The sequence below is a fragment of the Canis lupus genome, chromosome 4 (assembly GCF_011100685.1).
Source record: "Canis lupus familiaris isolate Mischka breed German Shepherd chromosome 4, alternate assembly UU_Cfam_GSD_1.0, whole genome shotgun sequence".
NCBI lineage: Eukaryota > Metazoa > Chordata > Mammalia > Carnivora > Canidae > Canis > Canis lupus.
In genome coordinates, this window is record NC_049225.1 from 62,816,213 (window position 1) to 62,888,301 (window position 72,089).

Sequence of the window (72,089 nt, forward strand, 5' to 3'; positions counted from 1 at the left end):
TTAACCACTAAGCTACCCAGGCACCCCATGAAGAACTGCTTTTAACATTTCTTTTAGTGAGGTGTGTCGTTGATGAATTCCCTTAGTTTTTATTTTTTTGAGAGAATATTTCTCTTTCACTTTTTAAATAATTAAAATTTATTTCTTACTTTTTATATTTTAAAGTTTTTATTTTAATTCCAGTTAGTTGATATACAGTGTTATATTAGTTTCAGGTGTCTCCTTCACTCTTGAAGAATAACTTTGCTGGATATAGAATTCTACCTTGGTCGTTATTTTTCTCAACACTAAATATTTTACTCCACTCTCTTGTTAGCATAATTTATAATGGAAGCCTATTGTAATTCTTATACTTGTTCCTCTATAGATAATGTGTTTTTCCCCTTTGGCTTTTTAAAACATTTTCTCTTTGTCTTTAGTTTTCTGCAGTTTGACTACGATAGCCTAGGAGTATATATGTGCACACATGTCAATTGATGTTTTCTGAGATTTCTAGATCTGTGGTTTGATGTATGTCATAATTTGGAAAATTCTCAGCCATTTTTACTTTGAGTATTTCTTCTTTTTCTTTTGGTGTTCCAATTTTGCCTATGTGACCTCTTTTGCAAATTGTCCCACAGTTCTTGGACTTTCAGTTCTATTTTCTTATTCTCTTTTCTATTTGTGTTTCAGTTTGTGAAACTTCTAATGATAGATCTTCAAGCTCATTGATTCTTTCCTTGATCATGTTAAATCAATTGATAAGCCCATCAAAGGCATTCTTTAATTCTGTTAGAATGTTTTTTAATCTTTTATTTAAATTCAGTTAATTAATATATCATATATTATTGTTTTTTACTTCTAGCATTATTTTGATTATTTTTTAGAGTTTCCTTCTTTCTGCATACATTACCCATTTCTTCTTGCATGTTGTCTAATTTTCCACTTAGAGTCCTTAACATATTACTCATAGTTATTTTAAATTACTTATCTGATAATTCCAAAATCTGTGTCATATTTAAATGTAGTTCTGATGCTTGGTTTGTCTTTATAGACTGTGTTTTTTCTTGCCTTCTAATATGACTTATTCTTGAAATCTAGGTATGAAGCATTGGATAATAGGAATTGAAGCCTTTAGTGTGAGGTTTTATGTTAATATGGTTAGGAGTTATGTTTCCTGTAATTATAGGGGTATGTTTCCTGTAATTATAGGTGCCAGAGCCTTCAAATTCTCTTACTGGTTTTGATTTTGTCTCCCCTGTTGTCTTTAGTGTTCCCCAAGAACTTCCCTTAGACTCCCTAGATAAAGTCTGAATCTTGCAGCTATTTAAGCTGAATCCATTGTTATTCTGGAGCCTGTTGGGTGGTGGTAAGGTGTGAGGGAGAAGTAGAATTTTATAATTTGCAATTAAATCTCATTCTTTTAGTGCATCCACGTCCCTGGGCTGTGACCTTTACACATTTTTTTTCCACTGCTATAGCTCCCCCAAATGTCCTTTCCTGGCTGCAGTGTCTATTTCCTGGAAGCCATGACCTGGGCTGACTATTTATTTTTCTAACTTAGGGGAGACATGAAGGCTAGATGGGACTATATTAGGAGGAATTCCATTCCCCTGGGTGGGAAAGTCTTTTCCCATGAGAGTAGACCGTGTTATGGAGAAGGCTCTGAGCATATTTCACAATGGTTAATCTTTCCCTCACCCCACCTGCCAGATTTATTTGGAATCCTCACTGTGGTATCTCTAAGACTGAGGCTTTCAGGAGTCTTTAAGTTTTAAGGTAATCCACACTCATCCTCTAGCAATTTATTAAATTTTCCATTTAATTGTTCCCACTAATTTATGGCTCCAGTGAACATATTATTGCTATGACTCTCATGGTTCTTCTCTCTGGACAGATTTTACTGTTCTGGTATTTTGCCCTGCACTTTAGTTCTCTGATAAGTGTTGATTTTCAAGATTTTTGTGTGTTGGAGTTGAAACTGTAAGTTGTCTAATGACATTTAATATAATTGTTGATACAACTGAATTAAGGCCTACCAGTTGATTGTTTTATGTTTGCCCCTCTGTTTCTATTTATTTATTTTTTAATTTTATTATAAAAAAAGATTTTATTTATTTATTTGAGAGAGAGAAGGCTAAGAGAGAAAGACAGAGAGACAGAGCTTGAACAGGGAGTGGGGGACAGAGAGAGAGAATTGCAGGCAGACTCCACTCTAAGCATTGAGCCCCATGTGCAGTTCAATCTTATGACCCTGAGATCATAACCTGAGCTAAAATCAAAAGTCAGAGTCTTAACTGAGTCCCCTCGTGCCTCTGTTTCTTTTCTTTCTTTCTTTCTTTCTTTCTTTCTTTCTTTCTTTCTTTCTTTCTTTCTTCTTCTTTCTTTCTTTTTTTTTTTTTTTAAGATTTTATTTATTTATTCATGAAAGACACAGAGAGAGAGGCAGAGACACAGGCAGAGGGAGAAGCAGGTTCCATGCAAGGAGCCGGACGTGGGACTCAATCCCAGGTCTCCAGGATCACACCCCCAGCTGAAGGTGGCGCTAAACCGCTGGGCCACCTGGGCTGCCCCTCTGTTTCTTTTTAATAGGCTTTATTTTTTAGAGCAGTTTTAGATTCACAGCAAAATTGAGCGGAAGGAACAGAGATTTCTCAAATATCCCTGGTCCTTGTACAAGGATTGCCTCTCCTATTCTCAACATCCTCTACCAGAATGGTACATTGTTTAGAATTGATGAATCAACATGGATACATTATCACCCAAAATTCATAGTTTACATTAAGGTTCACTCTTGGTGTTTTGACAAATGTATAATGACATATATCTACAATTATATTATTCACACCACTATGTATTCATACAGAATAGTTTGACCACCCTAAAAATCCTCCCTGATTTGCTTCTCTGTTTATTTTTCAATACCCCCCTTTTAAATCTTCAGTTGGATTACTTAAATATTTTTAGAATTATATTTTTAATTTATTGTATTGACTTTTAGCCATACTTTGCATTTTCCTGGTGGATTATAATACACATCCTTAAATTTTTATAGTCATCTTTGATTTAGTATTATGCAATTTTAGGTAATGATATAGTTTCATTGCACTTATGTAGATACATTTACTGTCCCCTCAGGTCGGCTGGGAATTGTTTCCTTAGTTGTCTTTCTTCTGAAAATGTCCTTATGTTATCTTCATATTTGAAGGGTACTTGGCTAGATAGAGAAATCTTGGCTGAGAGTTCTTTTGCTTTGAAATATTTAAATATTTCAAAGATCTCGTTCTGTTACCTTGGTCTCTCACAGTTTTGAATGAGAAGAAGGAGTAATACCTGAATTTTCTAAGGCTGCTTTTATTTTATTTTATTTTATTTTATTTTTTTCTGCTTTTCTTTTTTTTTCTTTTTTTTTTTTATTTATTTTTTTATTGGTGTTCAATTTACTAACATACAGAATAATACCCAGTGCCCGTCACCCATTCACTCCCACCCCCCGCCCTCCTCCCCTTCTACCACCCCTAGTTCGTTTCCCAGAGTTAGCAGTCTTTACGTTCTGTCTCCCTTTCTGATATTTCCCACACATTTCTTCTCCCTTCCCTTATTTTCCCTTTCACTATTATTTATATTCCCCAAATGAATGAGAACATATAATGTTTATCCTTCTCCGACTGACTTACTTCACTCAGCATAATACCCTCCAGTTCCATCCACGTTGAAGCAAATGGTGGGTATTTGTCATTTCTAATAGCTGAGTAATATTCCATTGTATACATAAACCACATCTTCTTTATCCATTCATCTTTCGTTGGACACCGAGGCTCCTTCCACAGTTTGGCTATAGTGGCCATTGCTGCTAGAAACATCGGGGTGCAGGTGTCCCGGCGTTTCATTGCATTTGTATCTTTGGGGTAAATCCCCAACAGTGCAATTGCTGGGTCGTAGGGCAGGTATATTTTTAACTGTTTGAGGAACCTCCACACAGTTTTCCAGAGTAGCTGCACCAGTTCACATTCCCACCAACAGTGTAAGAGGGTTCCCTTTTCTCCGCATCCTCTCCAACATTTGTTGTTTCCTGCCTTGTTAATTTTCCCCATTCTCACTGGTGTGAGGTGGTATCTCATTGTAGTTTTGATTTGTATTTCCCTGATGGCAAGTGATGCAGAGCATTTTCTCATATGCATGTTGGCCATGTCTATGTCTTCCTCTGTGAGATTTCTGTTCATGTCTTTTGCCCATTTCATGATTGGATTGTTTGTTTCTTTGGTGTTGAGTTTAATAAGTTCTTTATAGATCTTGGAAACTAGCCCTTTATCTGATATGTCATTTGCAAATATCTTCTCCCATTCTGTAGGTTGTCTTTGAGTTTTGTTGACTGTATCCTTTGCTGTGCAAAAGCTTCTTATCTTGATGAAGTCCCAATAGTTCATTTTTGCTTTTGTTTCTTTTGCCTTTGTGGATGTATCTTGCAAGAAGTTACTATGGCCGAGTTCAAAAAGGGTGTTGCCTGTGTTCTTCTCTAGGATTTTGATGGAATCTTGTCTCACATTTAGATCTTTCATCCATTTTGAGTTTATCTTTGTGTATGGTGAAAGAGAGTGGTCTAGTTTCATTCTTCTGCATGTGGATGTCCAATTTTCCCAGCACCATTTATTGAAGAGACTGTCTTTCTTCCAGTGGATAGTCTTTTCTCCTTTATTGAATATTAGTTGACCATAAAGTTGAAGGTCCACTTCTGGATTCTCTATTCTGTTCCATTGATCTATGTGTCTGTTTTTGTGCCAGTACCACATTGTCTTGATGACCACAGCTTTGTAGTACAACCTGAAATCTGGCATTGTGATGTCCCCAGATATGGTTTTCTTTTTTAAAATTCCCCTGGCTATTCGGGGTCTTTTCTGATTCCACACAAATCTTAAAATAATTTGTTCTAACTCTCTGAAGAAAGTCCATGGTATTTTGATAGGGATTGCATTAAACGTGTATATTGCTCTGGGTAACATTGACATTTCCACAATATTAATTCTGCCAATCCATGAGCATGGAATATTTTTCCATCTCTTTGTGTCTTCCTCAATTTCTTTCAGAAGTGTTCTATAGTTTTTAGGGTATAGATCCTTTACCTCTTTGGTTAGGTTTATCCTAGGTGTCTTATGCTTTTGGGTGCAATTGTAAATGGGATTGACTCCTTAATTTCTCTTTCTTCAGTCTCATTGTTAGTGTATAGAAATGCCACTGACTTCTGGGCATTGATTTTGTATCCTGCCATGCTGTCAAATTGCTGTATGAGTTCTAGCAATCTTGGAGTAGAGGCTTTTGGGTTTTCTATGTAGAGTATCACGTCATTGGCGAAGAGGGAGAGTTTGACTTCTTCTTTGCCAATTTGGATGCCTTTAATGTCTTTTTGTTGTCTGATTGCTGAGGGTAGGACTTCCAGTACTATGTTGAATAGCAGTGGTGAGAGTGGACATCCCTGTCTTGTTCCTGATCTTAGGGGACAGGCTCCCAGTGCTTCCCCATTGAGAATGATATTTGCTGTGGGCTTTTCATAGATGGCTTTTAAGATGTTGAGGAATGTTCCCTCTATCCCTACACTCTGAAGAGTTTTGATCAGGAATGGATGCTGTATTCTGTCGAATGCTTTCTCTGCATCTAATGAAAGGATCATATGGTTCTTGGTTTTTCTTTTGCTGATATGATGAATCACATTGATTGTTTTACGAGTGTTGAACCAGCCTAGTGTCCCGGGAATAAATCCTATTTGGTCATGGTGAATAATTTTCTTAATGTACTGTTGGATCCTATTGGCTAGTATCTTGTTGAGAATTTTTGCATCCATGTTCATCAGGGATATTGGTCTATAATTCTCCTTTTTGGTGGTGTCTTTGTCAGGTTTTGGAATTAAGGTGATGCTGGCCTCATAGAACGAATTTGGAAGTACTCCATCTCTTTCTATCTTTCCAAACAGCTTTAGGAGAATAGGTATGATTTCTTCTTTAAACGTTTGATAAAATTCTCCTGGGAAGCCATCTGGCCCTGGACTCTTGTGTCTTGGGAGGTTTTTGATGACTGCTTCAATTTCCTCCCTGGTTATTGGCCTGTTCAGGTTTTCTATTTCTTCCTGTTCCAGTTTTGGTAGTTTGTGGCTTTCCAGGAATGCGTCCATTTCTTCTAGATTGCCTAATTTATTGGCGTATAGCTGTTCATAATATGTTTTTAAAATCGTTTGTATTTCCTTGGTGTTGGTAGTGATCTCTCCTTTCTCATTCATGATTTTATTAATTTGAGTCTTCTCTCTCTTCTTTTTAATAAGGCTGGCTAATGGTTTATCTATCTTATTAATTCTTTCAAAGAACCAACTCCTGGTTCTGTTGATCTGTTCCACAGTTCTTCTGGTCTCGATTTCGTTGAGTTCTGCTCGAATCTTTATTAACTCTCTTCTTCTGCTGGGTGTAGGATCTATTTGCTGTTTTTTCTCTAGCTCCTTTATGTGTAAGGTTAGCTTCTGTATTTGAGTTCTTTCCAGTTTTTGAATGGATGCTTGTATTGCGATGTATTTCCCCCTTAGGACTGCTTTTGCTGCATCCCAAAGATTTTGAACGGTTGTATCTTCATTCTCATTAGTTTCCATGAATCTTTTTAATTCTTCCTTAATTTCCTGGTTGACCCTTTTATCTTTTAGCAGGATGGTCCTTAACCTCCATGTGTTTGAGGTCCTTCCAAACTTCTTGTTGTGATTTAGTTCTAATTTCAAGGCATTATGGTCCGAGAATATGCAGGGGACAATCCCAATCTTTTGGTATCGGTTCAGACCCGATTTGTGACCCAATATGTGGTCTATTCTGGAGAAAGTTCCATGTGCGCTTGAGGAGAATGTGTATTCAGTTGAGTTTGGATGTAAAGTTCTGTAGATATCTGTGAAATCCATCTGGTCCAGTGTAGCATTTAAAGCTCTCGTTTCTTTGGAGATGTTGTGCTTAGAAGACCTATCGAGTATAGAAAGAGCTAGATTGAAGTCACCAAGTATAAGTGTATTATTATCTAAGTATTTCTTCACTTTGGTTAATAATTGATTTATATATTTGGCAGCTCCCACATTCGGAGCATATATATTGAGGATTGTTAAGTCCTCTTGTTGAATAGATCCTTTAAGTATGATATAGTGTCCCTCTTCATCTCTCACTACAGTCTTTGGGGTAAATTTTAGTTTATCTGATATAAGGATGGCTACCCCTGCTTTCTTTTGAGGACCATTCGAATGGTAAATGGTTCTCCAACCTTTTATTTTCAGGCTGTAGGTGTCCTTCTGTCTAAAATGAGTCTCTTGTAGACAGCAAATAGATGGGTCCTGCTTTTTTATCCAGTCTGAAACCCTGCGCCTTTTGATGGGGTCATTAAGCCCGTTCACATTCAGAGTTACTATTGAGAGATATGAGTTTAGTGTCATCATGATATCTATTCAGTCTTTGTTTTTGTGGACTGTTCCACTGAACTTCTTCTTAAAGGGGAATTTTAAGAGGCCCCCTTAAAATTTCTTGCAGAGCTGGTTTGGAGGTCACATATTCTTTTAGTTGCTGCCTGTCTTGGAAGCTCTTTATCTCTCCTTCCATTTTGAATGAGAGCCTTGCTGGATAAAGTATTCTTGGTTGCATGTTCTTCTCATTTAGGACCCTGAATATATCCCGCCAGCCCTTTCTGGCCTGCCAGGTCTCTGTGGAGAGGTCTGCTGTTACCCTAATACTCCTCCCCATAAAAGTCAGGGATTTCTTGTCTCTTGCTGCTTTAAGGATCTTCTCTTTATCTTTGGAATTTGCAAGCTTCACAATTAAATGTCGAGGTGTTGAACGGTTTTTATTGATTTTAGGGGGGGATCTCTCTATTTCCTGGATCTGAATGCCTGTTTCCCTTCCCAGATTAGGAAAGTTTTCAGCTAGAATTTGTTCAAATACATATTCTGGCCCTCTGTCCCTTTCGGCGCCCTCGGGAACCCCAATTAAACGTAGGTTTTTCTTTCTCAGGCTGTCGTTTATTTCCCTTAATCTATCTTCATGGTCTTTTAATTGTTTGTCTCTTTTTTCCTCAGTTTCCCTCTTTGCTATCAACTTGTCTTCTAGGTCACTCACTCGTTCTTCTACCTCGTTAACCCTCGTCGTTAGGACTTCTAGTTTGGATTGCATCTCATTCAATTGATTTTTAATTTCTGCCTGATTAGCTCTAAATTCTGCAGTCATGAAGTCTCTTGAGTCCTTTATACTTTTTTCTAGAGCCACCAGTAGCTGTATAATAGTGCTTCTGAATTGGCTTTCTGACATTGAATTGTAATCCAGATTTTGTAACTCTGTGGGAGAGAGGACTGTTTCTGATTCTTTCTTTTGAGGTGAGGTTTTCCTTCTAGTCATTTTGCTCAGTGCAGAGTGGCCAAAAGCAAGTTGTATTGGGAAAAAGAGAAAAAGAGAGGAGAGAAAGAAGGAAAGAAAAGAGAAAGAGAAAAAAAAAGGGAAGAAAAAGAAAAAAACAAAAACGAAAAAAAAAAAAAAAAAGAAGAAAAAGAGAAAGAAAAAGAAAGGAGAAAAAAAGGGGATGGGGGAAGGAAACAAATCAAAAAGCAAAACAAAACAAAAACAAAAACAAAAACAAACAAACAAAAAAAGAACCACCGGGGAGTATCTTCTGATTCTGTGTACTTTAAGTCCCTTGGCTTCTCCTGGAAGTTGTCAGTCTAGCTGGTGTTCTGGGGGAGGGGCCTGCTGTGCTGATTTTCAGGTGTTAGCAGTTGGGGGAGCTGCTGTGCCCCTGCCTGGTGCAGGGCTCGGTGGGGGTTGTTTACCCCGTGAGGCCGCAGGAGGAACAGCCCCAGTGGCGGGGCAGCTCTGGAGCCCTGGATTCAGCTCTGGCAGGAACTCCGTCTGCAGGGCCTGGAGGCTCCGGGGCGGGGCCGCTGATCTGCTCAGCTGGGGCAGGAGCGTCCTCGCTGTCCTGGGCCCTCCCGGCCTCTGCCTGTCCCGGGGGGAGGCGGGATCCTGGGCTGTGTCCCGGCGCCCTGTGCTCCGGAGCCTGCGCTGGTGGATTCGCGCTCCCGGGCCGCGCAGCCCCCTCCGCGGAGCCGCCGCCCGAGCCCCTCCGAGCTGCTCCTGGAACCGCGCAGCCCCCTCCGCACGGAGCCTCTTCCTCTGCCCGAGCCCCTCCGAGCTGCTCCCGGGGCCGCGCAGCCCCCTCCGCGGAGCCGCCGCCCGAGCCCCTTCAGCTGCTCCGGGTCCCGCCGGGTCCCGCCGTGCGCGCTGCAGCCCTTAGGGAGCTCGGCGCACTCTCCTGGGCGCGCAGTTGCTGTTACTGTCCCCGGGAGCCCGAGGGCATCCCCGCCCTCCTGGGTCCTGCTCCACCTCCCTGCGAGCCCCTTTCCTCCCGGGAAAGTCGGTGCAGCTCCTGCGTCTCCGGGACGGGGCTCTCCTGTCCTGGGGACACTCGCCCCGGCCTCAGCCCGGCTCCTCGCGGGGCCCCTCCCCCTTGGAGGCCTTTGTTTCTTTATTTCTTTTTCCCCGTCTTCCTACCTTGATAGAAGCACGAACTCTTCTCACTGTAGCATTCCAGCTGGTCTCTCTTTAAATCTCAGGCCGAATTCATAGATTTTCAGGATAATTTGAAGGTTTTCTAGGTAGTTTGGTGGAGACAGGTGATTTGGGGACCCTACTCTTCCGCCATCTTGCTCCTCACCCTTAACTTTGGTTATTAATTGATTGATATATTTGGCAGCTCCCACATTCGGGGCATATATATTGAGGATTGTTAAGTCCTCTTGTTGGATAGATCCTTTAAGTATGATATAGTGTCCCTCTTCATCTCTCACTATAGTCTTCGGGGTAAATTTTAGTTTATCTGATATAAGGATGGCTACCCCTGCTTTGTTTTGAGGACCATTTGAAGGGTAAATGGTTCTCCAACCTTTTATTTTCAGGCTGTAGGTGTCCTTGTGTCTAAAATGAGTCTCTTGTAGACAGCAAATAGATGGGTCCTGCTTTTTTATCCAGTCAGACACCCTGCGCCTTTTGATGGGGTCATTAAGCCCGTTCACGTTCAGAGTTACTATTGAAAGATAGGAGTTTAGTGTCATCATGATATCTATTCAGTCCTTTTTTTTGGTGGATTGCTCCACTGGACTTCTTAAAGGGGAATTTTAAGAGTCCCCCTTAAAATTTCTTGCAGAGCTGGTTTGGAGGTCACATATTATTTCAGTTCCTACCTGTCTTGGAAGCTCTATATCTCTCCTTCCATTCTGAATGAGAGCCTTGCTGGATAAAGTATTCTTGGTTGCATGTTTTTCTCATTTAGGACCCTGAATATATCCTGCCAGCCCTTTCTGGCCTGCCAGGTCTCTGTGGAGAGGTCTGCTGTTACCCTAATACTCCTTCCCCCACCGATTTTATTTATTCATTCATGAGAGACACAGAGAGTGAGGCAGAGACATAGGCAGAGAGAGAAGCAGGCTCCCTGCTGGGAGCCCGATGCGGGGAATCGGGACTCTGGATTCAGGACTCTATCCCAGAACTCCAGGATCATGCCCTGAGTGGAGCCACCCAAAAGTCCCTCTTTTTTTATAGTTTCTATTACCTGAGATTAAAAAAAAAATTCTTTCACTTGGAGTATATTTTTGTTTACCCTGTTGATCAATGTTTAAATAGTGGCTTTGTGATAGTTGTTTGATAGTTCCATCATCTCAATTAAACTCTGGATTGGCTTCTGTTTGTATCTTCTCTCTTGAGATAAAGTTAAGTAGTTTCCCTGTTTCTTCATATATCAAGTAATTTTGGACTATATCCTGGATACTGTGAACATTAAGTTGTGTGTACTCTGAATTCTGTTATATTTCTCCAAAGATTATTTATGTTTCTGTGTTAGCAGGCAATTTACCTTGTTAGTTGTAAACTGCAAAGTTAGTCTTTGCCATGGAATGTGTCAGGTTAAATATGAGTTCCATTCTTTTAGCTTCAGCTGGACGTTGCTTTAGTCTGCTATTGCACATGCATAGTTCAGAGGTTAGCTTTAAAGACTTAGGTAGAGTTTATACACAGAATTTGGGGTACCCCTTTTCTCAGTCTCTTATTTCTAGAATTCCCCGTTCATTTTCCAGTGACTTTGTTTGCTTTGGTTTTATTGCTTGGTTTTTCAGACAAGAAAGAGGATTTTCCTTTTCTTTTTAAAAAAAGTTTTAGAATTATTTATTTATTTATATTAGAGAGGGGGAGAGAGAGAGCGAGAGGAGAGGGGCAAGAGGAGAGAGAATCTTAAGTGGGCTCCACACCCAGCACAGAGCCTGATGTGGGGCTTGATCTCATAACACTGAAATCATCACATGAACCAAAACCAAGAGATGGATGCTTAACTGACTGAGCCATCTAGGAGCCCCAAGATAGAGGATTTTCTAAAAAAGTTTTAGCCACCCTATAATATGCCATGACAATTACCTACTCTTAGAATAAAACTGCAAAAATAGAAGACTCACCCTGCTATGTTCTCTTCTGAATTCCAACACCCCTCTGGTATCTGCCAGGTCTTATTAACTCTGTAGAACCTTGGGATAGTTGCTTTTTGTATTTGTCCAGAATTATGTTTGTTACTTTCAGGTGCTTTTTCTGTTAGGAATATATTCCACCATAACAGAAACAGAGCACTCTGGGCTCTGGCTTCAACCACCAGAATCTTTAGTTTATACCACCGCCCATTGACTTACAATGAAAACAGTGCTTAGTTGCTGAAATTCCATTGCCTCACAAACCATTTGTGACCAACTCACAAATAAAATGGAGTCTTAAATGAATTGAAAAATTTAAAATTAGGCATTAAATATCGATTTCATTTTTTCTATATCTTCTGTATCTCTTTCTATAGAGGTTCAGTTTCTAATTGTGGATTGTCCATCTTCAAAGGCCATCATGAAACTATAATTTCTAGGAGCATTTCCATAGAGTAGAGGTTTTATCTTTTTTTGATTCTGCTTTATTTTTTTGTTTATTTATTTATTTATAAGATATTTTATTTATTTGTTTATCTGAGAGAGAGCACATGAGTAGGAGAAGGGGTAAAGGGAGAGAGAATTAAACACCCCAGTGAGCAGGGACCCAATGAGGGCTCGATTTCAGGACCCTGGGTGCATGACCTAAGCTGAAGGCAGATGCTTAACCAAGCCACCCAGGTGCTTGATTCTGCTCTATTTAGTTGAGACCTGCCCCAACACCGTCAAGTAGTGAGAATAGGAAAGGAGGAAATTAACTTAATCTAAGTAAGGCAGTAGCTTAAAATTAAACAGTATACATTTCTTTTAAATCCTTTGGCTAATTTCAACACTCTCCCACTATCAGGCAATTTTGTAAGTCATTATTTCTACCAGGACTCTTCCATGTTGTTGTGCTTCCTCTCCTTCACTTGTTTTCTATCTAATTCACAGATCTTCCAAAAGTATTCATTTCATATGCAGAAGAGTTTAATATTATAATCTTGTCTCATTCCCAAATACTCCAAATGCTCTTTTTGCTCCCCACAAATAAAATGGCGATCAAGTATTGAATTAACTGAACTCAGCTGTCCCCCAATTAAGAATGTTGTGACCAGTTCTTAAGTGAGGATTTTTGTTGCTGCTGTTGTTGTTGTTTTTAATTCTCATCACATTCACTTTACTAGGGAAGGAAAATGATGCATATATCTTCTCAAGATCTTATTTACAATTCTGAAATCTAAAGAGCTCTGAGCACTGGAAGTTTCTCTGCAAGTTTGTTGCAGATTAATTTGGCTGCAAAACCTAACTGCAAGTAATGTGAGGCTTTTCATAGTCTTTCATTATCAATTTAGTATAAGCATTCATACATGTCACTGCAGAAATATTGATGTCCTTGATTATGGGGTGCTGCTCCAGATTCCAGCATTGGTATTTCATAATATATGGAATTATACACTGTATTACCTATTTAAAATCTGAAAAAAATCTGAATTCTAAAACACATCTTGTCCTAAAAGTTTTAGATGAGGGATTGTAGACCTATATTCTGAAAAAATGCCTTAGAACACATTCAGGTGTTGTACTTTATATTGGAAAATTATATTCCATAAAAGCAATTATTTAGAGATATATTTACTGTTGAGTCAACTGAACAACTCACAACAAATTAAAGTCAACGTTTGCAATTGAAAAACTGCAACCTACTCATCATCAACATATGCTGACTGCCTAAACTGCAGGAATTCTAACTTTCTGCACATCTGCACGCACAGTACAAAACTTTCAACATTTCTAAAAATTGAATGATAGCCAGACTTGATAGAAAAAAAAGGTCCCCAGAAAGTCATAAGCATGAGCTAATGTTAACTATGAATATAAAATTTTAGTGCCCTTACATTAGTCATTTTGCTAGTTATAGGGTAATGCCCCTTAGTCATAAGGTATGTAAAAATGGAAGTCAAAAGAATTTATCTTCTCACTTTTAATATAGGATTTTAATTTTTTTTAATTAAAATTTTTAAAAAAAGATTGTATTTATTTGAGAAAGAGAAAGAAAAAAGAGCATGAGCTGGTGTTAGGGCAGAGGGAGAGGAATAAGCAGACTCCCTGCTGAGCAGGGAGACAGACTCAGGGCTCAATCCCAGGATCCTGGGATCAGGACCTTAGCCACAGGTCCAGACACTTAATCGACTGAGCCATGCAGATGCCCCAGAATTTTTATTTATATGGTTAATTCTTAACTCATTAGGATTATCTGATTGTCCAGGAACCATACTTTAAAAGTCATTGATCTAGAATCATGGTTATCATGTTGAAAGGGTTGGCATTTGGTGGTGGGTAAGAATGGTAGTACATAAAATTGAGTAGGAGATAAATTCCTACAATAGGAATTTTTTTAAAAGATTTTATCCATTTATTCATGAGAGAGAGAGAGAGAGGCAGAGACACAGGCAGAGGGTGAAGCAGGCTCCATGCAGGGAGCCCAATGTGGGACTTGATCCCTGGACTCCAGGATCACACCCTGGGCTGAAGGCAGGCGTTAAATGGCTGAGCCATCCGGGGATCCCTACAATAGGAATTTGAGTAGGAAATAGAATTGAGTAGAGAAAAGAATTGAGTAGGCAATAAAACCAAGGCCAGGAACAGATGAGGTGGTCCAAGGAAATTGTTATGAGAGCCTATAACTTACTGCTTTTGTCCATTAAACTGTATGATGAGTGGGAGATTGACGTGGTATGAATGGACAGATTTGAATAAGGCATATAGATAGATATATTGGAAAGAACACTAAACTTGTCTTCTAGCCCTTAAGATATACAATCTGAGAAAATGATCTAATTTTTTTGAATATTAGTTGTCACATCTATATTATGCGAATACATATTTTAAAGTATGTGTGAGAGAAAATGAAGCAAAATTAAGTAAGATAAAAGGCTACACTGCTTGGTGTCTAGAGGATTTGTTAAATTTATTGAAATGTCTTCTTATGAATGCTAGAGCACTATTTGAAGTATACTTACCTTTTGAAAAACCATATATTTGGAATATAGCTGAGGTTATTGAGATAGCAATCTTCTTAGGCTTCATTATTGTTCAAACTTCTATTGAGCATAAATTTTTAAAAAGATTTTAGTTATTCATTTGAGAGAGAAAGAGCGAAAGAGAGAGAGCACAAGCAGGGGGAGGGGCAGAGAGAGAGAGGGAGAAGCAGACTCTTCACTGAGTAGGGAGTCTGACACAAGGCTTAATCCTAGGACCCTGGGATCATGACCTGAGCTGAAGGCAGATGTTTAACCGATTAAGCCACCCAGCACCAATTTTTATGAAGTATCATACTAAGTGCTCCTGACTCAAAGGATAAAAGAAACATAATCTACTAGAGAAATTAACATGTATATAATGCTGTTACTTAAAAAGTGTCTTCTAGCTATAGCATTGTAACTACAATTTAAAGTAGAAAGTAATTAGTACAAGAAGAGAAGATAAAAGTGCCATATGCATTAGAAAACAAAGAACATTCATCTGAGGCTATGTGGAGATACAATAGGCAAAATGGAGAATGGGTTGTAGATGATATTTCCTTTCCAAATCAATGTGGCACAGGTGTATTCTAAACAGTTTTACATGCATATTTTTTCTGATGCTTCACTTGAACATTTCCTATAGTTATATATTGAATATTTAAAAAATAATTTTTGCCATTTACACAGTCTATACTGTACTTATTAAACCTGCGATGATTAGTAAGGAGATCTGGTTGAGACCAGTATTGTTTTACCAGTAGAGTAAATTGTGAGTGGCTTTCGTTCTTCTGATAGAAATTGTGAGACTGTCACACTTGAGAACTAGTTTCTCAGCAATATAAACAGTTGCTTCGGGAACATTTTGTTCTGAAGCAAATGCTCAAAGTATCTGGATTTAAGTGAATTTATTTAGAAAGTGAGTGGGGTTGAATCTTATGCAACTGTTTGATTAAGTTTGACATTCTTATGAGAGGGATACTTACTAAAAGGTAAGGCTGCAAATGACAAAGAAGTTCCAGAGGAGGGATTTAAAAAATATAGAACATGGAAACCATTTGAAAGTAAAAGTTAGTGAAGTCATGGAAACTGTTAACCTTTGGAAGACAATTCCAAGCTGTGTTCAGGAAAAAGTCATGTACAACTCAACTGCCTCTCTGGGATTTGAATCTCAGCCTCTATTAGTTTGTTCCTTTAAGTTCCCCACAAATGTTGTTTACTATCCAAAAATCTTCTTGGACTGAAAAAATATCAGAGTCCTAGATATGACTCCCTATAATTACAACATTTGCCATCATTTACATGAAAAAATTATACTGTACAAAAATTGAATTACTTGGAACAGGGGAGGTATGAATTGTTGAAAAGTTCAAACATTAGATTTAAAGAAAAATATTATTTTCAAAGACACAGAATACTTTGAATCACCTACAAACAAAGCTTTGGCAAGGCGAGAGAAGGCCTTCTGCGTTTTGGTGAATAGATAAGATGGCACTTGAGATAACATATTAATTGTTTATATACAAATGGATGCTGTTACATAGCACTGGAAAACAGTTTGTTCTTATAAGTAGGTCAAGCATTTCCCCCTGAAATCTTGTTTACATCAGAAAGATTTAACTAACATAGGTTGCTTTCTTTACAAATACTGTAAAGGAAACCCAAGTTAGATATCAGATTACAAATTAATGAAATATAAATTGATGAGAGGATGTTGATGTTTACTTCTTTTTTTAATATATTTTTTAATTTAAATTCAATTTTGCCAACATATAGTATAACTTCCAGTGCTCATCCCATCAAGTGTCCTCCTTAGTGCCCGTCACCCAGTTACCCCATTCCCCCATCTACCTCCCTTTTACTTCTGTATTAAAGTTCATAATATTTTATTGCTCTTAGTCAGTTAATAATCTAAATGTATCTACTGGTTGGAAACAATTTTATTGAATATTTGAAATGCTTTACTGAAAAGCATTCTGGATCACCTCTTACCTGCACATCAACAACTAGTTTAATTCTCCCACAATATAAAAGCATGAACACTCAGCTGTGAAATGTAATGGGCAGAGATAGTGTAATGATCAAGTTACCACCATACTGTCTTTTTGGACATCCCCGAAACACCTATATGCCTGAGCTTACACAAATGGCCAAAAATGGGAGAAGCAAACTAACACTGAAATTCCTTTATAAATAATCTTTTATCCTCACTTCTTCTCTGTGAATGACCTTAAAAATTACCCTAGGTAATGCCAGTCGTGCTCTTTGCAATCTCTTTCCCTGAAGGCACTTGTCACAAAACAGGTCTGCAGTGTAAACTGTCTCCCTCAGAAATTTTCCCTTGAGTTTTTTTCTTTCCTTTTCTCATCTTTCCCTGAATCCTGATGGGACAAATCCTCACTGCCAGGTTTAGCAGAAGCCAAACTATAATTTTCCTTCTAGTACATACAATAACATATTGTAGCTTTGAGCCAGAACTTGAACCTTCTTGATTCATTAAAAAAAATGTTGACTTAAAGATGAACTAGGACTTTATTTTCAGACCAAAGAGTAAAATGAAATCAATCCCTTTGGTTTTTCTTTTGTTACATCTTTTTTTGAGGGGGGAGGTGACTTCATTATTAAATAAAACCACTTTATAAGTGAAACAAAACCCATATACAAATGACTGAAATAAACGGACCAAAATTTATCCTCTTTCTTCCCATTTTCACCCGATGAATTGTTTTTGAGATCTGAAGATTTAAACACGATTCCCTAAAATAACTAACTAGCAATTCTGCAAAAAAGGAAACCAAAATAAATACATCTTCTTAGAAGTCAGTTATAATTTCTCTTCTGACTTTTTTTCCTTCTTTGCTTACATGCTCCTTAACCCCATTCTTCTCTGTCCCCATACCACCTCCTTTGGGGAAGAGCCAAGGATTCAGAAAAAAAGAGTTCCATAGTAAGGCATCTGGTCTCCTCCTTCTGTGGCAGCAGAATCTGCTGCTTGAAATATTTCTTATGCAGATAACTTAAGGAAATCAGTGAATTAATGTTTTTAGATGACATTGATCCATTGATCTTTATGGGCCTAAATAATTCCCACTAATAGGCCCAGTTTTGTGGTGGATTTAATACATTCTTAGAAAGAAATTGTACCTGAACTGGAAGAGAACAACAAAGCTGACCTGATTTCCTTTGGTTTCTTTTTGAAGGAATGAGTAGTTTATTTCTAAGAAAGTTTACATTTTTCTTAAATTAATGTACCTTTAGGTTATACTTGATATTTAGCCATGAGGCTGCCCCTTGTGCTATGACCTTCATGGCCACATGGACAAATTAATTACTCTCTAATTGTAAATGTAGAGAGACTGATGTTTTGATAATAGAATGATTTTACTTTCTGATTTCAAGTCACAATGGATTTGGGTCTAGTGAGGCCTTTGTTTGAGACTTGTAGTCTTGATGATTACTCTGCTTACCTACATCGTTCCTTGTTTTGAGATCGGTGATGTCTGATCAGGTTTTAATTCTTGCATCTAACTCTAACTTCTGTCTTACAGTTAATTCTTTGCATAAATTGAGTAACACCTTATTGAAGGTAGAAAAAATTGAGAAGAAATTTTCTTCTGGTCAAACCCATAATACTTCTCTTTCAGAAGACCTTTACAAGCAGGTCTATTTATAACTTCAGATTTTAGATAATCAGCCTCACAAAGATACCAACATTATTTTTGTTTGTTTTTGGATAAAAAAAACCAAAATTTCAGAATGCAACACTTTATTCTTTTTCCTGAATATCTCCAATTGTCTTCTGTAAACTGTTGCTTGAAGTCCTAGTCATAGTTGAGAAGGGTATTATAAAAATAAACTAATTTGAAAATAATTTTATATTTATAGAAGAGTTGTAAAAATATTAGAGTTCTGCTATATCTACCACCTACTTCTCCCTATTGTTAACATAATTATGGCATAATAATCATAACTAATGAGCCAATATTGAGACATTATTATTGAAGGTTATACTTTATTTGGGTTTTGTAGGATTTTTCCTAATGTTCTTTTTCTGTTCTAGGAACTCATCCAGGATGTTAGATTACATTTGTTCTTCACATCTCCTATCTCTTTAAGTGCCTCTAAACTATGACAATTTCTGAGATTTTTTTTTTTGCTTTTGATGATCTTGGCAGGTTTGAGGACTATTGGTCAGGTATTGGTCAGAGTACCCCCCAACTTGGGTTTTTCTGATGTTTTCCTCTTGGCTAAGTTGGAATCATGGATTTTTAAAAATTATACTAAGTTTAAAATTTTAATTCCAGTATCATTAACATACAGTGTTATATTAGTTCCAGGTGTACAAAATAGTAATTCAACAATTCATACATTACTTAAAATTCATCATAAGTGTACTCTTCAATCCCCATCACCTATTTCACTCATTCCCCACCCCTTCCCTTCTGGTAGCCATTAGGTTGTTCTCTATAGCTAAGAGTTTGTTTCTTGGTTTGTCTCTCTGTCTCTTTTCCCTTTGTTTATTTGGTTGGTTTTTTAAGCTCCATATATGAATGAAATCATATGGTATTTGTCTTTCTCTGACTGATTTCATTTAGCATTTACTCTCTAACTCCATCCATGTCATTGCAAAAGGCAAGATTTCATTCTTTTTTTATGGCTGAATAGTATTCTGCTGTATATATACACTACATCTTCTTATTCATTCATCTATCAATGGACGCTTAGGCTGTTCCCATAATTTGGCTACTGTAGATAATGCTGCCATAAACATAGGGGTGCAAAAACACTTTCAAATTAGTGTTTTTGTATTCTTTGGGTAAATACTCAGTAGTGTGATTCTGGGATCATGGGATAGTTCTATTTTTAATTTTGATAAACTATAGAGTTATAGGTTTTGAGAAGGAAAACCAGAGAGATAAAGTACTATTTTCAGTGGATCATATCAAGGGTACATTCTATTAAAATCACTGATTATTGATGATGTGAACTCTTATCCACTGACTGAAGTAGTGTTTGTCAAGTTTTTCCACTGTAAAATTACTCTTTATTCCCTCTTTTAATACTGTACTCTTTTGGAAACCACTATATACATCCTACACTTAATTCTCTATTCCTTGAGAATATTTACTTGAATTATTTGGAATTCATCTCTGCATGGAAGATTTGTCTATTATCTTCTTATTATTTATTTAATATTACTATGGACTTATGAATATTTATTTTATACTTTGAATTTCAATCCAATACTGCTTTATTTTCTTGCTCAAATTGTTCCAGTTTGGGCCATTGATGCTCTTTCACTTGGCTCCGTATCTCTTTGACTTAGCCCCATCATTGTGGTTTTTTTTTTTTGAGTACTCATTACTTTCTGATTCTACAAGATACTTCAGGCTTATTTTGTGTATTTCAACCCTATAATCATCCTTTTCTCCAAGAGCTGATTCTTTTTTGGAGAATGGTATTAGAAACTATCATCTGGGTGCTAAATGCAGAGTGTACTTTTGACATTTTATTTTAGAAGCTGACCCAGAAGGACTCTGGTGAGGTGGTGTTGAACCATACCAGTTAGTGTAATTTTTATTCCTGAATAATTTGAATCCAGTGTCTATTTTAAATCTTTTGGAAATAAATTAAAAATTCAATATCTGGGGAGGAAAGCTTCCTTGTTCAAAATCCACAGCATGTATACATGCCACACATCCTTTCTGACTGATGGCAATGTGTGCTTTTTTGATTGATGCAACATACCTACCTTGAGAAGTTCTCTTGTGTCAGTTAACACCTAAACTATTTTGAATTAATTAGCATATCAAATATTTCTTTTTTGTTGTTATCATAAACATGTGCCTGATGTTGATGCATTGCTAATTTTGTGATCTCTATCTTATTCTGATGTTAAATAGTCTTGTTTAATGATACCCTTAGTATTGATAATTTTATTTGCAGTCATTCAAATATAGAGATAAAATTGTGGTCAAGTCACAATGCTGACATTCAAACTGCTTACCTTATTGTAGGGTTTTTCAAGTTGCCAGTCAAAAGCCATTAATTTGTAATAAGATGATATTAGTAGGATATTATTAGTAGGTATATATATGTATACACACACACACACACATATATATATATATACACACACACACATAAGTATTTACAGTTGGTCCTCATTATTTATGGATTCCTCATTTGCAAATTTGCCTAGACACTGCCTAAAATTTATTTGTAATCCTAAAACTACCAGTAATACTGCTTTTGCAGTTATTTCAGACATGCTGAGAGAACAAAAAATTTTGAACCTGCCAATGCACATGTTCCTAGCCAAGATCAAAGTAGGCAGTACCTTTACTTTTATATTTTACCTTTTTGTTTCAGCTCTTATACTGTAGGGAAGTATCCTTTTTGCAGTCTATTTAGTGCCACATTTTTTGCATTGTTGCCAGTGATTTCAGTGTTTCAGTTGGCCACCAAGTATATTACTAAAGGGTTGTCTAAAGTGTTCCAAAATACAAGAAGCCTGTGGTATGGCTTAATGGAACAGTACGTGTATTAGATAAGCTTTTCTCAGGCATGAGTTGTAGCATTGTCTGCCATGAGTTCAATGTTGATAAATCAACAATATATGTTAAATTAAATGTTTTTCAACACAAACATACATAAACTAAGATTATATATTGCTTGGTTGTTGAAAATATTGTGACCAGAGGCTTAAAAGAACTTAAACTTGCCTATCCCCTGGAAACAATGGTTTAATGTTCACGAATTCAGTGTTCCTGGTGATTTTATAGAATACTTTATAGAATTGACTGTTTCTGATAATAGACGATATCAGAATGTATTTCACATTGTGAGGAATAGTTCTATTATGTGAAATTTTGTTTCACACATAGATGTATACATATGAATATATATGATAAATAAATAAATAAATAAATAAATAAATAAATAAATAAATAAATACATCTATGTGGTCTGGGTAATTGTGAAAAATATATTTTTTATTCTTGGTCATGTTAGAAATGTTTCAAAGCCGCAGATCTGTGATAGTTTTGGATGGTAAAATTTAAATTTAAGTTTACCAGGTCTAAAGCTTTTGTATACCAGTGAAACTAATCTGGAGGTCAACTACATCGACATGTATAAATCATTTAACAAAAAAATACATTGCAAAGTTCTAAATAATTTTCTGTAATATCTACATTTTCAAGAGATCCAATTAAATTATTAAATCTATCAGCAGTCCTCAATTTAGATAAATTTCTTAGGATCTTCAACAACTCAGGCTAGTACATTTTAAAACTTCTAAATTTCTAAGGTGTCAGGACCACCTCAGGATTTCCCTGCATTTCTGTTCTCCTTCAAGTCAAAAGAACATGTAATTTTCCTGGGAGGGAGAGCTAGGAAGATTCTTTCCACTTGATTTCTTGTGCATGAGAACCACTCTGGGGAAAGTACAGTCAAGGAAAAGAGAATGGGAAGAGCTGTCTATGAGCTCCATAGAGAACAGTCTACTTGATGTTGATAATTGGTAATGCACTAGTGAGGTTGTTAGTGAGTGTTTGGAGCATATCAAATGTTACTCATTTCAACACTTGGAGTGAATAAAACTTAAATTATGTAAGCATTCTTTGGATCTCATCATTGAATTTCATATTTCCTTATTATTTCCTCTTTAATATCCAAATACTAATATCCATTAAAAGGTTTTGTTGTAAACCATTGCAATAGAAAGTCTAATGTCTTTAGGTTGCCTTAATAAAGACTGAAAAAATAATCTCTAAAGCTGGCACTGTGGAGGTCATGGAAACGAACATGATTTGAAATTTGTATTTGATCAGTTGGATACTCTTGCATCATCTTGACTTGCTTTATTCATAATATGTTTCAGCCCATCAGTAAAGCAATGCCAAAATATTAACAATGCAAGCTTTTGAAGGCTTGTTTCATTGCATTATATTGTATCATCTTTGGCTTCATCTTTAAAGTTCAGTTTTTATGTTTCTCCTTAGGTAGAAAATTCTTTCCCTGAAGGGATGTCATTCACACTGTCAGTGAGTAGGTGCTAAGAGATGCAATAGACTCTCTCTAAATTATATTAGCCAGTTTTATTGCCTTTTCTGATGGAATTCCTGCACCTAGTGTTCTAGTGTTGATTGGCCCCTGATGGGCTTTGGCTCTTATCTTCACTGCGATGCAATAGTCCCTTTCCATGCTGTTTTAACATTAGATTTTAGTCCACACAATCCTTGTAGCCTAGTAAAAACTAACTGAGCTTCCCTTAAAACCAATTTCCTCACTGGAAGGTTCCAAGTGATTTCCACAGACTTACACTTGAGTCTCCCAAGTCCTTTTGGGAGATAAAAGTTTCTCAGCCAGTGGCCCTTGTTAAAGGCTGTACATTTCAAGCAGGTGCCTCACATTGTAAAGCGAGTAAAGTGGCTAGAGTAAAGAATGATTTTGAAATTCCCATTATTAACTCTTCCTGTCTGGCTGCCTTGCTTACCAGATGGCTTAAATGTGTTGCTGTGTCACTCTTATACATTGACTCAGCTAGACTGTGACCTGAGATTTACCTCAAGGCACTCAAGCCAAAGGAAATAGTTAAGTAGGAGCTAGAGCAAACAAATAGGCCCACATGCCTTATATGTTTACTATAATCACCTGCTCAAATGGAGACACTGTTCATGCAACTAAGAATTCTTTCTGCATTAGTAAAAAATATATATTTCTGGTTATATCTAATAGCTAAAGTAATTTTGATTAGGAACAGTGGTTGCCAGAGGCAGATAAACTAGATGGCTAGCTTAAAAGGGAGGGAGGTATAAGTGGGGAGACTTTGTATTTCACTGAATGCCCTTTTGGACTTTGTATAATGTGCAGGTATTATCTATTCCAAAATAGAAAATAAAAGAAAAGTAAATATAAACAAAGACAGAGAAGGGAAAGGACATAAGTAATTTTGCCCAATTACTTTGATTAAAATGGAAGCGTAGGCACACTGGTTTTTGGAGATCTTTTTTTGTTGTTATTGTGGTTTGGCTTCTGACGTGTTTGCAGCTTTTCACAACCTAAGGTAAAACTCTGCGGGGGGATACTTGGGTGAACTTTTCTGCAGATGCTATTTAAGGTAAAAACTCTGTTTTTGCTCACATGCCATATCAAAGCATGTGCCATTTTGCATCTTAGGTTTCATTTGAATAGAATCAGAATCAGAAGAGATGCTATAGACCATCATTTGGAATTAATATATGTCTTTCTTTCCCTCTTTGCAAATGAGAAAGCTGATGTTGAGGGACCACTCTAAGACACATTTAAGGTTATACAGGCCTACAAGAACTGGATGGGATGCCAGATTGGGGGCTCCTTCCCTAATACAGTCATATCTGATGACTTACTTGAATAGAGGATTGTCCACATGATCTAATTAGTGAATGTAGCCATACTTAAATTATTCCACACAAATCTTAAAATAATTTGTTCTAACTCTCTGAAGAAAGTCCATGGTATTTTGATAGGGATTGCATTAAACGTGTATATTGCCCTGGGTAATAGTGAAAGGGAAAAGAAGGGAAGGGGGAAGAAATGTGTGGGAAATATCAGAAAGGGAGACAGAACATAAAGACTGCTAACTCTGGGAAACGAACTAGGGGTGGTAGAAGGGGAGGAGGGCGGGGGGTGGGAGTGAACGGGTGACGGGCACTGGGTGTTATTCTGTATGTTAGTAAATTGAACACCAATAAAAAAATAAAAAAAATAAAAAAAAAGAATTTAGTGCCAGTGTCAGGAAACCCTAATGATTCTTTATGATAAGGTATTTTAAAATAAATATAAAAGCCCTATTGAAAATAATTTCATCAAGGGAGGGACAGTGTAAAATACAGTCCAACTTCATTTTATTACTGGAGTGAAAATTTGTATGGGAAAGGACAGACTTTGTGCAGCAACGAACATTCTTAAAAGTCTTGTACCTAGTGTGAGAATTATTCGTTTTGTTTTCCTTGTTCCTATATGTTTGCCTTTGTGCCCACTGAAAAGTGGGAATAGAAATAGCAAGACCTTTCCAGGAGTCTAGGTTAGATGACCTGCTCTTTCAAGACCTCCTAGTAGCAGGCTATTAGGGAAATCTTGTATTAGAATGGGACTTTCGGTGATTAAAATCCAAACAATCTTGTGAAAGTAGATCAAGAAGCATGTGGCAGAAGGAAGTTGTGTTGTCATGTAGATGCCATCCTGGGGTGCCTGGTAGCTCATTCTGTTAAGCATCCAACTCTTGATTTTGGTTCAGGTTATGACCTCAGGGTCACAAGATCATGTCCTGGATTGGGTGCTACACTCAGTGGGCAGTGTGCTTGAGATTCTCTTCCTCTCCCTGTTGCTCCTTTTTTTTTTTTTTTGTCTCTCCCTCCCCCTCTAAAATAAATAAATAATTCTTAAAAACCCCCAACCCTGTATCTTTGAAAAAAAAAAAAAGAAGAAGAAGAATCCTAATAGCAAGGGGAGTGTACTACTCTATACTAGGGATTCTCTAGAATAGGGATTCTTGCAATTGGGGCTGCATTAGATTGTGCCCAAGGATGGGGCAGTGGTCTGGACAGAAGTGACTTGACTGGTCAATTTTTAGTTGTAGCTTGCAAGAGCCTCTGAAGTCATTTTCCTGACATTGTATTCATGTCACTGCAACCCATCTACATGTGGCTGATAGAATATAGTTTAGAAAATGCTCTTCTCCTCTGGTCAGTATTAAAGTCCCTTGACAGCTTCTCATCGCCTTTGAAAATTCCTTAATGAGGCTTGAAAAGCACTTCACAATTTGATCCTTGTCAACATCTCAGACCCATTATCCTCCATTCACTATTAAGCCTGAACTACTTACAATGCCTTGAGCATTGTGTGATCTCTCATGTCTCTGAAACCTGGTTACCAGAAATTGTAAGGTGCTTCTCTCTCCTTTAAAAAAAAATCCACTTCCTGCTTATGTTTGATATTTCAATTCAAGCACCATTTCATGTAATATTTATTCATCAAACACTATTGTCATTGGGGATTTAAAGATGTAAAACATGGTCCCTGCTCTGAAGGAGCTTTAAGTCTATGACGGATAGTTATGTAAACAGGTAAATGAGCTATTTATAGACACAAGTTATAGTTGGCACATGTGACAGTAAAGAAGAGGAACAAATATTCTTTGATGTCTCTAGGCTCTCAAAGGCTCCAACTCAGTGCTCTCATGGTCCTAAGCCAATAAACCTGCCATTTACACATATCACTTGAATCTTAATTATTGGCTTTTTTCTCCTGGAGTGAGAACTACTTCAATAATTTTTAAGTCTTCAACCCCTACTGTATTATTGGCCTATGGTAGGTACCCCAAGAATGTTTTCTTTTTAAGTGAATAAATGTAGAAATAACTACACCCAAGAAGTATTGGAACCCTGTGTCATGCAGCCAATGGTAGGGAGCTAGACCAAAAAAGTCATGAAGAATCAGACCCAAAATCTATGGCATACCAGGCCAAACCTATCCATAAGCTCAAACCACAGGACAACAATTAGAGTCTTGCAGAGGAAACCATTTTGCAGACAGGATAATGGAACAAATGCCAGAAAGAAGTAGAAAGAAACCCTACGAGCAGGAAAGAAGGGGAAAGAGAGAGGTGCTAATTCAGTCTCTGGTTCAGGAAAGTCAGTGTGATCTAATTTAGCTGAATTGCATTTCTGACAGAGCTCCATGTACCTACCAAGATGTTCTGTTTCCCCTCCCTCACACCTTCTCCACTCTCTTATTTCCTTAATTTTTAGTGGACTTAGTTAGGTTTTTGTTTTATGCAAGCCCAAGACATTTGACTACATGCTATTAATGTACTGAGACTTTTAGAACAGCACAGGGGAAAATGATCAGTATATAATTCATGAGCTCATGAGAACTCTTTTCCCTGCTGACTATATTTCAATCAGCTGTCACGTGGTTACATTTAAAAATATTTCTGGATAAATTAAACAGTTTTAAAGAGTTAATCTTGTTATCTGAAAATGAAAATTACTGGGACTACTAAAGCCCCGAGAATGGATTAAATGAATCCATTATTTACATTATTTAACTAGTTGTCATTGTTATGTTTTGGTATAAATGACCCAAAAGAGTGTTCCAAAGTATCTCCCAGGAAACCTAAGCAGTCCTGAACCTGCAGGAGTAGGAACATCCAGATCTCTGTAATTATCTAACTATAGTAGTAAATGGCAATGTAACCCAAGAATAATTGGTAGAACTTTGAGTACAAGCTATACAAAGAAAGTGTTCTATTATAATAACAAAGTCAGATGTATAGTGATATTAGTAAAATCAAGAATTTCCCAGTATTCTTGAAAAGGATTAAGTTTTGACTTATTATTTTGATATTTAGATGTAGAATAGAGAAATAAATTCAATTGTGCCAAACTTTCTAATTATTTAAAGCTAAAAAGGGCAGCCCGGGTGGCTTAGTGGTTTAGCCCCGACTTGGGCCCAGGTTGTGATCCTGGAGACCCCTGATCGAGTCCCACGTTGGGCTCCCTGCATAGAGCCTGCTTCTCTCTCTGCCTGTGTCTCTGCCTCTCTCTCTCTCTCTGTCATGAATAAATAAATAAAAGTCTTAAAAAAAAAAAAGCTAAAAATGTATCTGGAGGGATTCCAAACACTTATAAATTTTTATAAATATATATAAGAAAAAGAAGTCTTTCTTGGTTTTAGGGAAGCATAGGTCTGCAAGCTATGTTTCACTGCAGAAACTTCTTATGTTGCAGTACATCTATTTCATTCTGAATTATGTTCTTTTGTTCATATGTTAATGGTTTATTATAGATATATCATCTATATTAAGCCACCCTTAAATCTTTTTAAGAAGGAATCAGAGGCCTAAATAATGAAGAGAGGACATTTCCCATTCTTGTGGCTGCATTGGCAAACCTCTTGCAATTTGTATTTGATTGAATCAGAATTGAACTCCCTACTACATAAGGCAGACAGGAAAGCCTTGTATATATTTAGACAGTAGGCTGGCCCCAGAAGGCAGCAGAATTTTGTTCCTTCTAAGTCCAAGACCTGACTTAGAATCTCTAAATAATGTACAACTCAAAGTTCTGGGCAATAAAAATGACTGTGACTGATTTTATTGTATGTAGGATATTTATGATTGTATGTAGGATATTTATGATTACCAACATTTGTTAATAATATATGCTTTCATGTTAATAACTAATACCTTGAGGAAGTAGTTTATATATCCCCACTTAGAGAGGAGGAAAGCTAAGGCCCAAAAAGAATCTTAGAGGTGGGTATTTATTTATTTTTTATTACATATTACTAAAGCAATACATGTTAATTATAAAAATTCAAATAATACACAGTAGGGAAGGAGAATTTCTTCATATTCTGGAACCCTCAGTCTTTGCCTTTAAGGTCTTCAACTGATTGGATGATTTCTACATTCCCACATTCTGGAGGGTTATCTGCTTAACCTAAAGTCAACTGATTTCAGTGTTAATCGCATCTACAAATATCTTCACAGCAATATTTAGACTGGTGCTTGACCAAATAACTGGGTACCATAACTTAGCCAATGAGGAACATAAAGCTAGCCATCATACAGTAGATGCAAATATCCAAAAGGAAGCACTAAGCAATGGAACCTAAATGTTGATCAATCAGAAAAAAACCTATTATGATCAAATTAGTTTTATGACAGGAAATGCCAGAATGGCTTCACATCAGACCTGGGCTTTTAAATCTTATTCTTTGGATTTCAATTAGCCTGTTGATGATCTACTCAATGCTTCCAAATTGATGTACTTAAAATTAATTTCAAATTCTAATACTTTGGTTGAAATTCGCCTTGGAAACTATGGTATACTGCTGGATGGGATCTGAGAAGAAAGATGACAACGATGTGGGATATCTGGGAAAGGAAGCTTCCATTGACAAGCACCTCTTCCTTCTTGGTCCTTCACATATCTTTGGTGACAGATGGTCTCAGTGAAGGTCTGCATTCTTACACATCTATTGGTTTTGGATTGAAGATTCTGTTTTCTGAAAAGCTTGTTGGATTTTTCTTGCCTGGTTTTAGAAAGAGATGTATGCTATGTGTATGATTTTTTTCCTCCAGAAGATACTAATATATATATAGTTGTATAAGCCTTCAACCAAGAATGACGTCACTTAAAGTGGAAGGATACCACATATTCACATTGACCTTTCTTTTGTGATCCAAGTCATATTCTGTCCATACTAATTTACATATGAGTGCTCAAGTTAAGAAAAGCAAAAAGGCAAAAAATGTCCTTGGACCTTTGCAAAAATGACTCAAACTGTTAAAAAGGTGACAGACATTTTGAACATGGGCAGTTATTTGATATTATGGAGTGATTGTTAATTGTTTTAGTTGGTGTGATGACTTTTCTGGCAATTTTGAAGCATAATTATTACATAGATAAATATAAATTATAGAAATATATCCTGAAATATTTATGGATGAAATAATATGTCTGGGATTGCTTTGAAATAATACAGAAGGAGGAAATAGGTGGGGATATGGGTCAACTAACTATGAGTTGCTGATAGTTGAAGGTGTGTCTTGGGTATATGGGAGTTCATTATTAATTCTATGTACTTTTGTTAGCATTTAAAACTTTATGAAATAAAAAGCTGAAAAATAAAGTCAGAGTTTTAAAATGCTCTACAGATAATTCAGATCTTCTTCCTGCTGTCAAGTCAGGTCTTGGTTCTAGGAATTATAGGGTTGAATAGAGAGAGGAAAAAGACCAGGCACAGAGCTGGTTATTGCAGGTTGTGATTGTGTGTATTTGTGTGGATTTTTTTCTGTAACTATGTGTTTGGTCATCCATATAGTTCATTGATTAACTTCAAAATTTCAAATATACATCAAAAGCTTAAGAGTGTATGTACTGTTTTTATTTTTTAAAAGATTTTATTAATTTATTTGAAAAAGAGAGAAAGAGCACAAGTGGGGTGGGAAGGAGCAGAGGGATAAGGAGAAGCGGACTCCCTAGTGAGCAGGGAGCCCCACATGGGGCTCCATTCCGGGATTCCAAGACCTGAGCGGAAGGCAGATGCTTAGCTGACTGAGCCACCCAGGTGCCCCGGTATAAATGGGTTTTTTAGATGGATATATTGAATTGTCCTTATCCCTTTTAGTAGTTATGTGCAATTATATAGTAGCAATTGACATGTGAGATATCTTTAGTTCTCATATTTATTAACCGTGCTATCACCAAATTTTCAGGTAGACATTGTTACTTTTGCTTAATCATTGAAAAAAGTTTTAAAGATTAACTTTCCTTAACATTCATTGAGTTAGTATAGGCAGAAAATAAGACCCTGATAGAGATATTTTTAGCTCCCAGTTTACCAAATCTTCATGTCATCCTAACATTCTCATGAGTTTTAGTCACAATTTTTGTTTTTTTACTATAACAAGTCAAATACTTTAAAACTTAGGCATCATGGAACAAGTTCTGATAATGAAGTGCCAACTGGATTTTGGCCCCATTCCTTACATATTTGTCATCAAGAGTCAAAAGTAATAGGAAAGAAATTAGGCAGATGAAAGCAGCTTGGTTTTGCAGGAACGGAACTGACTTACAGTCAGAGCTGTGGAATTCTGAATTTTGCCACTGCAACTACCACCACCATCCTCTCTAATCAGTTTCAGCAGATGTGTTAGGTTGAATTAATATCCGGAAATCCTCTACTACAATGAAACTAAACATTTCTGCCTAAGTCTACAGTATTTAGTCATAGCTCATGTTTTTCCTTTTACGTTCCGAAACTATTATACATGGCCTGTCATTGAATTACCTTCAATCAATATTCTCTTATTGAGTTTTGCCAGGAAGGCTGCTTGGTCTTTTGACCAACTAATATGGTATTAGGAGGCTTTTGGAACTTCTTTTTTTTTTTTTTAAAGATTTTATTTTTTCACGAGAGACAGAGAGAGAGCGAGAGAGAGCGAGAGAGAGAGAGAGGCAGAGACACAGGCAGAGGGAGAAGCAGGCTCCATGCAGGGAGCCCAACGCGGGACTTGATCCCTGGTCTCCAGGATCATGCCCTGGGCTGAAGGCGGTGCTAAACCGCTGACCCCCCCCCCCCCACCCCCGGTTGCCCAATATAACAATGTTTCCAAAGTCAAAGTTTTAAATGAATTCTCTTTGTCTGCTTCTTTGATTTCACTGACTTGAGTACAAGTTGATTCTATTTTAAGGTAATCTCTCTGTTATGTTTAACCACCAAGTATACCATTTTTTAAAAAAAGATTTTACTTAGAGTAACTATTACCCCAATTTCTTATATATGATTAAGTAGAAAACATTTTGTAGCTACTTATGTGGACTTGGAGGGAGTTCACCACTTGTTATAGAAAGACTTACTACTTTGCCTAGAGAAGACGTGAAATGTGTATACTGCACTTGAGATCTCCATAGGCTAGAATGAAGAGCCACAAAATGGGTAGAAGAGTCAATAGTCATTATCTTTCCAGGTATAGTTTATTCCTTTTGTTTTTGCCTAATTCACTCTTTCAGTGCCAAGTTGGTAGAAGATTCCATAGGGGGAAAATCGATATATCTCTCTCATCTATTTATCTATCATCTATTATCTATCTATCTATCTATCTATCTATCTATCTATCATCTATCTATCTATCATCTATCTATCTATCATCTATCTATCATCAGGTAAATTGTGGGCAGGGAACAAAATCCAAAGCTTATTTTTGCTTATGAGTAATTTTTAGGTAATTTTGAAGATGTTATACTAGTTTTTATACCATGGTAACCAATGTAGTTCCTCTGGAAGCCAGTTTGCTGGTGACAGAATTGCAAAAGTCATGAACAAATAGCATTTTGCCTTTGTATAAATCCATATGATTGGTTTTAAAATTAGGGAGCTTCTACCATTTTCAATGAAAGAGCCTAAGGAAAAAGGAAAGTATATTAATGACACATTATGGTCACATTGTTCCTCCCTAGCCATTGAAGAGCACATTATAATAATAGAGGTATTAATTCTTGCTTGTCCCACCATTAAACAAAGATATAATGATGATCAGGGTTCTGAATGGAAAATTTCATTTGTGTAAGTAAATTATCCTACAAGCACTAATCCTTAAAGAAGCACAGAAGAGGTTAAAACAAGAACAGAGAAAATTTCAAAATGTTTCTATGGTCATGTAGATGGCTGCTTCAGAGTTTAATCATCCTCCATTTGCCTTTTAACAGACTGGGCCCCTCATTTAGGTATCACTTGGAACAGCCAAGTAACAATTCCTCTGCAGCATGGATTCAGGTGACAGTGTCCCATATCCTTCAGTGGCGATGCTATTAGAGGTCAGATCCAACCACAAAAATATACACCACTGAGGTATTGGTAGGAAATTAAATCTAAGAACTATTCTCTTCTATTTCAAAGTCGTTCTTTCAGAATTGGGTCTTTTTCACTTGAAAAGATCAATATGTTTTAGAAAATGCCTAACTTCTTATTGAATAACTAATTTGCTGAATAATAAAATTGGTTCAGAAAAATCTGAAGTTGCCATCTATACAGTTTTCACTCACATGATGAAGAACAAACCAAAATAATCTTTGCATTAGGTGCCCAAACATGGAGAATAAAGAAAAAAACCCCAAAGACCACTGTTTGTGCAATTCTTGACCAAGCATTGAAAAGTATGATATGAAATGCTTATTAAACACCTTATAGACACATATTAACATTCTCATTAAAATTAACCTGATCTTGGTTCAATAAACTTGTGCCACCAAGAAATGTGACATCTGTAAAATGTTTAAGCTCAGTAATTGGGTCACAAAAATACTAAACAGAGACCTAAACTCACTTGGAAATGTTTACTTTTATTTAAAAACAGAATTCTCAAGTGCCTCTCTGCTTTGTGATTTCATCCAGGACAAGAATGAAAATACTGAAATGTGGCAGGATTTCTAACAGGATGAAAGCCAAGAAACACTGAAAACACAGTCTTGAGATTTCCGGTTTAATTTCCAGGACAAAGAGATTCATTGTCAGTTTATATCATCTTTGCTACATGGATACCTGGATCAACAAAAGCTGTTGACCTCTGTGGGGTCACCCTGTGCCCCATTTTGGCTCTGATTTTGCACTATTCCTCACAGTAGTGAAGTGCTGGGATGAAGCCAGGCTTTCTTTACCACATTGGCTCCTAATCATTCCCAAAGGAAGAGCTGGAAAATATTTGGGATTTTTCTTCTATACTTTCACATTGGTTTATTCTCAGAGCACTTATCATTTGTGTTTTCAGCCACATGTTGGGTAAAGATGGAAGAAGCATTTAACTACTTTTTTTCCCTAAAGAGCAATATATTTTTGTTAGTATAGTGCTTTGTTTTGTTTTGTTTTGCTTTGACACATGGCTTCTGTAAAAACTTTAGTCTTTCTCTTTGGACTTAAGTACCCAATTCAAGGGAATAAAAACAAACACCAGTGCCTGACTTTTTCATGTTACGAATTCAGTTGCTTTTCATGATCAATCTTTTTTATGGTATCATTCAACTTATTATCATCTTACACCTATTATATGTAAAATATAAAAAATATAAATTTTGTGAATTTTGTGACAAAATTCATTAATGCTATGGGTCTCATGTAGCTTTATTCTTCATACCTCATTTCCTTTCTTTGTAATCATACTTCATTTTTATGGTCAAATGTGGGAATAAGATAAAAAAGCAAGATTTTGTTAGCAGTCAAACCTTTCATATCACCTTGACAGATACAGTTTCATGAAATAGGACAAAGAAGAAGACAAAGAACTGTAAAGGGAAACAGAGGTTATTAAATTTGTCCAAAGGATGAAATTTGGTTCTCTACTCTCCTGATTTGTTTTGGGTCAGAATGCATTGAACAGATGTTATTATTTGTTCATTGCTGAAATCTGTATGTGGCTATGTTCTGGCGTGTCAGTGTATTTTATGATACTTTACCGTGTTTTTCATATCCATTTCCTTTTTTACATTCCCATAGCCCCCGCTCTGTGTCAACTTTTAACACCTTACACTTCAGAAATCAGCCATAGTTTCCTAGTTGGAAATGACAAACTTAGGTGACTGTCCACAAGAACAGTAGGGTTAAGCTGGGAACAAGTTGACCTGAGAGAGGCTAGGCTCAGTAGATAAAAGTTCTGGAGTCACCTTATTGCTCATTTGACTTCCTATCTTGAACCACCGCTGCTGAATCACTCTATCTATACCCATTGTCTTTTTACTACCTGAACCACTGCTTCCTAATAGATTCCTCCAGTGACTCAGCCACTAAACCAAAAGCTCCTGGTTTGACTTCAGTTTGGCAAGTAGGAATGACTGCTCTTCCATGTTCTATCCTGATATCTATCCCTCGTTTTTGTTCCCCATTTATGCTTCCCAGTCTCCTTCTGCTCTGCATTTGCTTTAGAGAAGCAGCACTTTACAGCATGAGACTTCAGCTTTCCTTGACATAGTGAAAATTATGGAAGAATTACGGCTCATCTTGATACTCAGGTATCAGTCACCAAGGGAATTGTTCTAGTGATTTGTCTTCTGTGTACACTGTTTGTTCCCTTTTTGGAAACACTCACCAATTATGTCTTTATAAATGCAAATTGTTCTCTCTATTGGAAGGGAAGATAGATGGTATTAAAGAATGTTGTTGTTTTTTAATCTGGCAAATTATCAAAATGAAAGAGAGGGTTTCTAAATTGATTAGAAGAATCTGCCAGGTTACATGATATCTTTTAGCGCAGTGGCTTTTTATGTTCTGATATAATTCATTTTAAAGAAATAAAATCAGTTCACAACACATCAATATTGCTATCCATTCCATGGCCTTGACTTATTTATATTTGTATCTTCTGATTGATCATTGAAGGAAATGTGTTATATGGTTTATGGCATCTTGATCTTTGGGTCTTTGTCTTGCTTCTCCCTGTTCTATGCTGGGTGTTCTGCTCTGTTCTTAGTTTTATACTAATCTTTTCTTTTTCCTTCTGGTATCTTTTTTTTTTCCTTCTGGTATCTTTTGATACTGAATAAACCACAGACAAGTCCGCCCTTTTGGCAAAAATTGCCAGTCACCCTCCTTTATATAACCTGGCCCTTAGTCCCCAACTTATATCCCAATTTTAACCCATCTGCTATTTTTAGGCCTGTCTGCTAATCTGCTTTCCCCAGCTCTGACACGTTTTATGGTTGAAACTAATTCCTTTGGCTCTTTTCTTTTTTAAAATTTTATTTATTTATTCATGAGAGGCACACAGAGAGTGGTAGAGACATAGGCAGAGGGAGAAACAGGCTCCCTGTGGGGAGCTGGATGTGGGACTCCATCCCAGGACCCAGGGATCATGCCCTGAGCCAAAGGCAGATGCTCAACCACTGAGCCACCCAGGTGCCCCGCCTTCAGCTGTTTCCAATCGTAGTCACATGGGATGGGATTTCCTTTTGCCCTGTTCCCAGTTCCTGAGAGCTTAAAACTTGATAAGTTTTACTTTTCTGGTCCAGAGAATCTTGATCCTCTAGTAAGGGCCTTCTGACATGAAATGCTGCTGATTACTTTTCATTTTCCTCTCCAAATTCATTCTTTACCCTTCTCTGCCAAGCTTTATTTCTTGAAAGCCTGACCTCTTTATGGATTGTGCCACCCAAACTCTCTTGCCTTCTGGTTTTCATGTGAGCTTAGTAATGATGGAAATTAGCAGACAGAAGATAAAAGAAAGTGGAATTTTATTCTCTCTGTTTCTCCTTGCCTTGTTTGGTCAATGGCCATCTTCCTTTACCTATAGTTCCAAGTATTTTAATTAGGTGGTCCTGTTCTTATGACTCTGGCCCTCACTAGGGTAACATGATCCTCTTTTTTTATCTCATCTAGTATGGAGGAGGTAGAAGCTTTTCATGATAGCTGGTCCTTGCATGTTTCATCATTCTTCATTGGTAGTCTTAATCTGGTCCACATTTTTTATTTTTTAAAGTCTTTATTTATTTGAGAGAGAGAGAACATGAGTGGAATGGGGGAAAGGGCAGAGGAAGAGGGAGGAGCAGATTCTCTGCCGAGCAGGGAGCCTAACACAGCCTATCCCAGGGCACTGAGATCATGACCTGAGCCAATGCAGATGCTTAACTAACTGAGCCCCCCAGGTGCACCTGGTCCACACTTTTGTAAAGGTACATTATTGAGGCTTCTTCAGTTAGTCCTTTGTAGCATCTATTTCTTACAGGATTTCTGACTGATACATAGGTTTGAGAATAAGACACAAAGCATATGTAATTGATGCTAATAGGTCTTTATAAATATGACTACCCTTTGGGGGATGGTGATGTGATGGTCACAATATATGTCCCAGAGTTATATGTACATACATTTTAGGCAGATGAAAAACAGTTACTGTGAAGAGAGGATTGCTTGAGGAATATGGAGAGTTAGGATTTTCTCTCTAAGGGGATGAAATATTAGAATGCTTACACTTGGATAACATTCTACTCTTCTGCTAAGTTAGTACTTTATAGAATAGGCATAGTAACAGGCAATAGAATAGGCATATGGAAGGTTAGAGCAGAAGTTGAAGTATATGTGCATGAATCAGTTAGTCCGCCCAGAGTAGATTTGGACTGCTTTTCTCCTTTGAGGATAATGAATGTCTACCATGCTAGGGTCAACTAGTGAATTAAGTGTAAAACTGCATAACCTTGGTGATTGGCTTTCCCCTCTGAGGCAGAAAGAAACAGTGGGCAAAGCTCCATCCACACCTCAAATAGGGAATAGTTGGAAGATTTTAGGATCCTGTTGAGGATACAACAGAGTCATTTCTGGTGGTAATTAGACTTTAGTGGCTCTGTGCTTCATAAGCTGAGCAAGAAGACACACCATGGGCATGCATTTTGTTAAGGGTAATGACACAGGATGCTGAAACTTTCTCTAAGACTGGTGAGGCTATCAGAGCAACAGGAAAAGTGGGACCATTAAGAAGTTAGATCATCCTGATGTGCACTCATTTTCTGGGGAGACCTCTTTGTAAACATGACAGTGATGCTACATTCAAAGTTCAATTGTAGGTTACCAAATTATTGCCTTAATCCACTGGTCTACAGCCCAAACATGTCTATGTATCTTTAAGCCTATCAGCAGAAAATTTGGGGTATTCAATCACTGTGTGCAGACTCCAGTACTTTTGTCAAAAACGTTGAACTACACAGCCAGATTTAGGTGGGGAGTTTAGGAATTATCTGGTAAATTACTTTGTGCCAACAGTTAAATGGATTCATCCTGGACCCAGGTTGATTTCTTGGGGGGTGGGGCTCTTCAGCCAATCTGAACTGGCTGTCTATGGCAGACCAAATTTAACAGATCATGGGCTTTTAGACAAGGGACTATCACAAGCAGAATGAAGTGGAGTCATATTCAGGGAAATAATGAAATCCCTGTGTTTTAGCTGGGATTAAAAAAGAAGAGCAAAGAACTATATGTATGTAACTTTTTTTGGGGGGGGGAATATTGATTGAAAGTTAGTATTAAAAACAGAGTTCCATGTTCTAAAATTTCAGGTCACAGAGAAAGGGAATAGCAATAAATATTAATCTTTTGACCTGTATCAATTGAAATGGCTGATAATACAGACCCAATTCACCAGGTTTTTGTTCTGTGTTTATTGGGCAAGGGTGATTCCAGACAGTCCCTCAGCTTTTGTCTGAATTAAATCTCTACTCTTTATGTTTCTCCAGTTTTGTCCTACTCAATAAAGAACCACACAACCCACACTCATAGTGAACAAAGCTATTATTTAATGGAATCTTTCCACTGTGAAACCAAATTATTTTAATTGGCTTAAAATATTACTAAATGCTGAAAGCCAAGTACATGACCTCCGGCCCTGCTAGTGTTTAAGATATCATACTCTTCATACTTTCTAGTGAAAGTCTCAGGCCTGTTTCTGAAGAAGGGCCAAATGTAAATAAATTCATATTGTTTAGATCAGGGTTTTGCCAATGTATATTATGTCTCATATAAGCCTTTATTATATAACTTCCTTCTTTTGGTTTTATAGAGTTCTTGTTTGTTGACATTCAGGGTGTGTCTAGAAAGTATATTTTTGATTAATCCTGCTCACCTAGGCAGAGTGCCCTGGACATTAGAGGATCTGCTTTATGCTTCATGGTTTATTTTTTGTGGTTGTATATTTCCTACATTTTGTTCATGTGCCCTTGGACTTCTTAGGAAAAGCTTGACAGCTCATTTTTATATATCAATAAATAAGTAAGTAATAGATCATGGATCAAAGGCCACAGCAGCAGTACCGTAGAGAGAATTATATTGTCCTAGGCACTTATGTACTTATAATGATGATATCCTTGGACTCAAGGCCTAACACATTTTTCACTAGGACTATTAGATTCCATACAAGATCAACAATTACAAACACTCTAGTGAAGAATATTAAAATTCAACAGACTTCTTTTACAGGCTTCAGAGTTTAGTATTCTCATATCTTCCTCTTTGGCCTGACTTCTTTCTGTATTTCAGAATTCCCTTGTTTGATTTCCAAAAACTACTCTGTTAATACCTCTTAAACCCAGGGGCATAATTGAAGAAGAATGAATCTTGGAATTTTCGAATCTTTAAAGGGCGACCTAGGAGGCAGGTCCAGTTTAGGAATTCCATCCAAGAGCAAGCATGTCTATCACTCTACATGCTCCAGGTCAAACTTTAGCACCTCTAGTCCAGAGGGGATTTTATCTTTTGTAAAATCCACCAGGTTTCCTTTGGGAAGAAAAGAGCAGGCTTGAGAGGGTGTACTCTTCAGAAGCTGTGTTCTAGAATGTACTTTCTGCATATGTGGATATTCATCTCCTTATTTAGCACTGTCTCCCAGCCCCTAGTATAGTGCCTGGCTTAGAGTAGGATTCACACATTATTTGTTGAATCCATGAATGAATAAATATAATTTTTAAAGGCAGGTAGAAAAAACCAACAATTTTGTAGGTAGTCTTAAATCTTTAACTTACACATATCACCTACATTTTAAAGCAATACAAAGGACATTTTATGAATAAAGGAAAATAAAATATAAGGAGATGGGGAAAAAAGGAGAGACAAAGTGGAAGGCAGAGAAGAAACAAGATTATAACATTTTGTTCAGATAATGTGATTGAATATTTTAGTATGATAGTATGCTTAGTTGTCTGTTAAATTATCTTGTTTTGACTTTTTCTGTTTTGTGGTCAATGTACTGGACTGACTTAAGCAAAATTACAGTCATTGAAATTTGTCTTAAAAGCATCTTCATCCCTTTCATCATTTCATTCCCAAGTAATTAGAATAACAATGTCAACATCAATAAAGATAGCTCACATGTTTAGAAGCTTTACTCTGTGCCAGGCATGAGCTTAATGGTGCTATATTCATAATTGCACTGAGTCCTCATAACTATTCTATAAACTAAATGCCATGATTTCTTAAATTCTACAGATGAAGAGATTGGAGATGAGGAGATTTAGAGACTGAGTTCCTTTGCCCAAGGTCACACAGAATGCATGTGGCAGGTTGGAACCTAGGTAGCCTTTCCCTATATCTCCTTTCTGGGTGTCGAGGGTCCTTAATGCACCCTCCTGGTATACAACCACACTACAGTGCTCACTCCTGCTATGAGGCCTCAGGGGGCCTACAGTGTATCTTGGCTTTCCTAATCTTACACCCTTCAAAACTTGTTTGTCTTGTGTGCTTCAGAGCCCCGCACTGAGAAATAAATCCTTGCTAATTGATTAAGAGCTGATAATGAGTTAATTTGTTGTTGTCATTCCAAGGAGATTTATTTATATATTTAACAGAGGCTTCCTGGAGATTGTGCTTTGCCCAGAGGAGTTACTACAATATTGAAAAGTTTAGACAGTTGGTAGATCTTTGGAAGAGGGACACTAATTTGGTCTAGGCTGACTTTTCAGTGCCCTTCACATCACACTAAAAAAGCAGACGTCTTTTTAGCATATGCTCTGGGAAGATGTGATGAGAGAGTAAGTGTTGCATGTTCCTTCATTATTTATAAGTAATTCTAGTCAGGCTCATTCATATGTATTACTCATTTCCCCTTTTGGCTATGAGAGCACCCAGGGAAGTTTTTGCCTGTATCCTTTGGGGTTTCTTGGGAGAGAGGGCAGTTTGACACTGGAGAAGAGAGACTGCATTGCTCTTTTTGATTGACATTTATGCTGATGCAGCAAGCAAACAAGTTTCTCTGTGGGTGTGTGTGTTCTGAATCAATTCAGAATTACTGTTTTTGTGGTATTGTTTGTTGTGTATGTATGTGTGGGTGGAGAAAAGGAGAGAGAAGATGAGAGAGGGTAGAGAGAGAGAGAGAGAGAGAGACAGAAGGAGAGAGAAAGAGAAAGAGAGGATAAAGCTCTGGATTTAATTAGAATTTAGTTCACATCTGTGCCTTTCTTTGAGAACCCTCCTGTATCCTAGCTGTGACACCTTGGGCAAGGTAACCTACTCCTCTGATACTCAAAATGTCTATCAGCTCTGGAGTGTTAGTTGTGCCTCAGTGTTGTCACGGCATGAGGCAAGGGAGCTGGGTTTTCTATCTCTGTTAGTTGTTAAGGGGCACCTTGTTTCCTCTGTTCATCTTCTCCCCAGTTCCCTGAACTTCTCATATCTCCCAGGTATGCATGCCTGAATACAAAGGGACTCTAGCAGCCTGAAGATAGTTCTTTTGAAAAAGAATGGGTGCTAGCAGTTAGAAGTTAAAGCATATTCAGTTTACATAGAGAGGAAGATGGTAAATAAGACTTAGAGAGCAATCACTCTCTTTCCAGGACTCACCAGTGAGGCCAGTTGCCATTGTCAAACTGAGTCAATTCTTATCCTCAAATCTGATTGCTAGCAAAGTTTCAGGAGACATGGGAAAGGCTGCAGTATAGAACTTTGATTCTCTCCTAGATCAGTATCCACCTAAGGCAGAGTTAGCCTTAGGACAAAGGTTATCTGCTCTTGGGTTGTCTGGGTGGTTCAGTTGGTTAAGTGTCTGACTCTTGATCTTGGCTCAGGTCAGGTTCTTGGGATTGTGGGATTGAGTCCTGTGTCGGGCTCTGTGCTTGGCATGAAGCCTGCTTGAGATTTTCTCTCTCCCTCTAACTCTGCCCCTTCCCCCACTTGCTCTCTCTATCTCTCTCTCTCAAAACAAATAAATAAAATTTTAAGAAAAAGTTGTTTGCTCTTTGTGTATTATGTCCTGAATCTTAAAAATGAGAATATTCTAAAAAAGAATCACATGAAGGGTAAAAACTAAAAGATAACTGGGGGAATCTATGCATATTCAAATATCCTTAAAAGCCAAGATATTTATGTTCAATTTTCAGGCAATAGTTTTATTCTATTCTCAGACATACTTATTTTTTTTAATGAGTTACTCATTTCTTTCAAAACATCTACATACTTAAAATGTTTTCCTTATGAATCAATTTTTTATTTGACAGAAGTGAAGATACTTGTGCCCATAAAAAATGCCATGTGTTTTTGAAGTGTTAGAAAAAACAGCTCTTTGGCACTAAACAAAGCTGAGGCAGGAACGTAGGAGAGCAGCTGCAGAATGACAGAAAAAATGTAAGATAATGAGACATGTGAGAGAATGTATAATTTAATGTGGGGCTTGAAGCAAATGGCGGGAGGAGGAACATAAATGAGAAAACAGTTAAAAATAGTGACTAAAATGACTTTAAATCCAATAAAACATAAAATGAATCAATTAGTGCTTAAACGTTGGAGGAGGCATGATGCTGTGAAAGAATCTGGAAAAGGCTGACAGATTTTTAGTCTATGAATTTAAATTCATAGGACCAACAATTTCTCTGCCTAGAGAGATTTATCTGCTGTTTTTTCTTCTTATACTAGTTGACAAAATGACTTCCTTTCTTTTCCACTTTCTGAGATGTGAATCAATCTGTTATAGAAGCCTCGGTTTTTAGTTTTCTGAAAACATTCCACAAGATGTATGGAAAAATGTGTTCAAGTTTTAGAAAATTCTTGGAACTCCTGCAAAACTGTGGATCTCCCTGCATATGGATATTAGAAGTACTTCTTAATTATTGACCAGAGGTGGCTCATTGTGCTGGGTTGATGGAATTCTGGGGAATGATGGCAAGTACCATGTGGCCCCCTTTGATGTCTATTTACTTCTCCCTGGTTTTTAATGATACTGTCCATGATCATTAGATCCTGAAACAAGAATGTTCAGAGACTTTGCAGTGACTGTGTATTCCACGGGAAATTATGGGAAGCTTTTAAGAACCTGAAAGCTTTTAAGAACAGTCTATCTGTCTTCCTGGAATAGTTTACCTGAAACTTGTATTCATGGAAGTAAAGGGCTGGATAGTTTCTGGAAATACTTCCTGTTTCTAGGAAAATAGTGTGTTCTTCATAACAAGTACTCACTCACTACTGGTTGGATACATGAAGGGATAAAATAATAGGAAATTGAGGTTCACAGGTTATGCCAGCAAAATGACAAATTTTCACTTAGTATTAGGGGGCAATAAGAAATCTTTTATTTTTAACTAAAGTCCAGTCTAGCAAACATCTTTGTCGCACTTAGTTTTTTACATTTTCAAAAATCTAACCATTGATTTCTCTTATAATAGACGTGTGCCTCTAATGGATTAGTTTTCTAGTTTTTTTTTCCCAATTTTCCTCCAAACCAACGTTATGTGTAACAATCAGCTTAGCGTGAAAGAAGCATGGTAGGTAACATGTTTCTTTCTAAGAGCTCTGAAATTTCCCTCCTATTATCTTATTCATTGCAAGAATATACTTTGTGGAGAAATCTGTTCAGACTGTTGTGACCAGCTATGGTCTTCTATTCCTATCCATTTACATTTAAGGTAGTATTTCTAGAACATGTCTGTGAACACACTGCCTCAGAATCACCTTGAATACTTGTAAAAATCCAGATTCCTGGACTCCAAGCAAACCAATGAAATAGATTTCTAGGGCTTGGGATATGAAATCTACATTTTTCCAAGATCCCAAAGTAATTCTTGTGAAAAGTTGAGAACCACTGGCCTAAAGCGTAGAGGGTACCTCAGGCAAAATTGTGCAGTAGGTTTTGTCTTCAGGGATGTTTGGCTACTCTTCCATATTTCTTCCCTGCCTTCAGCCCCTCTGCTTGTTACATCAGTGCACCCAAATATATTTTACAATGAATTTATACTGTTGTGTGAATGACATGATTTGTTGCCTATCTTAGATTGTATATTTTAAAAATATGACTGCTAAGGATAGTAAGCTAGGACTAAAAATGACTGCCTTTCTGATGGTGGGTTTTTAGTCATTGTAACAAGAGTTATTTGTCCGGGGGGAGGGGGATGAGTAACCTCCCCAGCAACCATCACATCACTAAGGCAACCTTCAACCATTCACCTACTCACCAGATGGCCCTTCTAAAGTCACTTAGTGCAAGGTCTCTGGAAGCAGGAGTCTGAATAGGGATAAGGCAAAGCCAATAGCAATCTTTTGTTTCCCACTGTCACTTGAAAACTATTTAATTAGGGAAAATTCTTGCCCTATCCCCTATGAAAACTTCTGCAGTTTCATGACATTCTGGTCCTTCAAAGTAAAAAAATGCAGTCTCAATGGAGTCATTCACGGTGTCTAGTTTCATGTAATAATCAAAACTTTGAACTTGATTTAAAACTAAATCTTCCCTTTTCTCCAGCTAGGCTTTGCCTTGGGCCGTCTGTTCACAATGGCCTTTTTCCTTTTTTCCCATCTGGTATTTCTCCTCCTCTCTTAGCTTGATAACTACTTGATAAATATTTCCTATCCTGCCAGGATTGAACTAAGGGAACAGTGGAAGAGTAAGAGGGATAGGAAAGTTCTTATTGGATTGGTACTATCTCAGGATGGTTTGGCATTCTGAATTATAGAGTGCTTCAGTCAGTTCTTCAGAAACTGCCATTGGACCCATTTGATTGTGTGTCTTGTGATATGGATGATACTTAAGTTGTCTATCCCCTTCTCAGCTCATGGACCCCCCCCCGCCCCACCTTCATTCCTTCTTTCCTGCTTTTCTTCTCTTCTTCCATCTTTTTCTTTTCTCTTTGTTTGATCACTCCACACAGATGTGCTCACCCCAAAGTAATTCTCTTAAGCAGTATTTTAAATGGCTTCAAATAATATCAAATGCTCTCTTCCTTTTGTGTCAACACATATGGTTCTTTTTCCTCAATAAATCCTGGGAACACAGTCAAATTACAGTACAGCTGCAGCCTCTCCTTTACATTGTACTAGTTAGCCAGCTGTTTCAGATATCTATTGCTGCATAACAAACAACCCACACAGTGACTTAAAATAACAATGATTTGTTATTTCTAATGGTCCTTTGAATTGACTAGGTGATTTCTTTGCCTGTTTTGGCTGGGTTTGCTCACAAGCTGCATTCAGCAAGGGGGTTGGCTGGATTGGATCACCCAAAATGGCCTCATATGTCTAACAGTTGGTACTGGTTGTTGCCTGGGGTGTCCCTCTTCTCCCCTCAACCCGTGTCTTTCAGCAGGTGAGATTGACTTTTGAAGTAGCAGTCTCTGTATAACATCCCAAGAGAGAACAGTAGAAGTTGCAAAGCTTTTTAAGGCTTAGACTTCTAAGTCACTAAATGTCACTATTGTCACATTTTATTGGTCAAAGGAAGTCCAAAGACCAGTCCAGATTCAAGGAGTAAGGAAATAGATGCTGTGTCTTGATGGAGGAAGTGACAAAATCACAATGCATAAGAGCTTAAATAGCATGATGAGAGGAATCTGTGGTCATATTTTGCAATTACCACATTGACTTTTTAGAGTTTTTCAGATTTCTGACAAATACCAGTTCACTGTGTCTCTCTATAACTTGCAGAAGATATATATTGAGTTCTCTTAGTGGTTCCATTGAAGAAACTCCCTCATCCTGGGCTTGAGGGAAGGCAAAACAGGCGACAGAAGGACACATAAAAAGCTCATCCCAAAGAAATCCTCTTTATAAATATCTCTCTAATTTCTGATACCCCATCTTTTTATTTCATCTGTGTGGCTAAGAATCAAGTAACCTGTTTATAGGAGACTTCTTTGTAAATTCTTTATGTGGTCTCATACCTCCTTTCAAATTCAATATTTATTGCATTTTGGCATCTTCATCCAAACTTTATCTTAACATTCTCTTATCTTATTTGAAAAAAAATTTCCCAGACAAGCTTCTCTCTAACTTCTGGGCAAACAATAACGAATAGAGTAGCTTTGGAGTCATATGGGCTCTGGTTTGACTCCCATTTCCCACTCAGTTCTTGTGTCTGAACCTTATGCGATCATCTCTGTAGTGAAACTAATAAGACATATCTCATGTGAGACTTAACGTGCATTTTGATAATCCCATTTCTTTTTATCAATTTGTCTACTGTGTGGTGTGACCCAGTTCTGGCTAATTACATGTGAGATGAAGATGAAGTCTGCTTGGGGTTTGCAAGAGAGCTCTAAAAGACAATGCCTCTTCCCTCCTTTTTAAAGTTAGGATGCTATTATGCAAGGACATATCTGGAGCTAGGGTAGTCATGACCATTCATCATGACCATTCATCTCATGAAGAGGTGTGAGACTCGAAGAAGATCCTGAATGAGACACTGAACCAGCCAGAAATGCCACTTCCAGAATCTTACTAAGTGAGGGAATTAAGTTTCTTTATTATTTTGTTACTGAGTGCTGAGTATTTTACTTGCAGCCCAAAGTATTCTAATTGATATAGTGATTATTATTGTATGCAGAGAAGGGGTTAGTACCTAACTTTTTCAGATAGATTAAAAGAAGAATAAGTAAACAAGGCTGAGAGACCATCCTATTAATCAATAGCAGTTAGGAGACTAGGGACTTTTGACTTCCGGGATATATTTCCAGTCAGCAAATATTTTACTGAGCACCTACTAAATGCAAGTCCTTAGAAGGTACTATTTCCATCATTGGACTTGCATATCAGGAGGCAGTGTGATGTGGGGAGAACACAAAGGTGGCAAAGTGAAGAGAACACAGGCTTTGGATCCATAGATAGCCCATTTCTGTCGCTTAAACAACATGTAATTTGGGGCACGTCCCCTTCCTCTAAGCCAAGTTCCCACAGCTATCATGTGCATTTATACTGACCTAGCAAGGTTGTGAGGAGGATTATATGTAAAAATAAGTAAGGTAGTGTCTGTGAATTGTGTCCAAACTAGCTTTATTAAGATGTCAACAACGTGGTTGCTTTGGAATTTGTTCCCCAAAGGATGGTAAAACAATACAAAATTGTTCTGAAGGGCAATTTGGAGTCCTTGGAGCAGGAAGCAAGCCTATCTGGGAAGTCTTTATCCTAAGAGCAAACTCAGGGGTCAGAGACCAGCTCCAGTTGATGACAAGAGTGGTAGGTGGAACTGGAGTCAGAGGGGGCTATATTGTCTTAAAAATATATATTAAAAGCCTTAGGTCCATTCTTTTCTTCTCTTCCAACTGTTATAATAACAACCAGTGTATAATATACTTGGTTTCTTTCTTTTTCCTTCCTTTTCACTTGGTTTCTAAGATTGGTATTACCTGTTATTTTAACATTAGCCCCTGAGATAAACATTTAATGAGTGACTACTATGTGTTCTTTACTAAACACTTTCTATGTATTTTTTCTTTCAATCCAGGCACCAGCTCTATCAATTAGATACAACTATACCCCCATTTTATATATGATGATACTGAAATGTAGAGGTGAGGTGATTTGCCCGAATTCTTGCAGCTAGTGGCAGAGCTGTGGTTGGAACCCACGTGGTTGAATGACAAAGCTTGAGTGCTATCCTTCTACAGTGCACTGGTGATCACTCAACCCTATCCCAGAAGTTAATAAGAAAGATATGAGTAAATACCTTGATCTCTAGAAAATATAATGCTATTACATTTAAGAAAATAAAAATTAAGAAATAAACTTAAGATTTTTAAGAAAGGGCATAGAAGTACTATTTGAAGATCATTTATACGTACATCAGCTGCTTTGCATATCCAGCATAGTTTGATACCATGGGTGACTGGTGCAGACCCTCCATCTGAAGCAGACCAGACAGAGTCCTAACAGCAATAACCTTTAAATCAAGAAAGTTTACCCCAAATGTTCTCAACATAGCCTAAAGCCAGAAAAGTTCACAGCTCTACATTAAAATGTTAGAAAAAGATCACATTGCAGCAGCTGCTTATGTGGATTACCTAGTCTAGCCATTCTGCTAAGACTTAAAAAAACCTGTCTGAGTTGTAGGAAGAAAAAAAAGTAAGCCTCTAAAATATCAAGTTGGTGCTTGTTGGTAGAGCTGTGATTTCCCATTTGTTGCCCCAGAAGACTCAGGTGTATCTGAAATAGAGTCAAGATGTTTTTCCAGACTCTAAGGCAGTGGAAGGTTTCATTTTTGTACTTACCCTCACTCAGTCCTATGCTGTTTCCAGAACCATAGCTTCCCTTGAAAAAAATTTAATCCTTGAGGTGTTTCTCAGTGATCCAAAGCATATTAGGAAATCATAGTCTTATAGCCAGTTTATGCAACTTCTTTTTAAAACTTTCCTAAAAAATAAGATGAAATGGACTCTGACCTTTAATGATGTCTTCTGAATAAAAGCCAGTGATTCTATTATTTTGTGTGTGTGTGTATGTGTGTGTGTGTGCGCGCGCATGTGTACACACTTGGCCCTTTTGAGATTTAATGCACCTTAACATTAAGATTTTTATCTTTAAAATATCAAAGCATGGTCTACAAGACACAGTATGATCTCCATTTTATAGAAGGGGAAACTGAAGTACAGCCTTGGAAAAGCTCTCACAATGGAATTAGAAACCGTTGTTGGGCTTTTCAGCTACTAAATTGTATATCTCTTAACTGAACTGCTTACATTCTCATTTCTCTCCATAGACCTCTTTTCAACAATATTGGTTTCTTGACTTTCCTTGTTGCTATGGTTATTGTTGGGGATTAATCACAGTAAGAAAAATGCTGAAAGTAGATCCACCAATAGAATATTTCCTTGTGTGGTGTTATTAAAGACCTGAGTTGTGACATCATAAATTTAATTCCAGTATTGCCATCTAGACTCATGGTAATGAAGTAGAAATAATTTTCTTTTCAGAGTTAAGAGATGCATTGAGAGGGAAGAAAGTATTAGAGTATAAAGGTTCTGGCCCCATACTACAATCTTTTTATCACAAGGAACAAAATAAAAGCTAAATCGTCAATCTAACATTGAGGATGTTTATGAAAAGTTGGGATTACCTGTAAAGTATCTGTGAACCTGAAACAGAGAGATCATATTTCTCATTTTGCTGCTTTTAATTTCAGGATATTTAGGCTTCTGTTGTGAAATGTTTTCTCAACTTAAAATTCCAGGTTTCCTCATGCATGGAGAGAAGTGGCATAAAAATATACACAACTGATGTCACTTCAAGAAAGGCCAATGAAATTCATGGTGTTGCTCTTGGAAGATAAACAGACTAAAAAGAATCTGCATGATAGATCTCTTGGTTTATCCTTTGCATAGTTTATTGGTTAAAATTTTGTTTGGCCACATGTAACCTATAGTTGAACTACAGTGGCTAACCAAATATGGGTTGAGTTTTCAGAGTGATCAAGGGCTATGGAGGTAATCATTCCAGGGTCAGTGTTTGAGGATGTCAACAAGGAATCAGGATCATTTCTTTTTTTGTTGTTTTCTCCCATCCTTAAAATATGGCTTTCATCCTCATGGACTTAAATTTCATTTTTAGGCATTATGTCCACATGTCAGGCCAAGGGCAAAAAGCAAAAAAGCAAAGGCACACATGAGCTTGCTCTATTCCTTTTAAATAATAAGTTTTAGAAGTTTTTCAGAATCCCATCTAATAAAGTTGCTTTTATATCTCATTGGCCAGCTGCAAAGGAGTTGGAAGAGGTATTTTAAAGTGGTAATATAATCACCCTGAATTTTGATGTTTTTTATTCAGGAAACAGTAGAGAGTAATTATTGGATGGGAAGACAGAATTAGGAATCATATTAATGCCTATGGGAAGGAAACATTATATTTTTTTTAAACGTTATACTTAATGCATTATATAAACTTATATGTTCCATTTTCCATAAATTTTTTCTACATTCTTCTGCTTTTTCTGGATTTCTGCGGCACTTTTTCTATTCTGTTAAATAGAGTATCATTGATCCTGTTCTATTCAGGTTAGTTGTTCACATGCTTATTTTTCTCAATCTAAATAGTGAGCTCCTCAAGGATTAGAGACCTCATTTAATTCACTTTGGAAATCTCATCATTTACTACCATGGCTGGCACACCAGAAGGAACTAAAAAGATTACTTGAATAAACGTAAGGACAAGGCAAACCATGGTAGGTCATGATCTCTAGGAAATAGACTCTGAGATTCTAGGGTCTATCTACATGCCTCTTTCTTGGTCTTTCATTCTTCCTCCTCCTAAGCACTTGAACATTCATAACCTTCTTCCCCCATCTGCACTTCTCACCCCAAGATTCTGCATACACCCTTGCCTTGGGCCAATTTCTTTCTACACGAAATGTATGCCCGGCATTACCTAAAGTCCTGTCCTTGGAAGGATTACTTCTCACCTTGAGCAGGATTATAGCACAGCAATAGCCCAGTGTTGGCTTGCACCACACAGCAAGTTGATTCACCAGCCAATAATGCTCACTTGTTTTTCTTCAGAGGAGTTTCTCACCCCCATTGCATTACAAGAGGTAAGCTGAATGAGGGGCTTAGATGCATCAGTTGTAGAGGACATGGGGGTTGGCTGTTTGCTTAGGGCACTTTCTTGTACTTTCTGGCCCTGTTTGTGGTTGATCTTTACTGTTCCACTTTTATCTATGATTTTTTATTTGATTGGTCTGAAAAAACTTTGGCCTGCTGGCTGAATCTGGTCTATTTTTGTAAATAAAGATTTATTGTATCAGAGCCACACCTACTCACTTGTCTATTGTTTCTATCTATAGCTGGTTTCATGACACAAGAGCAAGGGTGAGTACATGTGATAGCAACTCTATGGCTCACAAAGTCTAAAATATTTACTATCTGGCTTTTTATGGAAGAGGTTGGCTGATCTCTGGCTCAGGGAATCTGGGAATTCAAGATATTTGACTGAATCAACTGAGATGTTCTCATTCCAACTTTCAGAGTTCCATTCTTTCCCAATCGGGACCTTGGCCTTGGTAGAACAAAACTGCTGAGATTGAGAATTCAGCTCTCTTTGGAGCTATGCTACTACAGTCATTAAGTATTCAGTCTTTTCTGCTCTTTGGTGGCAGGAGATGGGATTCTCATTTGCCAAAATGCCCTCTGTCTTTCTCATTTCACCTTATGTTGGTGACTAATCATGATCAGCCTTCCATTGTCTTTCTCCAGTGCATCAATGGCTCCGGTAACAACCATGCAATTCCATAGTCCTTACGAATCTAGCAGATGCCTGAGATGTTTCTGCCAGTATATTTCCTTCTCACAATGTCCCGACCTAGTTCACAGTCAAGGCTAGCATTATGGATTTGCAACCAGCAGAACTGCACCAGGATCCGGAGCTTAAAGAAGTCCTAGGCTTGGCTTAACCTCATGCTGTCACTATCTTGAAATTCTTCTTCTCCTTCCTCCTCCTTCTTCTTCTTCTTCTTCTTCTTCTTCTTCTTCTTCTTCTTCTTCTTCTTCTTCTTCTTCTTTTTTGGAAATTCTTAATAATTTTATTTTTGCACTGTATTTTGTAAGTGAAGTCAAATGGGGGCAATGGGGTATGTGAATAAGCAGCAGAGATAGGTGCATTATATTTGACCATCATTCTTCACCATTTTATTAGCACAAAGCATTGGTCATGTTTCATGAATACAGAATTCTCCCAGCATATGTGGGAAGTCAGGGAGCTGCAAATCAAGTAGAAGATAAGCATTTTAAAGTTACAGCTAAGAAATGGGAGCTGGGATACAGAAGGAAAGAGAAAGATAGGGCATAGCTTCTTTTCTTTCCAGTCCTATATAACTCATCAATAAGCCAAAGATAGTGTTGGTAGGATATGCATATATAAAAAAGTTAAATGAAAACAGTAATTTTTGTGCAGTGTTTCCACTGTTCTGCTAAGAATGAAATACAGATATATGCGTAAGTTAGGAAATACAAATTGTATTATTTCACTGCCTCTGCATACAAGTTAAATAATCTTATATTTGCATTTAAAAATGATATTGCACAATATAAAAATGAGCAGTAAGACTCGAACTAATAATTAAAACTTTTAATTGACCACAATAGATAGCAAATTAAAACCATATGAGAAGTCAGAGACTGCAGAAGAAAATGAAAAAGCCTTATATTTAAGCAAGACTTCTGCTCTTCCCACTTTTATTTTGAACAAGGGGCCCCACAAAATCTTAAGTCTTTGCAATAGGTCCTGCAAATTAGATTGGTGGTCCTTTCACTTCTGAAGTTTTTCACAATTGCATTGCATGTTAAGGGCAATCAGTGTACCACTTACCACTAGCCTTCATTGCTGTCCAGTTGGTGATAAATCCAGCTCCAAAATCTTATTTCAGGGTGTGGTTCCCAGAACAGCATCTAGGAGCTGCCATCAGTTTGGTTACCCAGGTGAAAAATCTGGGATAGAGATTTGCTCATAGGTGCACGTGGGTATGATCTCAGGACTGTGAGAGGTGAGGGAAACAGGAAGTCAGAGGGAAAAGTTGCATTGTAATACAATTGCAACAGAAGCTTCAGATGATCTTATGGGGAGTTCTGGAGTAGGGATGGTCCTTTAGAGTTGTTCCCATTGAGATAAGGGGCTTGTGACTTTCTAGTGTCACAGTGATCAGACATTAGATACAGGCTGTATCTGGGGGAGGGGAGGTGTCATAATTTTTGGTCAGGCTTTCTCCTTCAGCTGAGGGCAATTTCTAGAGAACCACTTGGTTGAAAACCTCCTAGTTGAAAGCAGTTAACACTCACAGCAACTGGGGAATGAACACCTCAGTCCTGAATGCTGTTAGATATACTGTAAGATTATTTCAGTGGATTAATTATTATTATAAAAATAGTTGGGCAATACTAGTTTTAGTACAAGAAGACTCGTACCTTTTTTTTTTTAAATAATTCCCTTCTACCCCTTTTTTGTTGTTATTGTTTCTCTGTTTCAGGCTCAAAGCCTATCCTATCTAGACTTACAGAGAAATGTGGAAGCTAGCATACTCTTTTTAAAAAGTGTTAGCCTTGTCACTCTATTATAATAGTAAACAAGTTAAACATATCAATTGCATGAGACAACTGTTGGGGCCCACAGTCTAAAGGTTACAAAACCATCTGTAGTATATAATGCAGTTTTAGAATTAAAAATAAAATACTCCCTTATGATTGATGAGATTACATATGGGATGGGCTGAGATGGCATGTGAATGTGTGCATGTGTGTGGGTATGTTGGTTGGGGGTAGAGTGGAGGGGACACACCTACAAGTTTGAACTGGGCAAGCCCAAAGGAATCATGCTTGGCCTAAATCCCATGGTACAAGTTTGTACTGGGCTGAGAAAGATGATGCTTGGTCCCGTGTGTGACACCTGGTGAAGAGGCTGAAAGGAAGGCATGCCTTGTCAGGGATTTTCCCAGATGTTTTCTGGCTTTCTCCACCATTGTCAGTGGCTCCTTTTAGACATACAAATCATGTGTACCATGCATTGCCAGGGCACTGTTCCCTCTGGGAGGAACCTGGCAATTGTTCATTCTCATTGGTATAATCTGGGTAAAGAGGGAAGATCAGCAAGAAATCAACCTTTTCCCTCCACATAATCAAGAACTCTGTATTTTCTGGTTTGAAGGACAAAATCAGATTGTGCACTGGACAGAGTATCCAGGGTTATGGTGAGAACCAGATTGTGTTTCTTTGTTGGCTTGTTTTGCCCAGGGTAGTAGGATCAGAAGAATAGGTCAAATTTTCAGGGCAATAGAGGGAAGCTCAAAGGCCTGGCTTTGAATGGGAAAGACAGGTTGAACTTCTCAGACCTTTTTTTAACATTAAAAAAAATTAAAAAAAAATCTTACCTCTCCCTCTCCAGTTATGGGCAAAGGAGTAGGAAGAGGAATGCAGAATTAGATCTAACCATTAGTTACAATTTTGATAAAGGAGCAGAGTATTACTCATTTCAGACCTTGAGACTGACTAATTTCATATGGTTAAGTAGAGTTTGAATTGCCATTAAATGAACTTAAAATAGAGGAAATGTATTTCATGAGGTAGGGAGAGATGCTGGTACATTATTGGTGCATCCTGAAAGACCAAACTTGGACTAAAATGTATCTTCATGAACAGAGCAGATTGTCCATCATAGTATCTAGTGAAAGACAGGACCACAGAAATATTCCCTGGTGTTTACATGCATCTTCATTGCCACAGAAACAAAATTCTGACTCCAGAGATTAATACAAATTCTTGTAAAAGTGGAAAAAAATCTCATAAATGCCTCCTTGATAAGGCATTCAGCCACTAGAGTTTTCTCTCATTGAATACTATGTCCCTCTCACCTTCTAGTTTTTCTGGCCCCTAGGAAATAAAATTGTCACAGCATTCAAGATGCCTTCTTTTCTCATAAAACAATAATTGCATTGTAAACCCCCAAGAATGCTGCAATAGGTGTCTCTCTGGTCCTTTATTAATGCTGCTGGTATTTGTCTAGCCTTAGAAAAGCTTTTGGCTCAATATCCTACTCAGATTTTTGGGCTATAGCTTGCTAGAGTTGTCAGGACAAGTAAAACATTTCCCTTTCAACATTCATTACAAGCAAAAAAAATCCTATTGTATTTTTTAAAAAGTGGCTTGTGACTCATCTCCTTTTTTGGGATGGAGTTATAGCTTAAGATTTATTTGGTCAATGGTACTTTTTGGTTGTGGAAGTAATGAAAATGTTTAGAAGCTGAGAGATGCTAAAATTCATATGAGTTTTATTCATTTGCTACACCTATAGGATGCTGGAGGACTGTATAGAAAGGTTTTAATGAATATATTTTATGGGTTCTTAGTATAACTTCCCAACTTAAGATTGAACTAAATTCCAGGTGAAATTCATATTGAGGGAAAATAATTAATTGACACTTTAGTGCAGACTTATTTTGACTAATATTTTTTCTTTTTTTTTAAGGATTTATTTTATTTATTTATGATAGATAGAGAGAGAGAGAGAGAGAGAGAGAGAGGCAGAGACACAGGAGGAGGGAAAAGCAGACTCCATGCCGGGAGCCCGACGCGGGACTCAATTCTGGGATCGCGCCCTGGGCCAAAGGCAGGCGCCAAACCTCTGAGCCACCCAGGGATCACCATGAGCCACCCAGGGATCCCCGACTAATGTTTTTTCATTTCATGTTTTTAAATGAAAAAAATTTTGTTTCTTTATAATATTAGATAAATGTTTATATGCTTAAATTTAAAAACTACTATATTTACAAGCAGGAAAAAACAGTCATGCATGCTGCCTTAAACATTTCAGAAAAGACTGACATGTAAGGAAAAAAATATATTTATAATCTCATCAATCAGAGATAATCAGCAGTAAAGTAGTGGTTTATAGCTTTATAGTCTATTTTTCTATGTGTATACATGCACAAGGAATTATATGGTACATGTTGGTTTGTGGTTTGCTTTTTAAAAAATTCATCAATAAATGAGCCATATCACTTCTTATCTTTTTAAATGAAATAACTGTATCCCTCTTTAGACTGCATGCTGTGGCAAAAATGGGAATATTCACATAGCAAATGAATTGTTCATTATTTTGTTAGCAATTTGATGGAAAAACTGGATTGGATGGAGGAAACAGCTTAAAACTTAAATTTTTTGCTTTGAATATCTTATGTAATTATATTGAAGGAAAATTTCTAAGGACAATGGGTTTTTGACTATCATAGAGCCAAAGTGGCCAAGAGTTGTCAAAGGCTCTCAGGGTATTATAGTGTTGTGGGTTTCCTGGGGATCTGCTGGACCTTGTTAGGAAATAAGAGGATGTTAGTTTCACAGATGTTAGTCTGGGCCTTCTATCTGATAGAAAGCATATGAAATACATTTTTGAGTCATTTTTTTGACTGCCAAGAGTCCATATCTAATTCTATAGTATTATTTGCTCCCAGATTTTTCCTTTCATTTTTATTTCTAGCAGTGTATAGAACCAAGACTGAATTAAGGCCAGGGATGGTTATGTGGAGGTTATAGGTATGTTATGTTTGAAAGTGCTTGGCTTATATAGACAAGATCAAAGTTCTTTTTAGTCAAAATGTAGTATACTTCTTTGCCCTTGAATCACGTGTTGTTTATGTAAAAAAAAAAAAAAAAAAAAAAAAAGATTATACAATGGAACTAGAGTCCAGTAAAAACTTAACCTATTTGGGGTTTTGTAGAAAACCATAGTTGACCAAACTTGTCAAGTGCTGCCAAAGGTGAGAAATGTGAATTGGTTGAAATTTGGCTATGTCTCCTGAGTGTGAACTCACTTATTAAGTGAATATCCGGACTGAGTCATGATGGGAATGCTCAAGAACATATAGGTGTGACTGCTGAGGTGTAACTGCATAGCCCACGTGGCCTTCCAAGTTGATCCAAAAGGAATGCCTGTTTGCTTTATCATACTCATTTCCCATATTTCTGAAATGAAGCTTATAGCCCAGAGAGGATAAAACTCCTGGGAAAATGTTGAAAGACATTGAAATTACCAGCAGTCTTGGCTTATGGTATCACATGACTCTGAATGCCTTTTGCTGATAGAATCATACGGTTGGAAATGATAGAAGGAGGTCATTTAGTTTATTCTCTTGCCCAAGGCAGAACTATAAATGTACCACTGGTAGCTTTGCTCCTTGTGAAGATGGTGTTTCTTTAACAAGAAAATACCCCCCCCCCCCAAGTAACTACTAATTTGTGTTTACTTTGGTTTTAGTCACAGTAACTCTGTCTCACTGTTGCAGAACAAAAAAGAGATATTGGATACTGAGTGATTAGGTTTCTCATAGAATTAGTTTGTAACACCAATGAAATTAAATGGTCAAAATGATCTAATAGAATAATAACAAGTTAAAGTAGTTAAAAATGCACACACACACACACACACATATCATGTCATCAGCAATAGCATAGTGTCATAGACATATTTTCAAAACCCTGTTTCCCAGTAATTAAGTTAAAGTTTGGGAAAAAGTGTATGAAAATCTCCTAGAGCATTTTACCACATCCAAAGCTTTTACCCTACATTCAACTGTGAAAACAATCAGCATTTTTCCATTTTTCTCATTCATAAAAACAACCAGTTCTCAAAGAAACAAATGGAATTCATAAAATTTTTTGAGGCTTTCCTAGGTTGAATTCATACTGTTAAAAATAAAACTTTCATGTTTTATTTCTTCTATTTCTGCCTCCAAAATGTATTTTGAACAAAAAGTCTTGTGCAAATCAATGCCAGATTTTCTGGTTACTGGCAATGAACATTAGACCAAAATAAACTTGCAAATAAGCACTACCTACAAGAAGATTACAGTTGGATTTGGGAATTAAGAGATAGGTAAACTAAAACAAATAGCAAATTAAAAGATAGCACAATACTGTTATAGATAGTGCATAATGAATTACCAGATAGGTGGTAAAGACAATAAAGACAATTGCTTAAGGTCAAAGGTGGAAGCAGATCAATCATATAATCTTTATTATAAAAGAGATTCAGAATAGATGATAACCTTTAAGGATCCTGTCAGGTAATAATCAAATGATACCCATTTAGCCAATGAGATGCAGTATGACTGTACTCACTGAGGTTTTCTTTCTTTCCTTGGAACTACAGAGAAAAATATAAAGAAAAGGCTCTTTCCTGTGGAGTTTATTGCCTATCCTGTTTATTGTTTATTATCCTCCTAGGGGAGACAGAAGTTTAAAGATATAAACAATGTACAGAATTTATCTTGATGCTATGCCTTTGTTTCAGCCAACCATGAAGCCCATATTCAGTAAAAATAAGCACAGAATTTTCAGTCCCCTTTGGTGATAGCCATCTTGGCCCACTTACTTGCTTCTGCCTTTGCTCTTCATGCCCTGTTTCATCACTATTAACTATATCTCCCTTAATCAGATCTTTTTGGATTTGTCCTATTTTCTTGCCATGTGCTTGCCCTTGAAGTTGGTAACAACTTGGGCTTCCTTACTTTTAACTCTGGGCAGCCTCTGGGGGCTTCTGGCTCTTCTGGCTGTTGAACCTTCTGTCTTGCCATTGACTCAGTACCTGGGGGGCGTGGGTGTATTTGGATTGTGTCTTGAAGGATGAACTGAATCCATATAAGATAAAATAGAAGAGCATTCAAAACCAAGGCAATAGCATATTCAAAGATAGAAAGCCATGAAACAAGTTGGCACATTCACTATGCTGTGATAATATATTTAGATATTAAATCATCTTCAGAGGGACTTACATGGCTTCATATGCAATTTGACGGATTGAATCTTGGCAGAACCTACAAAATGGGCTGCTACAGTTGCTCTAATGCTAGGTATGTATAGGTTGAACTTTAGGAATGTTATCTTAGTACCACAAGTCTATCTTTGTCACCTTTGTCACTTTGAACAAGATTACTCACTTTGAAGCTTGTTGTAGGTCACCCATGATCTTTTGAGATGTTTTCTAGTTCATCTGCCACCTTTGCCACATCCCCTCAGAGCAAAGCCTTCAATTTTCATCCTATTTCTAAAAGGTCATCTTGAAAGAACTTCACGTTTGCGTGTGCTACTTTACCTCTACCCTTTAATTAATGCCAGATTTTCTGGTCACTTGGAAAGACCTGGAAAAACAATTAAACTCACATGCAGACACTGCCTACAAGGATATTACAGTTGTATATGGGTGATATTCCTTTAGCATAAAATATCTCCTAATATTTGAACAACCTATCCACCTAACTTCTCAGGAAAAAATTATAGCAAGTTAATACATGCTAGTTCTTTAAACAATACTTTTCCTTATAGTTTAGTGTACCTCACCTCCTACTTCTCAGCTCAGTTGCTGAATGACCCCCAAATACCTAATACATTTTAGAGAAATCCTTTTTTTTTCACTTTTGAGAAATCTTAACAGATCTTTCAAACCACTTTGTATTCTTTAAAAAGGTAAAAGGCCACAACCAAAATGCTATGCATGGGTGGGGCTGGTAAGGTCTTATGGTATGAAGTAAGAGAGCAACAACTATGGTAGTGAGTCACGGCAACATAATAAGTATATATGGAAATATAGGAGGTGGAGGATTTGGGAACCCGTGGCTATTGAGCAGAGAGGGCCTGGTATTGGTTTTATGGAATTAGGGTCTATGCAGAGAACATATATTGTAAATCATCTACATATTACCAACATGAAGTGAGAGTGGATAAAGTCACCAAATGAGATTGTGCAAAGGAAAGTAAGAAGAGAAATGAGGAAAGCATTTGAGGAACATGAATGTTGAGGCAGTTGAAACTTAATCAACTAGGATATCATCAAGTAGGATATGGCACCAACATAATAAGCCTTAGTGGTAAGCAGGAACATCACTAGAATTTGGCATTGAAACATGAGATACATAGGGGACATTCACAAACAGATATTTAGTTTTGATTGACAATATTTATCATCAGTAAAGGTGAGGCATAATTACAGACTGATGTCAAGTGGACAGATGGTAACATTTTTAAAAGATCTTTCATGGGAAACTTCAAATTTCAGAAAGTGACATTCCTAAATATACAAAATGGCAATAAGATCCAAGGTAGGAGTAATGAGATATTCAGGAAAAAGTTCAGGAGAAGAATGTGCTAAATCATATTTTGCTACTTTTTTCAAATTCTCACATTCTGACTTTAGTATAGATGTTGACATATTTTCTTTTCTTAGGCCATCCTTTCTCCAAAAGGCTAAATGTCCCTAAAATTTATATTCTCACTCTAGGTTGGTGATATGGCAGTCAGAAATTTTATTAGGAAAGGCCGATTTATTTAATCACTTTGCACAGGCAAGGAGTGGAATTAGACTTGGCTGTTCCACTAAAATGGACATCATCTGATGAAAAGATGCCTCATTAAGCTTCATGGTCTTCAAAGCTCTCTCTACTCTGTAGGGCATTCCCTGGTTGCCTCTAATTCTTACATAAAAACAAATACACAAACAATATGGAAATATGCTCATTTCTTTTTTTTTTTTTCACGATACATAAGGTTTTTGATTTTGCATTGGCAACTAGCTGGTCTCTTGAGACATGGTACATGATATCCAGAAACAAGTTTAGTGTCTGAAGAGGAACATTATGAAATCAGTAAGAGATCCTTGATGATCCAACTGAGCAAAATAATTTTTGTTTTTTTTTTTCTGTGGATGCTCCACGCAAAAAAACGTATGGGAACCTGAGAGTTCTACTTCTCAGTTGACTCAGGATCAGTTAAATTTAATTTCTGTTGAGTCTTGGATCATGATTGGATAGAACTGTTGGTCGCTATAGGGCAGCTCACTCATTTCCTTTGACACATGTTCTTGTTTTGCCATGAACACTAAGTGACCTCAAACACATTTTTTTCTAAAATTGTAGCAACAAGGGACTTGAAAAAAAATGAAATTCATGAGACAGCTATCTCTTTTGGCTCCTGAAAAGGCTACTTCTTAACTGCCCCAAGAAAGATGAAATGATGTTACTGATCCTATTTCTCAGGAATGATAAATGGATGCTTCGGCAATAAATGCAAGAATAGATACTGGCTAAGAATGCTTTCAGAGATTTATTTTTGCCTTATATGTTTATCATAGACTCAACCAATTAAAAGTTAAACCAAACTAGAGCTTAAGACATCATTTTTTTTATATTACAAGGATTTCAAATATAAAATCACCAAAGACCTCATATGCACTTTGAATATCTCTTCCCCTCCCCCAAATTCCACGTAAACAAAGCATGTTTCTTGCATTATACCATTAACTCTGCCAGATTATCAATTTTTCTTCTGAACAAAGTTGGATGCTTTCCGTACAATTTCCTTGTAATATAATTATGATATTTTGAAGGAAATAAAAAGTCATCAGGAAATATTTTTTAAAGATTATTGGCAAAGTTATCTGCTTAATTCTGGAAGGAATCAGGTTTAGTGCTTAAGGGACAAAAATGATAGAAGTCTATCTCTTATTTGGTCATCTGGAGAGAAGGCATCTTTATTTCTTGCAAAAGGAAAACAAAATCCTTCATCTCTAAAGAAATCATTAAGTAAAAGTTCTCTATGTGGAGTGGTGATGGTAGTAGGGTTCCGAAATCTTTTTGTTTGTTTATGTGTTGATCTATACCTCACATATTTTTTCCAAAAATGATTGAAGGTCACCAAGAGAATATGGTTGAAAGATTCAAGAGGTTTGTTACAAAAAAGATCAAAGTGTGTTACTTAGCAGGTGTAGTTCAGAATTAGATAATTTTTTAATGGGATAAATTGAAGGATATTTTCTTCTATCTAGGTATCTATGTATCTAATATATCATCTATCTAGGTATCTATGTATCTAATACATCATCTATCTATCTATCTATCTATCTATCATCTATCTATCTACTTTGGTGTTTATTTAACAAATGTTTATCCATTCCATTCTTTGCAGTTTTAAGTGCTGGGTACCAAAGAAAGTATAAGATTGAGACAGGCCTTTAGCTGCTATGTGGGAGATGAGTTGAGTGGTCTTCACTCTGTTGAGAAATTACATAAATTATTATTTACGATCAAAGAGAAAATTGTTCTTATACTCATCAGATGTTTGTTTTACTAGACCAGTGTTTCCCCAAACTTGACTAATCATCAAATTATCAGAGACATCCCTAAAACGTGAAGATTTCCAGCCTTCTCATTGGACCTTTAATCTAGTGGGCTTGGTGAGTGGGGGTGGGAATCCCTAGTTTTAACAAAGAGCCATGTGATTTGATACTTCGCAAAAGATAACATGGTACAGAAATATGAACTCAAGCTGGGTAGGGACCATATCTTGTTTACCTTGGTATTTGGTACTTAGCATAGTGCTGGGCACATAAAAGGTGCTTGATTAATCTTTGTTAAACAGAATATTTCACATCTGTACAAAAAAGCCTTTTTGGAAGGACTCATTTTTTGTTACAGTTCTAATTTCATTGCTATCTGGATTCTTCATCTCTTAATGCTTTTCCCACATAGTATAAACATTCTTCTCTGCTCACCATGTCTTAGCAGCCTCATGTCATCTGGATCAATAGCATCAGTTTGAATAGAAAATTAATGACCTAACAGGATATTACTCAGTGTCTTTTGGCCTTCAGCTGGCTGATCTTTATGTAGCAAATCAGTGTCTACAGAGCTGGGTGTAGATCAGTATTAATAATATCATAACCCGTGTTTATGTAATATCTTTTCTCTGAGTACTGAAATCCTTCTTCAGACATTATTTAGCAAGTACAATCTATTCAATCCTCTGTAGGTGTGTATGTTGTCTTAAGGATGCCTTATACATGAGTCTAGTTGATTGGACCACCAAGAATTTAGTAGCAATGATTCTTCCACCTGGCTGTAGGGCCTCCGGGTGCCTGAAAAAGGTGTGTCCCAACAAGCAAAGGCATCTCCCTTTCAAACGGGCAATAGTTTGACACTTAGTTTATAACTAGGTGTTACCTTAGCTGGAGGGGTGAAACAGGGCTGGGGCAGGCCAAGGGAGGGGTGTCTTGGCAAAGGGGATGTGGTCGATGTGGTCGATGGTAGAAGCTCAGATGGGAGGACAGGAAGAATCTGACCCAACAGGTCAAAAATGAAAGTGAAATTGAAGATTGGCATGCTGAAGAGATTTCCCTGAGGTCACTGACTGGTTGACATACCACGAATAAAACTGAACTCTGACCTAAAATCCAGTCACCAGACCACATCCTGTAGAGGGAATACTCAACGTCCTCAAAGGTCTAATCAGTGAACTTGGCTGGGATATGATTTGACATAGCTCTGTGTTGTCTGGGCAAGGTTAATTGAAAATTTGTTCTCTGAGTTTTGTTTTTCTTTTCTCCCTATTGAGCCTAGATTCTAGGAGAAAAATTCCTGGGGTTATTCATTCCATTGCTTCTGGGAACACATATGTGGAAGAACATATCTTAGTTAAGATAAATTTCTGTAGAAAATTAACAGGCACTGAGGCCTTTCCTGACAAGGCACATATTTCTGTACTGTTGGTTAGAATTTGATACCAGCTAGGATCAGATATTACATCAAATTTTTCTTTAATTGTAGATTGACTTCTGCATATTCTGAGAAGACAAGTATGAATCACAGGCTATCTAACAAGTTCCCAGTATTTGCCAATCTCTGTAGTAACTTGAAATTTTCCCAGTTGGCTTATAGCCAATGAGCCCTGTAGGCAATATAAGATGTTTATGGAAATCTATTGTGCAGATTACTTCCAGGATCTTTTAACCCCAGGGATAGTAAATGTTTTACACAGTGAAGAATACTAAGGAGATGTCTAGTCCACTCCCCTACAACTTCAGCCTTCTCCCAGGTATAAATCTTACTTAGTATTCTCATTTAACTCATTACTCTCTATTAAGGCTGTGGCTGATGGAGTGAGAATTAGCTTTTTCAGAGAGTTTATGCATAGTAACCCCTTCAGAAACAAATCTAATGAGATAGTCATTAAGGAGGATTGTTCTAGAATGGAAAATGGAAAGTCTCATTGTCAGTACAAGGGAAGAGTCACACATTGCATGTAGCACAGTGACAAACCCAATTATCATTTTTGACTTATTATGTGATATTGTACAAGCTCTTTTATTCTTCTCCCTGGTCTCTGATAAGCCTTAGGAAAAGCCTACCTTAGAATACAGTGAATCTTTATTTGTTAACTATCATCTAAGAGCAGGGAATTAATTCCTCATCGCAGCCCTGTAGGATAGGTTTCTTCACTTCCATTTTACTACAGAAACTAAGCCTGAGTGAGGTTAGATAATTTTCTAAGCTCACACATTTATCAAGAGGTAGTAATAGGACTTTAATCCCAGCCTGCCTAGCTTCAGAATCCAAGCAGCACAACTGGTAATGGAAGTTTGGGGAAATAGATGAGTTGAAGACTATAGTTTTCAGCTTGGTTTCATAACCAAGTGTGGACCTAATGGAATTTTATTCTTTCCAGTATCTATCCCGATCTACATGCTGGAGCTCTCATTTTATCCCACAGATAAATATGACAGTCCTATGACAGCCCTGGTACTAAAGGTTCAACCATAATGAGAGACCCAAGAACATCAAAGAAAACTCAAAGTAGCAATTTTCAGTTACAGAAGACAGAGACTAACAGGTTTGACACAGAGAATATTCTCCAAAAATGAATATTTAGGTAAATGCCCAGTTGTATCTTACATTTTTTCTCCTAAACTCCTGTGTCCAGTGGCTGAGTGTAGTTCTGAGGGTTATTCTGTCTCTAAAGCCTTTAGAGAATTTCTAGGCCTGCCTTGGTGGGATAAAACAGTGGTTTAATGCAGTAGTTAATTTAAGGACAGCCAGCATTCCCTTTTAAGGTTTTCTAAACTATTAAGTGTTTTGGTACCTAGCATAAATTGCTCTAAAATTTCAAGTTTCATCTTTGAAGAAAGTGAAGGAATATATGACCTGAAAATGTAAACTTTATAAAAAAATTAGAGAAATCACTGTATGTCAGCTTTTTTGTTTTTTATTTTTTATTTTATTTAGAATATTTTAAAATAGGATTTAATTTTCAAAAATTTGTTTTTTCACATGACTTTAATAGGAGATACCTGCCTTATGCAGCATCTTGCAGTGGCAGTGATCTATGTAGTTTGTCAGAAGATTTATGTTTTTGTTTTTGCTCTCCCATTAGTTACTGTGTGTCTTGGAGCAAGTCACTCAACCTTTCTGAATTTCATGATCATTATTTATAAATGAGAAGACTGGGGTCCTTGAGATCTTATGGTCCCTGCCAGTTGTTAAATTCTTTGATCTTATTTCATTTGGTTTCTCATTTAAAAAAATTCCCTGTGGAATTATATTATATATACTATTACTGCTAATAATTCCTTGTTAATTGTTTTCTAGAATGCTATGGTATGAATTCATTAGTCATTAAGAATGAAGAGTTCAGGAAATACAGCCTTACATAAACATTTTTATTAGGGGGAAAAGAGTGTGATTCCAAGTATTTTATGAAGAATCAAGTGTTGTACTTCTCCGTTAAGCTCTTTTACACACATAGAGAGATGAGGAATACATGGGTTGTGGGAAGCTGGGAGTAACTTTAATTTTATTCTGGAATGAGCATTTTATTTCCCAATATTTTAGTGTTAGAATTATAATCATGTCTTTGTTCTCTTCTTCTTTACTTTCTGGCCAAATAAGCATACATGTTGTTTTACATAGCAAGGGTGTTGATGGTGTCTGAAAGGAAAACAATCTGATTTTTGAGCAGATTGTTTTTTATGGGTCAGCACTTTTGTGACCATAACAGACCGTGACTGATTAAGACAAATGGTTGTTGGATGACTTGAAGGAAGGAGAGGTTCATTCAGTGAGTGACTAGAGAGGATAATAATTCTGGGTTTTTGAGAGCTGCCAGGAGTCTCCAGCCATCAAGCACAAATCTTAGTTATGGACACTGAAGCTTGGCAAAAATCAGGTCTCATTTGGAAAACTTCTTACACTTCAATATCTCTGATTCTCAGCTGAAAAGAAGTAATACTGATGATATCCTAATCAAAGACAACTCTGATAAGACTAAAGAAATGTGAAAACTAAATACAAGGCATGATCTTGGGATGAATTCTGGGCTGACAAAAAATGTATAAAGAATATCCCTGAGACAAATGGCAAAATTGGATTACTGACTATGGATTAGAAAATAAAATTTTGAATTTCCAAGATTTTAGTTACTATACTGTGATTATTGTCAGAGAATGATTGTGTTCTTAGGAAGTACACACAGAAGTATTTAGGAGGAAACAATAGTTGTGTATGTAATTTATTCTTAAAAAGTTTATAAAAATAATATATATACACACGTAGAAATAGTAACTGATGAAGCAACTTTGTAATTTTTTGTAAGTTTGAAAATAATGAATTACAAACAAAAAAAGATAAAAGATAAAAGACTGCCTGATTTGCAGAATTGGGGGGGGGGGGGGGCGGGGTGGAATGTGAACAGTTCATCACATTCCCTTTGGCCAGAACTGGTAAGCTGGTGAACTTCTAAACTAGAAATTCAAGGATTTAGCTGAAAATAAAAGCCTTAAGCTTATTGGTACCATGAAACCATAAGCCTCACTCTCTCTCCTTACTCAACATCACAACCTGTTCTTTTGTATCATTATCCTTTGTCCTGAGTCAGTCTGGGTAAGAGCTTGAATTAATCAGTTCCACTCCTTAAGAGAGACTTTCTAATACCTTGACCTAAGTCAGAAGAAATATGTGTAAAAATCTCCACAGGAATTGGGGGACAACTTCAGTATTTTTTAAGCTAGTGGGCCTTTTTTGTTGTAAGCCAAGGATTGTGGATTATATTTCACTTCTCTTCCACTCCAGCTTAGTCTTTTACCTTTTCTCACTGTAAAGGGAAAAACCCAAACCCTAGCTTTTATGGAACCGTTTTTTTTTGGTCAAGTTCTACCACTCCAATCATGAGGAACAATACTGCACAAATAATACTGCACAGCAACCTATTGCCCTACTAAAGGTCAAATTAAAATTGACACATCTAATTCTATTTTACCTAAGACTCATCCAAGTTGTAAGGGGAAGGCATTGATGGGCTAATCGAAGGAGGGCAACATGTTAGGGTCTTTTATTTTAATGGGACTATTTGTTTTTACATGTGGATTTTAATTGCTTCTAGAGTATTAACAACATAATGCTGACGATACCAGTCTTGTATTTGCAATTCCCACCCAAAAGCCACCTTTGATCTTACTGGAGTTCATATTCTTAGAGCCCTGTGGAATAAAAGTTTTTTCTTCCTACTTCATGGCTACAAAAGCATGTCTGATTTGGGAGCTTCATATAAGCTGCCTATGAAGTAGAGGGTGCTTTGAAGGAGTCTGGTCAGCTGTAACATTCCTGGAGGAGCAGGATATTCAGATGGTACGATTTTTTTTTTTTTTTTTGAAACAAAAATCCACATCAGAGTTGTGAGGCTGAAGGAGGTTAGAAGGATACTTTTGCCTTCAGGGTGTTCCATCTCAGCCTCTGGGTACTAGTCTGGGCAGGTAACTAGTCTGAGCAGGCTATGCTTTAGTTGACACCTTCAGGATGAACAGACAGGGAGAAACTTGTAGTCATTTTTCTTGGCAGAAGCCACAACCCAGCCCAAGTTAATTATGTCTGAGAAGAAGAATAGTGTCTGGGCACCTGCAATTTTCAATTTGGTACCTCATTTTCCAGTGCCAAGTATTATATCAAGGCATTCAGATGTATCTTCACAAAGTTTCTTCCTGGTTTCACATCAGACAATGGGAATACCGTGTTTAGAAACTCCTATATAATTGTCACTGTTTACTGAGAACTTCATATATGCCAGAGCTGATTAAATGTTGTACATATTTCCTGTCATTTAATCGTCATAACAACCCTCTGAAGGAGATATGATTACTGCTCCCACTTAATAGTTGAGAAAACTGGGGCTTAGATAATATCTTGTCCCAAATCACGTGAATAAATAATGCAACACTGGTGCTTGAAATCAAGCCTACTGGACTGAGACACTCGAAGATTTGTATAAAGTTCTATCTAGGAATATTTTTTTCTCTTAACATTCCTATGAATTAGAGTGTGGGCATTGTTGGTTCTGATTTCATAGCAAACTCTTACTTAGGGGTATTTGTCCAGAACTACAAATTTATTAGTGTTTAACCCATAACAGTTATTTTATATATTATTTAAATATATTCCTTTTCATAATAATAAATATTACTAACAATGTACTGTCTTTGGAAAAGCTCTGAGTTAAGGATTAGGAAAAGCTGAGAAGATTACATTCAAGAGTATTTAACTTGCCTCTTTACTGACTCCTTCCCCACAAGCCATAAATATGCAAGTTTCTCATCTAAAACAACACAAAATAAAACAAACAAAACAAGAAAGCAAACAATGGTTACCTCTCTTAATCTTGCATCCTTCTCTAGTCATAGTCCTATTTGTCTTTTTTCTCTTAGCAGTCAAGTTTCTCGGAAAAAATGTCTACAATTATAGTTTCCTTTTTTTTTTTTTTTTTTTTTTTTTTTTTTTTGGCATCCTGCTCATTCTCAAACCTACTGCAATCTGTTTCTTACACATATCTCCCAACTGCACTAAAACTTCTCTGGAAAGGTCATCAATTTACCCACTGTCAATTCAATGGATTCTTCTTCCCAGCAACATTTTATTATAAAATGTTCAATCATTTAGAAAAGTTGGGACAACTGTACAGTGAATACCCCTGTACTTAATACCTAAATTCTATAATTAATAATTAATGGTATTTTCTTTTTCTATCTATTGCTCTATCCATCCATCAATCCATACGATTCAAAGTAAATTGCATATATCCGTTTACTTCACTCCTAAGCACTTCAGCAGATATATCATTGAATAGAGTCTAATGCTATCTTTCTTGCTTGCTCGCTCACTTGCTTGCTTGCTTTGAGAGAGAGAGAGAGAGAGAGAGAGCAGGAGGAGGAGCAGAGAGAGGGGGACAAGCAGACTCCATGCTGAGCCAGTGCAAGGATTGATCCACAACTCTGAGATCATGACCTGAGCTGAAATCAAGAGTCAAATGCTAAGTCCACTGGGCCAGTTGGGTGCCCCTAATGTATTCTTTTAAATATCCTTCTTTCCTGAATTTCATTTGGTGTGGTAACTTATCACATCTTTATGGTAAAACTTCCAAATCCAGTCTTAACCTCTCCCATTCTTGTTATCCAATTGCCTAATGAACAGTTGGATATTTGAGTCTTATAATTCTCTTTTTTTTTTTCATTGTTTCTTCTTTACCTCTATGTCCTTTCCCCTTTCAATATATTTTCTTTTCCTTTTCTTTTGCCCACTCCTTACACATTGGTGTGTTCAGTCTCTCTGATTTTGGCTATATTCTCTTGAATCTCTGTGAATTTCCTCTATCTTAGATTTGGTTTCCCAAGAAATAGATTATAAGATGGAGGTTTACCTGTAAGAAGTTTACTGGGGAGTGCTCTTAGGGAACAACACAGAGGGAAGGAAGTGGGATTCTGTTATTGCAGAGGTCACAACTGACTCCAAGAAGAGCCTTAGAATTTGGATAGCACTTCAGAACTGTCCCAAATCAAGGCAAGATGGCTAGGTTTTTACTCATATATCAAGCAGTGATTGGAAACTCGGTGTCCACATTGGGCCTTTTTGCTAAAGCCTCTGTGGTGTTACGATAAACTAAAATCCAAACTTTGGGAAATCACAGCTCTGAATTGTTATGTATTATGGCTTTCCCTGATTAGAGACTGTACTATTTCTGAGAATTATTGTTTGCTCAAGAGAATCTGTGTGAGTGTTTGTGTATGTGTGTGTGCACACACACATCTATTCAAAGTTACCAGTGAGAAATTAAGGTATTCAAGAAGAATCTTGAGAGAAGGACATATCTTTATCACTCATTAGTAGAGAGGCCCTGAAGTATAATGAGATTGGGAAATGAGTATATCACATATGGCAGGGACACTGTACACTGCCGAACTCCAGGGGTTGTCTTTCATCTTATAACTAAACCTATTACTATCCCATTCAAGTTACCTGTCTTTCCCAATTACTTTATAAGACAAGCTCACAGTCTTGAATTTTGTATTTTTCTTCCCCTCATTTTTATTCTTTCTGATTTTTTGTCTGGTTGTTCTATCAATTATTGAGAAAGAGTATGTTGAAATTTTGACTGTATGATTATGGATTGTTATTTCTTCTTTTAAGTTCTATTCATTTTTGCTTCATGTATTTTCAAACATTGTTTTTAGGGTGCTTATATATTGATGATTATTATGTCCTCTTGACTTCTTTATCATTATTAAATATCCCTCTTTATCCCTGATAATATTTGTTGTTCTGAAGTTTACTTTCTCTGACTTTAGTATACTCGCTGCAGCTTTCTTAGACTTAGTGTTTTCATAGTATATGTTTTTCCATCCTTTTATTTTTAACCAATCTGAGACTTTTATTTAAAGTGAATTTCTTGGAAACAACATATCCTTTGGTTTTACCTTATCATCCAATCTGATGATCTTTGCTCCTTTTAATTGGAATGTTTAGGCCATTTACACTTAATATGATTATTGTATAGTTCTATTTGAATCTATCATCTTGGTATTTGTTTTCTATTTATCCTATATCTCCTTTGTTCCCCTTTTTTCTTGCCTTCTTTTGGATGAATTGAATATTTTGTATGATTGCATTTTTACTACTGGTTTTTCACTAATAACTCTTTGCTTCATATTTTTGGCATTTGAAGTAGGATTTATAGTACACATCTTTAATTTATCATGTGTTACCCTCACATATTACTTCATATTTAATACAAGGGTCTTATAGCAATATTTGTTCAATTTCACTTCTCATCCTTTATGGTATTTTGTATATAAGCCCTACAATACAATATTATTATTATTTCTTTAAACAGTTATTTAATTTTTAAAAGAGATTTAAAAAACTTCTTTATATTTACGAACACATTTACTATTCCTAGTGCTCTTTATTCCTTTGTGTAAATCCAAATTTCCATCTGGTATCATTTCCTTTCCGTCTAAAGAACTTCCTGTAGTGCAGCTCTGTTGGTGATAAATTCTCTCAGCTTTTGTTTGTCCCAACAATCTTTATTTTGCCTTTATTTTTGAAAAATATTTTCACTGGATGTAGAATTCTAGGTTGACAGTTGTTTTCTTCCATCACTTTAAAGATGTCATATCATGAAAAGCAAGCCCTGGAGTTTTGTGTTACACAGCCTGCATCACCATATGTGGCAATCCCATGTCCCAATTCAGGCACACTTCGGGGCTTCTTTGCTAGTGTGATAAAGATATGTCTTCCTCCCTGAATTCTTCTTGAATCCTTCTAGTTTTCTACTAGCAGCTTTGGAAAGAACACACACACACACACACAGTTCCTTGATCAAATCATAATTCTCAGAGATAACACAATCTAATTCCCTATTAAAGCAGAGAAAGATTTTTTTTTCCAAGTCAATGCTATCTGCCTGCAACACTTTATGTCATCATGCAGAGAACATTTGATTCCCCCTTTCTGATGTTTGGATTCCATAATGTCTTGCCTTGTGTAAGATATTGGATTAATAGTATAACTAGATAACAGGGTTATCTTCTAATGCCTTCTCTTCCTTATACAAAGAATTGGTGAGAATTTTGGAATAATAGTTTTTCCTTATATTGGGCCACTTCAAGTTCTTAATCTACTCCTAATTAGAGAGATGTGGCTGTGTGTATGTTTTTCACTTTCAGTTATAGTTGTATAATATTGTTCCTCTTCCCTTAAAGATAGAACTGATTATTCTATCCTTTGGGATCTCATTTTATCCTGAAGATCAGTGATAACACCTGTAACATTTCACTGCATTTGTTTATTTACATATCATTTTTTATTCTATATATCTTTAGAAGATTTAGGAGAAAATATGTAATTTGTTTTTGTTTCTACAATATTGCATAAAGCATTAGACATAATCCTCTAAGAAATATTTGTTGGTTGAATTAATGAATGAATGAAGTCCTATGTAATTATTTTGGTGCTATTGCCTGAATCCTGATATTAATCAAGGAAGTATGATGGTCAGTTTTGTTCAAAGAGTTTTGATTTTAGCACTATCATCCTGATTTTCTAATATGTATATTCAGTCTATTTAATGAAGTCAATATGAAGATTACAGCAAGGACTATTATTGGTGAAGTAAATCTGTGATCTTTGGGAAAATCTTTCAATGTAATCGAAACACTTGAAGAAATCAGTTCTTAGTTGCTTTTTGACAATATTTGGTGTCTAAAAATATGAAAGACCTAGTAGGAACTGGGTGGAAAAGTGGTTTGAAGTGGTTAAATTCTTTAGTACATGAGATCAAGACAAGACATAAAAATGTACAAAAAGGGATTGGAAACATGGCAATGGTGTAGATCCTTTGAGAATTCAGGCCTATCCATTTAGACCTCTCCAGATTGGTGCCAGAGGGGTCAGGAAATTAGGGCAAAAGAGTCTTTACTATCTTTTCTTTTTTATTGCTTGGAGTCCAAGTGGAATGCTTTGGCAGAACCCTAGAGGCTAATAGTTTGTCCAATCTAAATACGTTGTATTGAAAATCACCCTTAGGAATGAACAGTAGCCCACTGGTTCTTGTAGCCCAGAGAAAATTTAAATTGTTTATTTTATAAGCTGGTCACATATCCATCCACAATTTCCAGAGTTAATATCACAGAAGCAGCACAATAAGACTCATGTATATGAAACTGTTTTAAAAAGAAGGAAACAGAACATTACTATATACGTATTACCAGTGGACTCCTGGGAGTACATTTATTGGAGGAAAGGGGGATGTGCGAAACTTTGTGTAATTTAGTTAGAGCTGTTTGTACTGAGAGAAGTTTGGTAAAGATTAAAAACTACAGAATAAGAGTTAATTTTATTTTTCAGAAAAGGAAGAGTCTTGTATGTTAAAAGGACAACAAAATTAACACTATTCTGTGCACTCTGGGCCACATCTGTGCTGCAGATTTGGCTATTGGTTGAGTGGTTGCATTCATTTTATAGATACAGATCTGGGAAAACAGTCATGACTTATTATGATTATAAATACAGTCCATGTAAATGCACATGTATGTGTTCAAACACAATCATAGATGCCCTTACATGCTCCTCCTGATAAATGGTGCTACAATTCTAACATAAGCTACATCTGCTAGGTTAATATTTACATGTGTTTTCCTCTAACAGCTGAAATTCAGAAGTTATTTGTGAACTAGTTATAGCTAGAACCATAAACTCAGAACTTTTCACAGCATGTTTTTTAATTTGATGACCCTAACTTTTGGTGTGTGTGTGTATTTGTTATATTTTGCTGCTGTGTGTGAACAAGTCAAACTGTATTTAAGGTAGCAGTTATGGATCTTCAAGATGGAACACAGCTTAGACCCAAATAGGATTTTTTTTCAATTATATTTTGAAATATTTTAAGCCCAGAAATTCATTTCCCTTAATCTCTGTTTATAAGAGACTAAATAACATGCCCTTGACCTTCTCAAAAATTTTGCATAGTGATTTAAAAATGGTTTTCTGAAGTTAGAGAGCTTGACTTTATGAGCGGGGACTATTATTTATAAGGTCTCTATTTTCTTATTAGTGATATGTGGCTATTAATGACATTGAAATGAGAAGGTTATTTTGAGAGGCATGTAAACTGCCTCTCACAGTGCTTGGTTCCTGGTGAGTTCTTAGTAAACACTAGGTATTTTAATTACAGTTAAAACAATTATTATAGTTCAACTACAAGAGGGGCTTAAGTAATATC